Consider the following 72,089-nt stretch of genomic DNA (forward strand, 5'->3'; position numbering starts at 1 on the left):
TGGCTGCTATTAGCTTACACTGGAAACCTTTTTTCTTTGTAAAAGCACGCTATAGAGACACCATATATGATTGGCAATCTGCACTGTAACAGTTCTGCAGAGCACACACTGTAGGCCTGACAGAGCCGCTTGAAGGACACTGACTGGCTGCTATTAGCTTACACTGGAAACCTTTTTTCTTTGTAAAAGCACGCTATAGAGACACCAGATATGATTGGCAATCTGCACTGTAACAGTTCTGCAGAGCACACACTGTAGGCCTGACAGAGCCGCTTGAAGGACACTGACTGGCTGCTATTAGCTTACACTGGAAACCTTTTTTCTTTGTAAAAGCACGCTATAGAGACACCAGATATGAGTGGCAACTATCAAAGTACGCTGGCACAGGTCTACAGAGCACACGCTGAAGGAGGCCTGACACCAAGACGCTTGCAGACAACTAACTGCTCTTCTATTACAGTGAAAAAAAAAAAATGTTTTTTAATCTAAAGCTTAAGCTATTGTAAAAACAGATATGAGTGGTGGAACTGGGCAAGAGGGCACAGTATCCACTGTGAACCTCAACAGAAGCTGGCAGGCAGGCAACTGCTCTTCTATTACAGTGGAAAAAAAATTTTGGTTTTAAAAGCACGCTATAGAGACACCAGATATGATTGGCAATGTGCACTTGAACAGTTCTGGAGAGCACACACTGTAGGCCTGACAGAGCCGCTTGAAGGACACTGACTGGCTGCTATTAGCTTACACTGGAAACCTTTTTTCTTTGTAAAAGCACGCTATAGAGACACCAGATATGATTGGCAATGTGCACTGTAACAGTTCTGCAGAGCACACACTGTAGGCCTGACAGAGCCGCTTGAAGGACACTGACTGGCTGCTATTAGCTTACACTGGAAACCTTTTTTCTTTGCAAAAGCACGCTATAGAGACACCATATATGATTGGCAATCTGCACTGTAACAGTTCTGCAGAGCACACACTGTAGGCCTGACAGAGCCGCTTGAAGGACACTGACTGGCTGCTATTAGCTTACACTGGAAACCTTTTTTATTTGTAAAAGCAAGCTATATAGATATCAGATATGATTGGCAATCTGCACTGTAACAGTTCTGCAGAGCACACACTGTAGGCCTGACAGAGCCGCTTGAAGGACACTGACTGGCTGCTATTAGCTTACACTTGAAACCTTTTTTCTTTGTAAAAGCACGCTATAGAGACACCAGATATGAGTGGCAACTGTCAAAGTACGCTGGCACAGGTCTACAGAGCACACGCTGAAGGAGGCCTGACACCAAGACGCTTGCAGACAACTAACTGCTCTTCTATTACAGTGAAAAAAAAATATTTTTTTTTAATCTAAAGCTTAAGCTATTGTAAAAACAGATATGAGTGGTGGCACTGGGCAAGAGGGCACAGTATCCACTGTGAACCTCAACAGAAGCTGGCAGGCAGGCAACTGCTCTTCTATTACAGTGGGAAAAAAATTGGTTTTAAAAGCACGCTATAGAGACACCAGATATGATTGGCAATGTGCACTTGAACAGTTATGGAGAGCACACACTGCAGGCCTGACAGAGCCGCTTGAAGGACACTGACTGGCTGCTATTAGCTTACACTGGAAACCTTTTTTCTTTGTAAAAGCACGCTATAGAGACACCAGATATGATTGGCAATCTGCACTGTAACAGTTCTGCAGAGCACACACTGTAGGCCTGACAGAGCCGCTTGAAGGACACTGACTGGCTGCAATTAGCTTACACTGGAAACCTTTTTTCTTTGTAAAAGCACGCTATAGAGACACCATATATGATTGGCAATCTGCACTGTAACAGTTCTGCAGAGCACACACTGTAGGCCTGACAGAGCCGCTTGAAGGACACTGACTGGCTGCAATTAGCTTACACTGGAAACCTTTTTTTCTTTGTAAAAGCACGCTATAGAGATACCAGATATGATTGGCAATCTGCAGTGTAACAGTTCTGCAGAGCAAACACTGTAGGCCTGACAGAGCCGCTTGAAGGACACTGACTGGCTGCTATTAGCTTACACTTGAAACCTTTTTATCTTTGTAAAAGCACGCTATAGAGACACCAGATATGAGTGGCAACTGTCAAAGTACGCTGGCACAGGTCTACAGAGCACACACTGAAGGAGGCCTGACACCCAGACGCTTGCAGACAACTAACTGCTCTTCTATTACAGTGAAAAAAAATTATTATTTTTTTAATCTAAAGCTTAAGCTATTGTAAAAACAGATATGAGTGGTGGCACTGACTGTGCAAATGGGCAAGGCATCCAGCCTGACACAGAAGTTGGCAGGCAGGCAACTGCTCTTCTATTACAGTGAAAAAAAATATATATTTTTTAATCTAAAGCTTAAGCTATTGTAAAAACAGATATGAGTGGTGGCACTGGGCACGTGGGCACAGTATCCAATGTGAACCTCACACAGAAGCTGGCAGGCAGGCACCTGCAATTACATTACACAGAAAAAAAAAAAGCAGCCTGATGTTCTAGCCCTAAAAAGGGCTTTTTGGGGTGCTGTCCTTACAGCAGAAATCAGATGAGTCCTTCAGGATTGTAGTGGACACTGAATACCCTAGCTATCAATTTCCCTATCTAATCAGCAGCAGCTAAACTTTCCCTCCTCTCACTAAGCATGCAGCTTCAGAATGAATCGAAAATGGATGCTGGGAGGTAGGTTGGAGGGTGTGGAAGGGAGGGAGTGCTGTTGATTGGCTGGAATGTGTCTGCTGACCGAGAGGCACAGGGTCAAAGTTTGCCCAATGATGACGAATAGGGGGCGGATCGAACAATTTAAATTTTAAAACTGTTTTTAAAATACCAGGCCTCTGTTTGTTGGGAAATATTGCCTTTAAACTCTTGCCATCCTAATAATAAATGTTTTTTTCTTTTTAATTCAATGATTAATGAAAGTGTTGTAACATTATCCAATTAATTGACATAAATACTGATGATGTAACACCAGTAAGCAATTAAATAGGGACGTGGTTCGAAATGACAATCTGAGTCATACTTTTTTTTTTTTAATTAAATATGACATAAGAAAGTGAATCGAAAGATCACTGAATGTGTTCTGGATGAAACGATCTCCAGATATCTAATTTGAATACTGTATACCTTAGCTGAAATGGCCTTATATTTTGTTTAAAATCCATGTATGTTTGATATGTATTGGCTTATAATCATGTTTCTCTTTAAATAAATCGCTTCATTGCTCATTTAGTTTTGAACGTAGATTTTAAATTTAGTATAGCAGAAGGATGAAACTATGAGATTAATTCACCTTAAAAAATAAACACCATAAAACAGGGCATCTTGGGGTCAGAGTTTAATTTAAGAACTAATGTATAATCTTGTCACATGCCAAATACATGGCATTGTGTTTAAAAAGGAAGGTATATAACAAGGACATTAGAATTGAACCAAGAATGAATAGATTGGTCCTGGAGCTACCCTTTTCAACGATTTTCAGATATACTGAATGATTATGTACCGCCAGGTTGAATGATCATTGAACCTTCCTAATTGAAAAACAAATCCCATATTTAGAAAAACATTGGATGCATACACATAGTGAAATTAAAAGCCATGTAAGTCCATTATAAAACCAGGGGTCAATGGCAACCATTTGAACAGGCATAGTATTTCAGTGAGATTCCAGTACCTGCTATGAAACCTCTTTAATATGGGAAAGATCATTTACATGTTATATTTTTAAGTCCATCTTATACCAAAGCAAACAGGGACTGGTCTTTATGCAGAATAAATATAGACTATGAAAGTACATGTAAACCTATGTACATATTTCTTGTGACCTAATAGTATCCGTGTATAGTGAAGATTGTACAGACGTCAGCCAGAATGATATTAGCTGACAGTTTGAGAAGCAAATGAACTGGAAACAAAGAGCATAACAGAATAACAAGTTGCTATTTAGCATAGCTTTAATATTGTCAAACCAAATCACAGAAACATAACTACATGTCAACACAAGTAAAAGCCACACATAATCTCATATGGAAAGAACACATGTAAACTATGCAAAAGATCTGAGAACAGCATAGACTCAATATTTAAAGAACATTTGTGAAGATTAATGCTTTCTTATTAGATATGCTTCTGGAGAGGTTATCTGCAAAGCTGCAATTAGATATTTAATTGGAATGCAGAGATTTCCATCATCCACACGTTTTATTTGTTTTATTTTATTATTGAAGGTTGATAGTTAAAGGAGAAAAGAAATGTACGGAAGAGCAATATGTGCAGTTTATGCAACCACAGCTTCAAGGCATTTAATTTGCTAGAAATGTATTGGTTGTGAACACCTATAGCTATCTTTAAAGTATTATTTTGCATTATTGGTTTACAGTGTTGTTCATACAACATTGATGTACAGTTACATAGTTACATAGCTGAAAAGAGACTTGAGTCCATCAAGTTCAGCCTTCCTTACATTTGATTTTTGCTGTTGATCCAAAATAAGGCACAAAAACTCAGTTTGAAGCACTTCCAATGTTGCAACAAAATAGGGAAACAAATTCCTTTTTGACCTAGTCAGATTTATCCTTGGATCAAGCAGCTATTACCCTACATTGAAAAAATATATCCTCAAATATTCTGTTTTTGCAAGTATGCATCTAATTGCTGTTTGAACATGTATGGTCTCTGATAAAACCACTTCTTCAGGCATAGAATTCCACATCCTTTTTGTTCTTACAGTAAAAAAACATTTTCTATGCCTTAGACGAAATCTTCTTTCTTCCAGTCTAAATGCATGACCTCGTGTCCTAGGTGAAGTCAGGTTTGTGAATAGATTTCCACACAATGGTTTGTATTGGCCCTGAATCTATTTGTATAATGTTATCATATCCCCTCTCAGGCAATGTTTTTCTAAACTAAAGAGGTTTAAATTTGTTAACCTTTCTTCATAGCTGATAGATAGGTCTGGAAATATTTGGACGCTAACACATGTTTTGTTATTTTGGCTGTTTAATTATGGGCTTAAAGCACTGTCTCTAAGCTTTAATTTGAGGGCATTCACATGCAAATTGGAGGAAGGGTTTAGGAATTACAGCACTTTAATGTGTAGCCCCCTCCTTTTCAAAGGACCAAAGGTAATTGGACAATTGACTCAAACGCTGCTTCATGGACAGATGTGGGCTATCCCATTGTTATTTCTTTATCAATTAAGCAGGTAAAAGATCCAGGGTTGATTCCAGGTGTGGCATTCAGATTTGGAAGCTGTTGCTGTGAACCTACAACATGTGGTCAAGGGAGCTCTCAATGCAAGTAGAATAGGCCATCCTTCAGGGGCAAAATGGAAATCCATCTCACACACACACACACAGACACACACACTAACAGACACACACACACACTAACACACACACTCACTCACTAACACACACACTAAAAGAAAAACACACACACACTAATAGACACACATTCACTAACAGACAAACACACACACTGCTGGGGGGTTCTCCCTTTACCTGGGGTCCAGTGACTGCAGGGCGGGCGTCGCTGGCGAGGGAGCACTGATTAGTGAGCTCTACGCTCAGCAACCTCGCGCGCCGCAGAGTGATGCCGGGAGCCGGAATATGACGTGAGGGAGCTGAGCAGCGAGCCCAGGGGAAATTGCTCCCTCGCCAGCGCCGCCCGGCCCGATTTTTAGTTAGCCGCAAGGCTAACAAGACATTTGCCCTGGGCATTTGGGGGCGGTGTTTTTGCCGCCTCCTGGAAAATGCCGCCCCAGGCAAATGCCTTGTTTGCCTCATGGCTAATACGTCCCTGCTTGCACAGTCTCCCTAAACACTTCCTGTAAAGTCATCTACAGTTTATCCTTCCTTTATTGCAAGTTCTGTTTAATTTAGATTTTCTTATCCCCTGCTATGTTAATAGCTTGCTATACCCTGCAAGAGCCTCCTGTATGTGTTTAAAGTTCAATTTACAGAGAAATAGAAACAATTGTTTACATCTGATGTAAGGTAAATTACATCTGAATGAAAGTGAAACCATTTTGTTTCCATACTGGCTGTGTTAATCAGAGCCAGGGGAGGTGTGGCAAGGGCTGCATAAACAAAAACAAAGTGATTTAATTCCTAAATGGCAGTGAATTGAGCAGTAAAACCTGAGAGGCATGGTCTATACATTAAAACTGCTTCATTAAGCTAAAGTTCTTTAGGTGACTACCGTGTTCCTTTAATTCTGAAGTATATAGTGCTAATAATCTCAAAAACCTAAAAACTAAAACAAAATTACAAAAAATAATTATCTCTTTTAATTTATCCATATAGTTGTGAACTTGTGACTGTTTGATATTTCCATAAAATAACTACTGTCTAATTGAAAAGAAGATTTTAAACGATGTAAACAATGTCCAGTTGTGAATTTTTAGAAGCAGTTTGGCAGCTGCTTCTAAGTGCTGCTGCAAAGTGTGTGATTGGAGATATTCTGATGAGGTTTACAGAATCTTCAACTGTCTAAGATTTTGCTAAGAGTTTGTCAAGGTCGAGCTCCCCAACACGCAAACTAAGGGACAAGAGAGGCAACCCCAGATAAACGTATTACCGGTCCTTAAAATGGCTGGGCTTAACGTGATAAGAAATAAGAATAGGAACGTCAGACGAGCCAAGGTCAGGGTTAGAGCCGGAAGCGTAAACGGAAAACAAAGCCAAAGGTCAAGGAAGCCAGAGATAAGAATAACCAGAAGACAAGCCAAAGTCAGATACCAAGGAAACACAAGTTAACAGAACGCACTCTCGGGCTATAAGAAACCACGACAGGGCAAGGAAGTGATGTAAGAAGGAGGTATAAATAGGGCGGAGTGATCTCAGATAGGTTAGGGATAGAGTAGGTTAGATTATAAATAGAGTTGACTACCTGAGTACTGTCCCCTTTAAGAAACGGCGCACGTGCATACCCCTTTAAGAAATGGCGCGTGCGCACGCCCCCGGACGCGCGCGTACCTGAGTGCGTGAAGCCGGCTGGAGAACAGCACAGCCCGGCGGAGCAGGAAGGTCGGCGGGAACGGAACGGCGCGGGCCGCAAGGAGGTATTACAGAACCCCCCCTGAAGAAACGCCCACTGGCGGAACACCAGAAGGGCGAGAAGGAAACCTAGCATGGAAAGCACGAACAAGTCGGGGAGCATGAACTTCAGAAGCAGGAACCCACGAGCGTTCTTCGGGTCCATAACCTCTCCAATGGACCAAGTACTGAAGCGATCCACGTGAGACACGGGAATCGATGATGTGCCGGATCTCATACTCCTCCTGACCATGAACCAAGATGGGAGGAGGACGAGAACAGGGTCTAGAATGACTGTTGCAAACCAACGGTTTCAATAGAGAGGTGGGGAAGACGTTAGGTATACGAAGGTTCCTGGGTAAATCCAAAGCATAGGACACAGGATTGATCCTACGTAGAACCTTGAAGGGGCCAATATATTTAGGGCCTAATTTCATGGAAGGAACACACAAACGGATATTACGTGTAGATAACCAAACCCTATCACCCGTAACATAAGAAGGTGCTGCTCTACGGTGCCTATCAGCAAAGGATTTCTGAGTAAGAGAAGTCTTCTCCAAGATGGCATGATCCCTTCTCCAAGTTTCCTGTATGGTAGTTAAGTGCACATCCAGAACCGGCATCCCATTGTATGAGAACGAATCCGGGAGCAAATTTGGATGACGACCATACGTGACGAAGAAGGGACTGTGGCCAGAGGCAGAATTTTTGGCGTTATTTCTGGCAAACTCAGCCCAGGGAAGAAGGTCAGCCCAGTTGTCTTGGAGTTGAGACGTAAAGCAGCGGAGGTATTGCTCGAGGCTTTGATTAGTCCGTTCAGCAGCACCATTGGTCTGTGGATGATAAGCAGAGGAGAAAGCTAGCTCAATACCCATGTCTTTGCAAAAGCCCCTCCAAAACTTGGAGATAAATTGTGAGCCCCTATCAGACACAATTATGTCAGGCATACCGTGTAAACTTATTATTTCTTTAGAAAATATGTTGGCTAGTTCAGCCGAAAACAGCAACTTCTTTAAGGGAATAAAGTGCGCCATCTTAGAAAAATGATCAACAATAACCAAAATTACAGTAAAACCTTTCGATGGTGGCAGTTCTACAATAAAATCCATAGATAATTGTGACCATGGAACAGACGGCAGAGGAAGAGGATGCAGAAGACCACATGGTACTTGATGAGAAGGTTTGGACTGAGAACAAACATCACAAGACGATACATAGGCTGTTACGTCTTTCCTTAGGGATGGCCACCAATATTGCCGGGTGATTAAATCGATAGTCTTGGACACTGCCACGTGTTTAGCCATTTTACTGTCATGGTAGTGGCAAAATACTTCTCCTCTTAGATTAAGAGGAACAAAATATTTCTCAGCAGGTTTGTCAACCGGTGCCCTATCTTGAGCCTTTTGAATTTTGTGCAGAAGGGGAGAGAAAACTCTGGTTCTAGTTACTGCTATGATTCTCTCAGGGGGTATAACAGGTTCAGTTATTTCCTCCTCCTTATCGAGAGTGGCAAATTGTCTGGACAGTGAATCGGCCTTGATATTACGATTCCCTGGTCAATATGAGATTAGATAGTTAAAACGGGAAAGAAAAAGAGCCCAGCGTGCCTGTCTGGAAGAAAGTCTTTTGGCGTCACTCAAATATGATAAATTCTTATGATCAGTAAGAATCATGAGAGATACAGAAGAACCGTTGAGTAAGTGACGCCATTCTTTAAGAGCTAAAATTATCACTAATAATTCTCTATTACCTATATCGTAATTCTTTTCTGCAGGTGTTAATTTATGAGAAAAGAACCCACAAGGATGCAACAGAGTGGTTGGAGACTCCCTCTGTGAAAGGATAGCTCCCACACCAGATTCAGAGGCATCTACTTCAAGGATGAAGGGTCTAGAAGGATTTGGGTGTACCAGGACAGGAGCAGATGCAAAAGCTTTCTTTACGCGAGCGAAGGATGCCTTAGCGTCTATTGACCAATGGACGTGATCCGCTCCCTTCTTTGTCATAGCGGTAATTGGAACTATTATCTGAGAGAAGTTTTTGATAAACCGTCTATAATAATTAGCGAACCCTATGAATCTCTGTATGGACTTTAGTCCAATGGGTAAAGGCCATTCCAGAATGGAGGATAGTTTTTTAGGGTCCATTTGAAACCCTTTGGCAGATATTATGTAACCCAAAAAGTGAATGAAAGTTTGATCAAATAAACATTTCTCGATTTTACAATACAAGCCATTGGCAAAAAGTGTCTGTAATATGTTTCTGACCTGTCTGTGATGAGTTTGTATATCAGGAGAGTGAATGAGTATATCATCGAGATATACAATAGCACACGTGTGTAAATAGTTCCTTAAAACATCATTGATGAGATCTTGGAAGACGGCAGGGGCGTTACACAGACCGAAGGGCATAACGGTGTATTCATATAAGGCCACTTCGGGTGTTGAATGCTGTCATCCACTCATCTCCCTCTTTGATGCGAACAAGATTGTATGCTCCTCTAAGATCTAGTTTGGTAAATATTTTAGAACCACGAAGCTTGTCAAAGAGTTCTGTTATCAAGGGTATGGGGTAAGCATTCTTAAGAGTAATCTTATTTAGGCCTCTATAATCTATACATGGGCGAAGAACCCCCTCTTTTTTAGAAACAAAAAAGAAACCTGCCCCTGCTGGAGAAGAAGAACGTCTAATAAATCCCTTCTTTAGGGATTCTTGTATGTACTCCTCCATAACTTTATTCTCTATCTGAGATAGAGGGTATACTCTCCCCTTGGGTGGCATGGTGCCAGGAAGAAGTTTGATGGCACAATCGTAGGATCTGTGAGGAGGAAGACGATCCGCTTCCACTTTATCAAACACTTTCTTAAGATCCTGGTATTGAGGTGGCACAATAGTAGGTAGAGGAGCGGACATAGGAACATTAAGAAAGCAGAGGGGTCTAACATGATTTTTGCAAGTATGTTCACATGAGGGACTCCAAGACAAAACCTGTCTTTTTCTCCAATCAAGAACAGAATTATGTTTTTGTAACCAGGGAAAACCAAGAACTAGGGGACAAGAGGGAGAGGAAATGACTTGAAAAGACAAATTTTCTTGCTGGGTTGCGCCCACCACTATAATAACAGCTTCCGTTTGGTGTGTCACATACGGTACTGTTAAAGGTCTACCATCTATGGCCTCAACGGCCAAGGGTGTTTCTTTTTCTTCCAAAGGAAGCCTGGTCAATAAAGTTATCAGCTGAACCAGAGTCAATGAGGGCCATAGTTTGGTGACAAAACTTTCCCCAAGAAAGGGTTACAGGTATAAGACACCTGTGTGAAGGAGTTTTCCGGGCGAGACGGGCAGTTGTTGCGTAAATGCCCTTTTTTGCCACAATATAGGCACAACCCTTCCCTCCTTCTGTAAGACTTTTCAGCCTCAGAGAGTCTGGTAGTACCTAATTGCATGGGTTCGGGGTCAGGCTCAAGTGCCGGTAATGCTGGAAATCCGGTTACCATAGGACGAGGAGCGGTTCGTCCCAAAGCCCTTCTTTGCCAATCTAGATGTAGATATTTCTGCCTTACCCTTATAGCTATGTCTGACATATACTGTATCAACTCCTCAAGGAGTTCTGGAAGATCCCTAGCTGCCACCTCATCTTGTAAGGATTCAGTGAGTCCCTCAAAAAAGACAGCTGTCAGGGCACTATTGTTCCAGGTTACCTCAGAGGCTAATGTACGGAACTCAATGGCATAGTCGGCCACAGATCTAGATCCCTGTTTTATTTTTAATAAAGCCCTGGCAGCTAGTCTCTTTCTGCCTGGGGGACTGAACACATTCCTGAAAGTCCTGAGAAATAGTTTGAGGTCAAACACAATCAAATCATCATTCTCCCACAAAGGATTTATCAAGGCTAAGGCTTTACCATCTAATAAGTTCATGATAAACGCTATCTTAGACCTGTCAGTGGGAAATTAATTGGGAGCCATTTCAAAATGTACCCCCACCTGGTTCAAAAAGCCCCTGCATAAAGACGGATGCCCGGAGTAACGGGGAGGAGGGGTGAGACGAACGGATGGTGTAGGATGGGACGTGGATGGTAAGGATACAGCACCTTGAGCACTGTTCTCGTCCGCCTCTTGCTGGAGGCAAGCAGTTCTAGTCAGGATGGTTTGCAAAGCTTGGGCAAACTGATCCATCCTACTATCTAAACCCTCCATTCTATTTTCGCAAGCTGCCATTTGTTGCCCCAAGTTTGCACGGTCCATGGCCCTGTCGTAATGTCAAGGTTGAGCTCCCCAACACGCAAACTAAGGGACAAGAGAGGCAACCCCAGATAAACGTATTACCGGTCCTTAAAATGGCCGGGCTTAACGTGATAAGAAATAAGAATAGGAACGTCAGACGAGCCAAGGTCAGGGTTAGAGCAGGAAGCGTAAACGGAAAACAAAGCCAAAGGTCAAGGAAGCCAGAGATAAGAATAACCAGAAGACAAGCCGAAGTCAGATACCAAGGAAACACAAGTTAACAGAACGCACTCTCGAGCTATAAGAAACCACGACAGGGCAAGGAAGTGATGTAAGAAGGAGGTATAAATAGAGCGGAGTGATGTCAGATAGGTTAGGGATAGAGTAGGTTAGATTATAAATAGAGTTGACTACCTGAGTGCTGTCCCCTTTAAGAAACGGCGCGCGTGCATACCCCTTTAAGAAATGGCGTGCACGCACGCCCCCGGACGTGCGCGCACCTGAGTGCGTGAAGCCGGCCGGAGAACAGCACAGCCCGGCGGAGCAGGAAGGACAGCGGGAACGGAACAGCGCAGGCCGCAAGGAGGTATGACAGAGTTTTCTTATTTGCTGTTACAGGTAAGATTCATCTGTAGGAAAAGATTACTGATTGCACAAGGTTTGCTTTCCTGTTGGTAATTGGTAAGGCATTTCATTTGATTAGCTATTGATTGTTGGTTAATTAGCTATTGTTTGCAAATAAGCATAGGCCTACCCAGGTGTTAAACATTCCTAGATGGTTGTGCCTTTAGGAGTGTATATAAGGGTTTTAGATATTAGCTTGGCAGCTGCTTCTAAGTGCTGCTACAAAGTGTGTGATTGGAGATATTCTGGAGTTAATCTGAGGTATTCAGGAGGACAATTTCTTTTTTTTTTTTTTTTTAATTCTTTATTTTTGTGAGTTTATGCAGAGAATACAACATGTCACGTGTGTAACTGGTTAACAATACGTCATAGCTGGTTATACATCACTCGGCTAAGCCTACTCAATTTTTTAGTTATGGGCTAAGACACCCAGGTTCATCTGTGGGCTACTATGAGGCGTAGGGAGTGGGGGGCGTTTGCATTAGGCTTCTTGCGCCTTAGGGATAAATATTATAGCGCGGTCTGTTTGTACTTCTAAGGAGGCGCTGGTAGGGAAAGAAAGCAGGTGGTTAGCCGTCTATATCCAAGGGGTTAGGCATGGAGCATAGCGCTGCGATAGGCGGCTGTGGTTTTGCAAGGGGTTAACAATTGGCTGTAGAATTACAGGTGTATCGCTTGCGCCCACTGGGGGAGGGGGGGGGAGTAAAGGCATAGTCTCATGGCTGTGTCTAAAGCCTACGGAGCCAGTGTAATAGGGTTAAGGTACATATGAACAGACAACAGAATAGTTAAATATAGAATTAACTAAACAATGTAGAACATTATGGCACAGGTAGATGCCGTCAGAGAGTTCAGGGTGGGAGGTCGGTTGCCTCAGGTGCCTCTCTTCTGGGCACGAATGGGGTGATGTTTGCTACATTCCAAGCTATGCGGCCAGGCGGCGGTGTGCTCTCCTCTGGCAGGCCCAGGGATTTCAGGAAGGTCGGTGCTTCAGTAGGGTGTGAGATGGCAAACGTGTTGCCCGCTTTATTGGCAATCAGGCGGCGTGTGCCCCATTTGTATGTGACCGCATTGTCCTGAAGGAGCTGGGTAATTGGTTTTAGGGATCGACGCCATGTCAGGGTATGCCTTGAAATGTCCCGGTAAAACGCCAGTTGCGCTCCCTCAAACGACACTGTGGGGGTACCCCTGACTGCACCCATAATAACCCCACGGTCAGAGTCCCGCACCAGTTTCAACAAAACATCCCCGGGTACCTCTTGATTTGCGTTGGTTGCATTATGCAATCTGAAGCAGGAATCCACCACTAGCTGTTTGGTCTGCTTGGGCATGAGGAGAGTGGTAAGGAGTCTCCTGCAGTAGTGAGGGAGCTCTGCTCCTGAGATCGTGTCTGGCACTCCCCGTATTCTCAGGTTGCGTCCTCCATGGTGGCTATTTGGGCTTGGTGGTCGGCACATTGTTTCTGCAGCGTTGCTATGGCTGTGTCTGCAGCTGACTGTGCTGTTTTGCAGCTTTCTGTGCTCTCCTCCACTGCTTGTACACGTGTTGTGAGGGTTGATACAGCTTCTCGGACCGGTGCCATGTCGGCATTGAACATAGCCTGGATTTCTTTCATTAGGGCTTTAATGTCAGCCTTAGTGGATGGGGCTGAGTCTTCCGATCCTGCATGAGCCTGTGGCTCTATTCGCCTCTTCGGTGGAGGGGAGATGTCGGCTGTGCTGCTGTCCTCCTCCTCCGACAGCAGTGTGTAGGCCTCAGCGGGCACCATCTTGGCGGCATTATGTCGCACGGCCGTGCGCATAAAGGTGCAGATATCTCGGGAACCCGAGCCCGGGTCCGAGCGCAACTTCTTGGACTTCTTCCCCATATGGTCGGGGAATTGTCTGTGGCAGTTGGAGCTGAGAAGCGTGGGTTTTTTCGTCCCTAGCCGCACTTTGCCCACACTGAGACACGGAGCTGGTGCCAAACGCGTCCTGCTCGATCGGGCGCTGGCTCCGCCCCCCCGACAATTTCTTTTTTAAAGATTTGTTTGGTTTAAATTATTCACCTCATTAAAATGGCAGACTTAGTTCAGTGTAATAGTTGTTATGCATTTGTTTCACGTTCCACTTTTTGGAGATTTGGATGCTGTCTAATCTGTAGACAGTTCTCTATGTTGCGGCAGGAGATTATATTTTTGAAGTCTGAGATTTGTAAATTATCTGGTAAACAAACTCAATCTGGAACTGCTGCAAAGCCACTGCTGCAGAGATGTAGGAATGACAGCTGGATTACTGTAGGATCTGGTAGACTTAGAGTTGTGGATAAAAGGCATATTGCACAGACTGTTGCTCTACATAATTCATTTTCTGCACTTTCAGGGTGTAATGGTGTTATGGAGACATGCCCAGGTACTGAGGGTAGTGGTGTTGTGGAAACAGGCTCAGGCGTGGAGGTTAGTGGTGTTGTGGAGACAAGCTCAGGCACTGATGGTAGTGGTGTTGTTAAGACAGGCTCAGCCACTGAGGGTAGTGGTGTTGTGGAGACAGGCTCAGGCACTGAGGGTAGGGGTGCTGTGGAGACAGGCTTAAGCACTGAGGGTGTTGTGGAGACAAGCTCAGGCACTAAGTGTAGTAGTGTTGTGGAGACAGGCTTGGAGACTATGATGAGGCCTAATAGAAAGCAGTTGGGGGATTCTATCATAAGAGGTGTGGAGATGGACAATGGTGGTCTTGTGAGATGTCTTCCCAGAGCTACTGCTCACAAAAACAGGAGACGTATTTGTAATATTGTTAAGCGAGCAAAGCAGGAAAGGGAATTGGATGTACTTGTCCATCTAGGGACAAATGACTTGGCTTGCAATGAAGTTTCAGAGGTAAAGGAGGTTTTTAGTGTTTTTGCCAATGATATATGGCAGGTTGCTTCCACACTGTCATTTTCTGAAGTTCTGCCTGTGCATAACACTAGTTGTGGAAATAGCTAAAATGACAATAAAGGGGTAAGTTATCATCATGGGTGACTTTAATCTTCCTGATGTGAATTGGAAAACCAAAATAGCTGCTTGTGCCAGGAGCACACATATTCTAAACTCCCCACTGGGATTGTCTCTAAAACAAGTCGTTGAGGAGCCAACTCGTAAGGAGGCCATACTAGATTTAGTGTTAACAAATGGAGATTTGGTATCAGATATTACTGTAGGTGAAGGTTTAGGATCCAGTGATCACCAATCAGTATGGTTTAATATAAGAACAGTGACTGAGTCACACCACACAAAAACAAAAGTTTTAGACTTTAGAAAAACAGATTTTTCTAAAATTAGATTATGTGTAAATGAGTCATTATCAGACTGGAGCAATTTAAATTGAGTCCAAGAGAAATGGGATTATTTAAAAGTTGCACTGCTGAAGGCAACAGAAAATTGCATTAGGCTTGTCAGTAAAAGCAAAAAATTCAAGAAACCACTGTGGTACTCTGCAGATGTGGCCAAAATAGTAAAAAACTAAAAGTTAGCATGTAGTAATTACAAAAAAAGTGAGGAAGTGAGGAAGACAGAATGATCTATAAGATTAGGCAGAAAGAGGCTAAGCAAGTTATAAGAGCTTCCAAATCACACACAGAAGAGAAAATGGCACAGTCGGTTAAAAAGGGGGACAAAACATGTTTTAGATACATAAATGAGAAAAGGAAAGTAAAACAAGGATTAGTTAGATTAAAAACAAAAGAAGGAATGTATGTAGAAGAGGATAAAGGTCTGGCTGACTGCCTCAATTAATATTTTTGTTAAGAAAAAGAAAAAAATTAGTAATTTGTTACATGTGAGTTTACAGAGGAAGAGGTTCTATTTCAACTGTCAAAAGTAAAGACAAATAAGTCAATGGGACCTGATGGAATACACACAGAGTTATTAAAAGAGCTTAGTGGTGGGGGGCGGGGCCTGACCGCCGGCGGGATCAGACGTGCTCTGTCTGAGCTCCCGCTTCAGGGCCTGAAGAATCGGAGCCAACTAGGATCCAAAAGCAACTACAGCTCCATACTGGTGCCCACCGGGACCTCCAGCTGATGGGGCACACGGGGATACCTCATAACCTAGACTGGCATCCAAAGTACTCCGACGAGGCCCGAAGCTCGCTGGAGCTTGAGCCGGGCAGAGACGGCCGCTCTCCCGGGTCTCCGGCCGGCGTCTCGCCTTCCCCCCCCCCCCCCTGGACCGGGGGGGTTATCCCGGTCTCCATGGGCTGCTACAGAAATGCTGACCTGGGCCCAAACAACCGCCCTACTGCAGAAGACTTACAGGGCAGGGCCCCTCAAGATGGCCGCCGCACGTCAACCATGTGCGCGACCAGCAGGCACGAACAAGCCGAACGCAGGAGAGACCACCCAACACCACCCGACCTTCATGACAACCTGCCCAGAGCATGACCGGATCCAGGTACATACAACCAAGCTCAGCAGAGAATAAACGGGGAGCAAGTTGTGCGGGACTCCACAGACCTAGCCTCCTAACGCAGACTCACTGCTGCACTCGGAGGGCCTGCTCAAGCTGCACTTCACCTGAAAAAGGTACCTGGCACAGCACCCTACGTATGCCTACAAGCCCCATTACAACCTCCCACCTTTGCAAAGCGACCACCTACTTACCTGCCCGCAAGCAAACCAGCGCCCGCGCAGCCGCCCAACACCCACACTCACTGGGCATGGCGCCAACGCAGACCCTCTCACCAGCCTCATTGCGGCTTTACCACACGCTGGTCAGGAATAGACCGACCCCACGCTCCCAAATCAACCTGGCAGAAGAGACACGTGCTACAGCGCCCACTACAGACACGGAATAGACCATGGGGAAATGGTCTGAAACAAGAACCTTGCTGCCTGACGGCAGCCAAGAAGCAGCGGTGTAAAGGACTTTGGGACTTTGAGACCTTGGTGCTCTGGGGTGGTAGCCTACCGGCAGTGGGCATCGAACGAGCCACCCAATACACAAACTGTCAGGGCAGCGCGCAATAGTGCAGGGACAGCTAGGCATAAGGCGGCTAACCTTTCAGATTAAGCATCCCTGCTGACGAAACCTGATAGTCCACAGTGCCTGATTTTAAGCTCCTACTCACTAACATGCTGGCAATATTAATATTTACCTGGTCCACTGTAGACATGTGCAAACCACACAGTACAGTAGTGCAGTCTAACTTGAGGGTAACCTGAGAAACGATTCTCAGACAGTAGACCAACCCTATAGCCTGGAAATCCTTGTTAACCTTGCAGAGTCAATCTAATACCACAACACACTCCTGCATGTATATATAACATGTAAATGCACAGTATCCGCTTTAGCAAATGCAGGAGTGCATGGGCTAGCATGTAACCTCACATTTATTTTAGACTCCAGCAGTTCCACCCAAGCGTTGCTTATCTTACTTGATTCACAAATGCTATTCACAAATGCTATACTACTGCTTCACAGCTAAGAGATACCAAAGCGTGAATAATCCTACCAAACTGCTTATTACTTATAAAATTGTGCATGCATCAACATACCCCTTATTGTTACAAATGTTTATTAAAATAAAGCATGAGGATTGCCGTTGGGGTACCCCATGTACGTTGTTAACTCATATGCACTGCAAAAATAAAGAATATAAAAAAAAAAAAAAAGAGCTTAGTGGTGTACTAGCAAAACCATTTACAGATTTATTTAACCAATCATTGCTAACAGGAGTAGTCCCAGACGATTGGAAGTTAGCGAATAACGAAGATGAAGACTTAGGGGTCAGTCAAAACTTGACCCTAAAGTCAACAAACGAAAGGACTATGTGGGTAGTGACGGTCATAAACCCTGAATTGATTAAATATGAAATAAAGTTCCTCAGAGGACTAAAAGGCCAGCCATATTTAGTATTTTCATATTGTGTGTGGTTTTGTCTCGTCCTCGTATATGTGTAGCTAAGGTTACCCTAGTAACCTACCCTCTAAATAGCATTACCGTCACTAAAACAGTAAGTAGTTTTATCTCTTCTGCTAAACCTTATATTAGAATTATAAGAAGGGAGAGACTATCTGAACATAGTCCCATTTATCTATTATGAGTTGTATATACACAGGTTATAGCATCCTGAGTTCCTATTTCCTATCTGGAGTCCCTTATTATTTAGATAAACTGCAGCTTATTGCCAGTTATTAACTCTTGACCTCATGTCCCCAAGCAGATGCCACTCGGCTAATGTGTTGACTGTATAGGTTAATCTACCACTATTGACTTACAGCCATTTATAAACACACATAAGGGATTATATAGACTGCATCCAGTCTTTCCTTTTTAACGTCACCAGCACGTTTGATTTTGTGTTCCACCATTACTTTTTCACTTTTTTAGTATTTTTTGTTTAGATATGTCCAAAGACATTATAAAGTAGAACTCAAAAAAGATATGTTAAAATTTTAGCTCCTAATCTATACTTTGTGCCCCATGAGTCAATTTTATTGCTGTGGGTATACCTGGGGGGACTTTTAGAGTAAAGGCTGGCTGCCCTTTACTCTTTTAGTCCTCTGAGGAAGTTAGCGAATGTTGTGCCCATTCACAAGAAAGGTGGTAGGGAGGAGTCGGGCAACTATAGGCCAGTAAGCCTTACTTCAGTAGTGGGGAAAGTAATGGAAACCATGTTAAAGGACAGGATTGTTAAACATCTAAAATCACATGGTTTTCAAGATCAGAGACAACATGGGTTAACTTCAGGGAGATCATGCCAAACTAATCTTATAGATTTTTTTGATTGGGTAACTAAAATAATAGATCCAGGTGGTGCAGTAGACATTGCCTACCTAGATTTCAGTAAGGCTTTTGACACTGTTACACATAGAAGGCTTATCAATAAACTGCAATCTTGGAGTTTGGATTCCAATATTGTTGAATGGGTAAGGCAGTGGCTGAGTGACAGGCAACAGAGGGTTGTAGTCAATTTAATATATTTGAAGCATGGGCTTGTCACCAGTGGGGTACCTCAGGGATCTGTACTTAGACCCATTCTCTTTAATGTTTTTATTAGTGATATTGCAGAAGGCCTTCATGGTAAGGTATATCTTTTTGCTGATGATACTAAGATATGTAACAGGGTTGATGTTCCAGGAGGGATATGGCAAATGATTTAGGTAAACTAGGAAAATGTGGCAACTGACATTTAATGTGGATAAGTGCAAGATAATGCATCTTGGACGTAAAAACCCAAGGGCAGACTACAGAATATTTGATAGAGTCATAACCGCAACATCTGAGGAAAGGGATTTAGGGGTGATTATTTCTGATGACTTAAAGGGACACTATAGTCACCTGAACAACTTTAGCTTAATGAAGCAGTTTTGGTGTATAGAACATGCCCCTGCAGCCTCACTGCTCAATCCTCTGCCATTTAGGAGTTAAATCCCTTTGTTTATGAACCCTAGTCACACCTCCCTGCATGTGACTTTCACAGCCTTCCATAAACACTTCCTGTAAAGAGAGCCATATTTAGTCTTTCTTTATTGCAAGTTCTGTTTAATTAAGATTTTCTTATCCCCTGCTATGTTAATAGCTAGCTAGACCCTGCAAGAGCCTCCTGTATGTGATTAAAGTTCAATTTAGAGATTGAGATACAATTATTTAAGGTAAATTACATCTGTTTGAAAGTGAAACCAGTTTTTTTTCATGCAGGCTCTGTCAATCATAGCCAGGGGAGGAGTGGCTAAGGCTGCATAAACAGAAACAAAGTGATTTAACTCCTAAATGACAGTGAATTGAGCAGTGAAATTGCAGGGATCTATACACTAAAACTGCTTTATTTAGCTAAAGTAATTTAGGTGATTATAGTGTTCCTTTAAAGGTAGGCAGTCAATGTAATAGAGCAGCCGGAAATGCTAGCAGAATGCTTGTTTGTATAGGGAGAGGTATTAGCAGTAGAAAGAGGGAGGTGCTCATGCCATTGTGCAGAACACTGGTGAGACCTCACTTGGAGTATTGTATGCAGTACTGGAGACCGTATCTACAGAAGGACATTGATACTTTAGAGAGAGTTCAGAGAAGGGCTACTAAACTGGTTCATGGATTGCAGGATAAAACTTACCAGGACAGGTTAAAGGAACTTAACATGTATAGCTTGGAGGAAAGACGAGACAGGGGGGATATGACAGAAACATTTAAATACATAAAGGTAATCAACACAGTAAAGGAGGAGAATATATTTAAAAGAAGAAAAACTACCACAACAAGAGGACAAAGTCTTAAATTAGAGGGGCAAAGGTTTAAAATAATATCAGGAAGTATTACTTTACTGAGAGGGTAGTGGATGCATGGATTATCCTTCCAGCTGAAGTGGTAGAGGTTAGCACAGTAAAGGAGTTTAAGCATGCGTGGGATAGGCATAAGGCTATCCTAGCTATAAGATAAGGCCAGGGACTAATTGGAGTATTTTTTAAAAAAATTGGGCAGACTAGATGGGCCAAATGGTTCTTATCTGCCATCACATTCTATGTTTCTACGTCTTTTAATAAATTAATATTTTAAAAGACTAAGGAATGGAAATCACAACTGCAAGTTTTCAGTGAGCTAGCCAATATGTCTGCCATAAATGAAACCATCACGCACAAACACAAACACACAGGGTTGTGGTATTATTTGATCATGGAGATTGTGTTTAGTTACTTTAATATGCTTTAGTAATTAAAAGGGCATTGCTACCGGTAGCTGTTCTACAATATGTACACACATGCTGCTTTCTATGTTTATTAGAAAGAAACTAATGTTTGCGATTATGACAAAAGAGCTCAGCGGAGACATGAACAACACTGATAGAAAGGAGACTGAGTCATTAACACCTATTAACATGGTATGGGAATATGTCATTGACCGCATTCTTGTCAAGAAGTTGCAAAAAAAGGCAGTTGCAACAAACAGAATGCTATTTAACAAAGCCTGAGGATATGGGTAAAATGCGTCTCTGAAAGACTATCAGCTGTACTCATGCATTTCTTGATATTGTTTTCAGTCTGGTGTTATTTATTTATGTTGTAATATATTATTATTATTGTTGTAATATATTATGATGTATTATATATATGAGTTACATAGTTACATAGTTACATAGTTAGATAGCTGAAAAGAGACTTGCGTCCATCAAGTTCAGCCTTCCTCACACCTGTTTTTTGCTGTTGATCCAAAAGGCAAAAAAAAAAAAAAAACCCAGTTTGAAGCACAATTTTGCAACAAGCTAGGACAAAAAATTCCTTCTTGACCCCAGAATGGCAGTCATATTTATCCTTGAATCAAGCAGTTATTACCCTACATTGAAAGATTATATCCTTGAATATTCTGTCTTTGCAAGTATGCATCTAGTAGCTGTTTGAACATCTGTATGGACTCTGATAAAACCACTTCTTCAGGCAGAGAATTCCACATCCTGATTGTTCTTACAGTAAAAAAACCTTTCCTTTGCCTTAGACGAAATCTTCTTTCTTCCAGTCTAAACGCATGGCCTCGTGTCCTATGTAAAGTCCGGTTTGTGAATAGATTTCCACACAATGGTTTGTATTGGCCCCGAATATATTTGTATAATGTTATCATATCCCCTCTCAGGCGACGTTTTTCTAAACTAAATAGGTTTAAATTTGTTAACCTTTCTTCATAGCTGATATGTTCCATTCCTTTTATTAATTTTGTAGCCCGCCTCTGCACTTTTTCTAGTGCCATGATATCCTTCTTTAGAACAGGTGCCCAAAATTGCACAGCATATTCAATATGTGGTCTTACCAGTGATTTATAGAGAGGCAAAATGATATTCTCGTCCCGAGAATGAATGCCCTTTTTTATGCATGACAATACCTTACTGGCCTTGGCCACTGCTGATTGACATTGCACATTGTTGCATAGTTTGTTGTCTATAACAATTCCCAAGTCCTTTTCGTGTGTTGTTATCCCTAATTCACTTCCATTAAGGGTATACGTTGCTTGTGTATTCTTTACGTCGAAGTGCATAACTTTGCATTTTTCAACATTAAATTTCATCTGCCATTTGAGTGCCCAGTCCTCCAGTCTATCTAAATCCTTCTGCAGCAAAGTAATATCTTGCTCACATTGTATTATTTTACAAAGTTTTGTGTCATCTGCAAACACTGAAACATGACTTTCAATGCTGTCTTCAAGATCATTTATAAAAATGTTAAATAGAAGGGGTCCCAGAACAGACCCCTGAGGGACACCACTTGCCACCTCTGTCCAGCTTGAAAATTTACCATTAACGACAACTCTTTGTATTCTGTTTTTAAGCCAATGTTCTACCCAAGAACAAGCATTTTCATCGAGACCGATTTCCTTGAGTTTGAACACTAATCTTTTGTGTGGAACTGTATCAAATGCCTTGGCAAAATCCAAATAGATCACATCCACTGCAACACCCTGATCTATACTTCTACTTACTTCTTCGTAGAACGCAATCAAGTTAGTTTGACATGACCTGTGCTTCATAAAACCGTGCTGATTTTTGCTGATAACCATATTCTTCTCAAGGAATTCTTGAATATTATCCCTTAATAACCTTTCAAATATTTTAGCAGCCACAGAAGTTAAGCTCACAGGTCTATAATTTCCAGGCAAGGATTTTGAACCCTTTTTGAATATAGGAACCACATCTGCCTTCCTCCAATCCTCCGGAACACTTCCTGAAAGAAAGGAATCTTGAAAGATTAAAAACAGAGGTTCACTTATTTCTACACTTAGTTCCTTAAGTACACGTGGATGGATACCGTCAGGCCCTGGAGCTTTGTTTATATTAACTTTCTTTAGTTGCTGCAGCACATTGTCTTGAGTTAACCAATTACAATTATTCTGCAAGTTTTTAGTAGCAATCATTTGCACATCTATTGCCATGGGTTCTTCTTTAATATATACGGAGGAGAAATAGTTATTTAGAATTCCTGCCTTTTCTTGGTCTTCATTAACTAACACCCCCGTTTCAGTTTTAAGTGTACCTATACTTTCATTTTTGGGTTTTTTGGAATTTATGTACTTAAAAAATGCTTTGGGGTTGGTTTTGCTCTCTTTAGCTATCATTTTTTCATTTTGAAGTTTAGCAAGTTTAATTGCCTTTTTGCACGCATTATTTGCTTTCTTATATCTTTTATAAGATGCATCTGATTTGTCTGATTTAAATGCTTTAAATGCCCTTTTCTTATTTTTAATCTCTTGTTTTACTTCTCTACTAAGCCACATTGGTTTTAATTTGTTTCTTTTATACTTATTTCCCAATGGTACATACTGAGAAATGTACCTTTCTAATATTTGTTGGAAGATGATCCATTTATCCTCAGTGTTCTTTTCACTAAAGAGTTTATGCCAGTCAATATATTGTAAAGCTTCCCTTATCTTATTGAAATTGGCCTTTTTAAAATTATATGTTTTAGTATACCCCATGTGCTTTTGTTTTTTTGAGTTTATTTCAAAGGACACTATATTGTGATCACTATTTCCCAAGTGCTCACCTACTTGAATGTTGGTCAAAAGATCAACGTTGTTTGTTAAAACCAGGTCCAGACAAGCGTCCATTCTAGTTGGTGCTTGTAGAAGTTGTGACATGAAGTTGTCATTTAACAAGTTTAAAAACCTAATTCCCTTTGCTGAGCTACTAGTCCCTATGTCCCAATTTATGTCTGGGTAATTAAAATCTCCAATAATTAAAGTGTTACCAAGATTTGCAGCTTTCTCAATTTGCTCAAACAGCTGTTGTTCCTCGTCAATATTAACATTAGGTGGTTTATAACATATCCCAACCAATAGTTGGTTTCCCTTCTTTTCCCCCAAGCAGATATTTACCCATAAAGCTTCCACATTTTCCTCATCGCATTCAATTTGCTTAAGATTTGGCTTTAAATCATGGTTGACATACAAACATACCCCACCACCCTTCTTGTTTTTCCTATCCTTCCTAAATAATGTGTACCCATTTAAGTTAACTGCCCAGTCATGTGTCTCATCCCACCATGTTTCCGTTATGCCTATTATATCATATTGTTTAGAGTTGTATATACACAGGTTATAGCATCCTGAGTTCCTATTTTCGTATCTGGAGTCCCTTATTATCTGGAGTCCCATATATATATATATATATATATATATATATATATATATATATATATATATATATATATAAACAAATTCGGAATCTGGCACTCTACCTTAAATGATTATCTCTTCAAAAAATGCCTTGGTGCTGCAGAGCGTAAATATACAGAGAATAATGATTCAGAGCACTCCAAAGGGCTTGATGAAAAAAGTTTTATCTGTGTGAAAAGATCTGAGTGAAAAGATCTTTTCACACAGATAAAACTTTTTTCATCAAGCCCTTTGGAGTGCTCTGGTGCTCTGAATCATTATTCTCTCTCTCTCTCTCTCTCTCTCTCTCTCTCTCTCTCTCTCTCTCTCTCTCTCTATATATATATATATATATATATATATATATATATATGTTTATGAGTTCTTTTGCTTGTGGGAAGTACCATCCATATATCCACAATCAACTCTATATATAATGCCTGGGATCAAAGACTTTTGTAAACATGAGTGTGCAGATTTGTTCTCTTCTGAATTGAAAGTAATATTGAGGACTGGTTTTCTGTGTGTATGTGTGTGGAGGCTGTTTGTGGTGTTGTATGTTTATGGAAATGCTGCTTGTGGGGTTGTGTGTATGGGTGTTACTTCTTATGTTTCATGTGGGGATGTAGTAAGGTAATGTGGGCTTTAATTGGGGAAGATAGTGGCTATAGTGGAGGGATATAGGCTGTAGTAGGGGGGTAGGGGCTTTATGGGGGACTAGTGGCTAAAGTGGTTGTAATGGGGGAATAGGAGATGTAATGGGGGTATAGGGGCTGTAGTGGGGGACAGTGGCTGCAGTGGGGGGATAGGGTCTATAGTGGGATAGCATATCAGTTGTAGATATAGTGGGGGGTAGTAGCTACAGTGGTTGTGATAGGATGAAAGTTGGGAGCGCATGGTGTGAGGCTGACAGTGACAGGGTGACTTTGGGGGCAGGGTGTGAGGGTGACAGTGGGGGGCGCAGGGTGTGATGGTGACAGGGGGGGGCATGGTATGAGGGTGAATAAAGCCTGATAAGATAGGAGAACTGGATTTTTGCTAATTGTTATAGTCAGAAACTTAGCCGGAAAGGCTCTGGATTACTGATCTGACCATAACCACTTTGTGGTGAAGTGTTTCAACCTCAGAGTATATATACTTTATTTTATTTCCAGTTAACACCTGCATACAGAGCCTTGTCTCTGGTGGGAGTAACAATTTTATTTCATTGACAGTGAGGGTGACGGGGGGGAAAGAGGGGAGACAGAGTATGAGGTTGGTAGTGGGGGGCAAGGTTTGAAGGTGACAGTGGGGGGCAGGGTATGAGGGTGACAATGTGGGTGACAGAGGGGGGTGCAGGGTATGAGGGTAACAATGAGGGTGACAGTGGGGGGGGTGCAGGGTATGAGGATGACAGTGGTGGGCAGGGTATGAGGGTGACAGTAGGGGAGCAGGGTATGAGGGTGACAGTGGTGGGCAGGGTGTGAGGGTGACATTGTGGGGAGGCTGGTTACATATCTTGTTTGTTTCTCAGTGCTCCCCATTTTCTTTGTGATCCAGTGGCTGGCTCTACAGGTCTTCAGTTCAGATTAGAGCATTGCCGTGGTAATTCACGACAATGCTCTGTGAGCTCGCAAGCCTTCCATCACTTGGTCTGCACCTCTGCACTCGGCAGGGCTGCAAACAGGATGCTCCCCCTGGGCTGACTGATGGAGGGGTGTCGAGTCCTCGGTCACTTACCGAGGATCCGATGAATCAGTCTGCATTAAGGTTTATAGAGCCGCCTCTGCTACATATATATGCAGCACAGGCGACCCGGGCGGCAAAATGCTTCCCCTGTTAAAGTGCCGCCTGGGGCCATTGCCCCAGTCAGTCCTATGGACGGGCCGGCTCTGCACACAGGACAGATTAGAACACGTTCGAGAAAATAAAACTTTTTATTAACAAACAGTAATATAATTATATTATATTACAATAATATTACATCTAAACAACATGGCAACAGAAATAAGCAGCAGTCATTTAATGTAAAAAAAAGACAAAACATTAACTAGCAAGGTTACAGTTTACAGAGACATACAATGTTAAAGAGGTAACTTATGTTACAAATAGGAAAGCTCCTCAAGGTTTAAAGGCATTTAGCACTTTGAAAATTGAATGCCTCTGAGTGGGTTAATTTTTTTTCGCTTTTGTATTTTAGAAATAGATTGTCTCTAGCACCAGAAGGTTAATTCTATCAGTTGACATTGTAGTAATATGAATTGTTTAGCTCCCAGATGGTTAATTCCTTCTACTTCTATTTTACTATGATTAAAGTATCTATCCCCTGGGGAAGGTAATTCCTTTTAACTTGAATTTTAGTTATATAAGAATCATCTAGTAATAGGACTTTTGAATCAAGCACTGGGAGACATTCGTTGGAGACTAAGTAATCATGAGCAGACAGACACACATGTAAGTTAATAACCGTAGCAAAGGTCTTCATTCACACAACGTTTAATTAATGTTTAAAATAAACACTGCAAACTCTGAGCTGAAGATCGTACAAGAATCCCAGAGATGAGTTTCATGCCATTTATTTTGAACAATAAACGAAAACTAACTTCTCTAGAGATAACAAAATATTATTAAACATTAACACCGGCCTTGTGGGTACCTTTTGCATGTGAGGTTTTTCTCTTATATTAAAGATTTTGCAATTCTAAATTCCATTTAGTCCAGATATAGCCACAGCACACATTGCTTTTGAAAAAGAAAATGAGAAATAGTGCGTGTTATGTATAAAATGGGGAGTGCTCAACTTTAGGCTGCTTTGTGTGACTTTTTTTTATTTGTGTCTCTTTAATCCCTAATGCCAAAATATCTTGTGTTACTTAATTTTTTGTTCCATTTTGGTTCTTATTTCGGTTAAAAAATGTATTGCTCCCCCGCTTTATAATAAGAGAGGTGCAGGAGCACAACTTTCTTTCCTATGATTTATTTCGCCACTGTCATATTTTCAGAAACAGGTAAGTATCTTTCACGGTCTTCCTTTTTTTATATCTTTTCTATATTATCTATTTGTAATATTTTGTGACTGTACCAAGGGTAAAATCTTCAGGAAAAAAAGAAAAGTGGCAAAACAAAAAGTCTGAAAGAAGATTAAGATGTGGTAGAAAGACAGATCATTTTGGCGCATTATAGAAAAAGGCAGAACAAAAATGTCACCAATGCAAAAAGATTAAGTAACAAATATATACATAAGAAAACGGCACATGAGTATAAAACTAAAATTTAAATGTTGAAGCAATTGCAACAATGTAATTCCAATTCTTTCTGTTTCTTCTTTTTTCTTTTGTTGACTGCCAGATGAAAAAAAAACAAAAAACAGAACTTATAACAATGACTGTCAGGGAGCTAAGATGGAGGCCCCCAGTTGCAGGACAGAGATTGTTGTCGATCGCTACATTAAATTGCATTTTTCATATTTCACAAAACACATATTTGTAAAATCTAAGGGATAAGTAATCATAACATTGAAAGTAGTAGGATGTGAAAATTTACCTTGAAGTATCAACAGTAACCTTAAAAGAGAGATAATATACACATTATTCCTGCATTTACATTTTACCTACACAAGTCCTGGAAGCACGAGGGGAGATAACAGCGCTTGACTGCTATACATTAAAACCTTGCTCGGCAACAATTAGCTAAACTATAGGGTAATAGGGAAACCTATGACAGACACAGACAATCTTAATTAACCCCTTAAGGACACATGACATGTGTGACATGTCATGATTCCTTTTTATTCCAGAAGATTGGTCCTTAAGGGGTTAAACAGAATTTGCAATGGAAGAAGTGTAAACATTGCAGGAAGTATCTAGGAAGGCTGTATAAGTCACATGCAGGGGGGTGTGACTAGGGCTGCATAAACAAAGTGATTTAACTCCTAAATGACAGTGAGACTGCAAGGGTATGATCTAGACACCAAAACTGCGTCATTAAGCTAACATTGCTTTGGTGACTATAGTGTTCCTTTAAGGTTAAAGAAAAGTAAAATAATACTCTTTTTACAAAGCACCAAAGCACATTGAATATTGTTAATACACTGTAAAAGTAAAATGTGTGTCATTTAATGTGGAAAGGAATGGGTTTTTGTTACAATAAAGAAAAAAAATCTGAATTTTATGTTGGAACATTACATTTATATTGACCTGATTGCTAATGAGTAAATTACCAGATTTGAAGATTAAAATCACTGTAAATTACTCACAGAAAAGGTACAATAAAAAATGAATGCCATATACATTTCAAAACAAATGAAAGCCCTTATAAAGACAAACCAGGAGTTTAAAATACAAGCCTTTTCATAGATTGAGCCTTTATTTAAGATGGCAGTCGATCCGTAAATTGTTCAAATAAAGTGCTACTATCTATCCCATCTGTGAGATTTCTTTTTCTCCAAATGCAGAGAAGCATGCTTTGATTATTTGCACCCTTAAGTCATCTGCACACAGATCTCCTGGTTGTAAAATGTTTACTTAATGAATAATATCAACACTGTGCACATTGAGTTTCCCATTGTGTTTCTGGCTCTTGCAAACAGAATTAAGAACTGGGAACAAGGTGGCTCAATAGCTGTAAGTGAACAGTCATGTCACTGGAGGATTTCATAAGCCTAGTTTATGTTTTAGAAGGGATCATCGGAATTTCTTCTGAACTGTGTCAAATGTTCTTTTATCCATGCGTTAAAGGACATCATTGAGTTACATGTATCTAATAAGATCCCTTCACATATGTTCAATTTCTCCACAAAGGGATTCCAGGTTTACTAGAAAATCAGCAACATTTATGTATCACAATGTATTTGGAGCGCTATGGCAACCAAACACTTAACTTTGTGATATCAAGAATGGCATAAAGACATCTAAGTGGCTTATCACTCATAACATGACCATTGAGATGGCATCAGTAGCAGCTATAAGACCATTAATTCACACATCATATACTTTTTCGTCAATATCTAGAGCATAATTGATTTTCCCCTGAAGTTGGTTAATGGAGACTTTTCGAAGTATGTTCCACCCACTATTCGATCGGCTTCTGGATACTCTTCTAACTAAAGGAGGTGTTATATTTGATGGTGGCTTCTCAGTGTGGGGATGATGAGGTTTGTTTTCAGTATATTCAGACTTCATTGACTGTCCATCTCCACAATCATCATCTGAGGTGTGGAATGCATTTACATATTTTTTAATCTTTCGCTTGTCCAAGTCCTTGCGTTCTTCAACTCTGCCAAGAGAAATGGTAAAAACTATTAACGCATTTGTCGAGTAGATCAATCCTACCAAGGATGATCTTTACCAAATTATCTCAAAAGTTAAAAAAGTAAAACAGAGCACTCGGTGCTGGCATCGATTTATTTTATGTAAGGGTTTGAAAAAAGCTATACAATTTTTTTTTCCAACCAAGCCTGTGTAGAGTATTGCTGTTTTATCCCTGAAACAAAAGGAAATTGGGTGTCACTGACTCAGTGCTTGTTAAATGTTTATGTAGAATCAGAGTTGAGAGCCTCCTTAGTACTAATATTTATACATGAATAACATATAGGAATCTCCAAATTAAGAGGCTAACCTATTTTCATTGTAATGAGAAGTATTATCAAAGTACCATTTAAGTTACTGGGAGATCATCCGAGAAGATAAACTTGACAAGTAGACTGTGCACTTACCGTAGAAACCAGCGATCTCCTAGCCCATATTCTTTTCCACAAACTCCTAAACGTGGCCAAAGAGTTTTGGGCATTTTTCTTTCTAGCATTATAGTTGTGGCTACAATCTTTGAAGAAGAAAATAAAATTATATTCATAAGATTTGAGAATTTTGATCAAAGTGTCAACAGAATAAATTGTGTCAAATCCTAGAGATGAAAATCTTATGGAAGTCTTAAAGACAAAAATTACACTTGTGTTCTAGTTATAGTATTACATATGATGAAATGAGAATACTCCATCAATATTAATAAGACATCACAAAAACATTTACGTTTTACCACCATGAAAACCCAAAAATTCAATCAGGATAATCCCAGGAAAAGCCTGGATCTCATTCCAAGGCAATCCACATAGCATTGGCAACACTAACAACACTATATTGGTGATGGTGGGGGCACATAAGATATGGCAGTAAAAACTGGGATGTGGGGTACTAATAATGTTTACTAGTGGGCAGGGGTAATGTGCCGCCATTGGCTGTCTGACACCAGCATGCTATGCAGCCTCTGAATTAGAGTGAATATAGTGTAAGCAAACACATAACATCTGGAACTGAATGACGGCATTTGCAAATTAATTATTTGATGCAACAGAACTGGTCACCGCCTCAAAATGCAGGTAAATAGAATTAACAACATTTGTTTTAACCAAAGTTGCACACAGATAGTGGAAAAATTCTATTACCAGATACAATATTGCAGAAATCAGTCACTAGTACCATTTATAGCTAACGTCTAAGGAGACAGGTTAACGCAATAGAGGGTTACAATGTACATTATATTTTACATATATATTATATAATAATTTTAACCTTATGTTTTTAGTCAATATTTTGTTACTATTTTTTTGTATTTTAATTATGTCTGTTGTCAGCTTGGCTGTTAGTAGTCAAATTTAGCGGATTGAATTATTTTAGAAATGTTACTGGGTTTGTTCAGAGTGAATCTTACAATACAATATAGGTACAATATATGTGAACATCATATAAGAATGACTTGTTTTTATGTCTTCTGGAGCATGCTTATTGCATTTCTGCATAAAATAAGAAAATGGGTAAAAGCATTTTCCTCTATTATAAAACCAAGTCTGTAAATGTACAGCAAATCCACTGAGAAACACTCGATTTCTTCACCATCTGACAGCTAATTAGGCTACTGGCGCACATTCAATGCCTTCCAGATACAATTCCCTGTAGGGATTATGATGCCAGGAGTACCTTGGCCCAGTTGCCTGGTAATGGGGCAAGGTAATGGTTTAACTTGTTGCCGGGTTCCTTGTATTCTCTCATGGCTGTAGAAGATGGAAGCTGATCTAGTTGCCATTCATTGGCTAAGAGCATAAGCTGACCACTCTCAGCCATTCAATACAATTCTGTGCACAAATATTTGAACAGAATTGACATTAGACAACACAAAACGTGTATTTCTGGTTAACTAATGATGCTCCAATCATGCTACCATACCAGAGGTGGAGTTACACCTCTGGTATCAGAGGGGTTAAACTCTGCATGACTCCAGGCGCCACGACCACTTCAAATCACTGAAGTGGTCATAATGCTTCAAGTAACCCTTTAAAGAAGTAAAACAGAAAAAAGAGACATGTATCATACTTTTCACACTGAAAAATGATGAGTATAATATCAGCGAAATATATATATTTTTTTTATAAATTTGACTTCAGTGTGGGAAATTGACCAACAGATGAGTTTTTAGATTTTTAGATAGGATGTTTCTCTCATGCCTTGCACGCACATGAAATAGACTGAAATGTCTTACCTGTGCCCTCCACAACTCATCCTGTTCATGTGAAACCCGCCAGTGAGTGTCTCCCATCATAGCAATGAGAAGGTTGAGCATTAGAAGTGCTGCAATGATTGCGAATGCTGAATACATGAAGCTAAACATCAGCGGCAAGTTCACGTCATAGTTGGCAGGTCCATCAATGAGTGTGAGGAAGAGCTCAAAAGTGCTGAATATGGACATGGGGTAAGTCATGAACTGGCCGAGCTGAGAGGAGTCTGACATCTGGAAGATCACAAAGAATGCTAGGGAACAAATAAAAGATGGGAATGAGCAACCAACCTCACCAACTCACTGATCACTTAAGATAAATCATGGTACCCTAAAGGACACCTGTTATGATATAAAATGATATAGAATCAAACTTCATCCATACATTGTGCTCTGAGATTTGCAAGCAAATGTGTAGATCCATTGAAAATTAAGTAATAAAAACACTAACTGTGCTCTACATGTTTGCTAGCATGGAAATCCTCCTCTGGGTGGTTCTCCCGCTTGACTTAAATAGGGATAAAAGCAATTCCTGCAAACAGGGAAATGGGCTGTTTATCAAATAGAGATATGCACACCTGCTGAATTTAGCAGGTCTGATATCAGTTTGGAAGGGGAGGGGTAGCAAATGGGTATTTCCATTGCGTAATTAGCATATTGGACAACATTCCCATTTAAAAAGCAGGAACCTCAATCTGGTGCACATGAATGCTAGCAAGAAAGGAAGCTCTGGTGGTAGCCAATCAGGACTCTCCATTCCCTGAGGGTGGGTTTAGTACTTATGTATGGACTTAAATTTAAATCGTACTACACCACAAATGTAGTTAAAAATGTGCTCATTGTACACTTTCTCTCAGTTATCCCAAGTCTGGGTAACTCTGCCATGCTTTGGTGACAGAGAAGACATAGTGTATGTGTTCGGTAGATGTAGGTATGCAGGCGAGGTTACAGCAAACGTAATGCCCACTGAAAACATGAAGGATTCTCTTTTATGTAAAATAAAAATATGAGCTTTTAATAGTAATAAGGATAATAAATCACTGAATTGCATAGCATGAGTCAGGCCAGAGAGTTAGAAAACTGCAACCGTATCAGGCATGGTAAGTTGACTTTGGGTTTATATTTTGGGTCTATAATTCTGGTATCAAGAAGACCCATACAATATCCACAATTCTTTCAGCTTAAAGAGAACCTACAGCTCTGTTCATTTTAGATATATGTAAATAATCTCTTTATAAACAGAAAGCACACTTTAGTAAATAACTGTGTGAATACTTTTCAATATTAAATAGTGGTAATAATAAAGAGTAATAATGTTTTAAACAAGACACAGTAACGTATACTCTTCACTCACCTGCTCCAAAACCAAGTATAACCACTGCCATAAGCCAGCAAAAACGTAGGAGATCGCCAAAGATCATCTAGAAAATAAATTGTGATGAAAGATTAGGATTGCTCAGCAAAACACATTTTTATTATTAGATATTTATCTCTAATAGATGCTGATCCATACCTTCTGGATCATGATTGTAAAGGGTCCAAGCATCTGGAATCCCCTTGTAAAATACATGACATAGCACCAGCCCAACACAAGAGCGATAGACATTGGGACAACTTCTCCATCGCTGCTCGTCACTCTCATAACCAATACTGACATCACCATGCATGCAAAGACGATTCTGAGCAGAGAAACATAGTTACATCAGAACTAATTCACAAAAAAAGGCTCAAAGTGAAGTTAATGTCTATCTCATGACAATTATCAACGTGCGATTCAGAGTCAATGCAATCAATATACAATTATAAATAGAAATGCAATATTAAATTATATTTTATATAAAGAATTGTGCAGTGGGTTATGAGAGAAGTGGTGGGTTTCAAAATTAGAAAGTGATTCACCCATAATAATTGTGAGGTTATGAAATATGCATTTTGAGAGCGTGTGACTGCATGCACAGCCCAACTCAGTTCAATATGCATTTTAAAAAGTGGTCAAATACTACTGATTATTACAAGCACTCACATAATTATATGAAAAGGTCCTCCAAGAACCGTCTGCCCAAAATATCTGGTGGCACCAACTCGTAGGAGGTCTGGAATCTGTTAAAAATAAAACAAACAAAAAAACATGCATTTGTTAAAATATAATTTAACTGATTTGGAACTATATAGTTCATACATCAAAAACATTACTCACCAATAGAAGCAATATGAAGAGAGCTCCCATCACACTAATTAGTTCGCCAACCAGTCGCAGATCATCTTCACTGGTCATGTAGGCCTCCTAACAGAAAATAAAAATCACATCAGCTCACAAGTAGCACTTCAACAACAATAATAATATAATCTATAGTTTTTACAGTTCTTCAGTCCCTTACGTGAATGGGTCTTTGCATGAAGATCGTAATATCACGTGTATTATTTAATTTTTTAGGAATAGGTTTTAGAGGTCTGTAAACACAACACATAGTCACACAGATTATGTATAGGACGTAGAGAGCTGCCAAAAACCAAAAGTAGGGACGCCCACAGCCCCTCCACTTCAGGCTAACAAGTTCCTTCACAGGAGTGAGATCTAGAATTTGCCGAGCCTATAAAAGGTTTGGGTGGAAAGACAAAAACAAGAAGGTTTTAAAATAACAGACACAAAGAATTGACTGGTTTGATACATGGATTAATCAATACAAATGGAAAGCAAAACAAACAAAGGAACATACTGCTCTTTTCTTGGAAGACACCACCAGCTCTAATACAGACTGATCTTCTCCCCATGAATCAATTCCTGACAGGTCATACAATGTAGAATTAATAGGGCCAAACGTCCACTGGATCTTTTTACGTTTCATTATCATGTGTTGAAACATCTACATGTAATGACAGAGAGAGATAACAGAGGGAGTCATGACAACATTGAAATCATTGGCGGATCCAGGGGGGGGGCAACGGGGCAATTGCCCCCCCCGAGATTCTCCCCTGCCGGCTAGTGCAGGGCTGACATTGCCCAAGTGCCAGCCCTGCATTGTGCCTGCAGACCGGTCCGCAGGCACATTACTGACAGCCGACCGGCAGGGGAGGGAGAGAGGACCCGGGAGCTGTTACCAGCAGCTCCTCCGGGTCCTCCTCTCGCGAGATTTGGAGCGTTGCCGCGGTTACCACGGCAACGCTCCAAATCTCGCGAGAGTGAACTCTAGCCCTGGAGCGCGGGCTAGAGTTCACTGGAACCACTGGACCACCAGGGATTCCCCACTGGGACCACCAGGGATCCAGAAATGTCCCCCCTCCTCCTCAATAAAGGTAAGAAGGGAGGGGGGACATAATATATTTTATTAAATACATTTTTTTTTTTTTTAAATTAAAAAGCCTCCCTTCCCTCCTCCCCTCCCCCATACACACTGCCCCCATACACACTGTCCCCATACACACACTGTCCCCATACACACACTGCCCCACACACACACTGCCCCACACACACACTGACCCCATACACACACTGACCCACAAACACTGCCCCACATACAAACACTATACACACTGACCCCATACACACACTGCCCACACAAACACTGCCTCCATTCACACACTGCCCCACAAACACTGTCCCCATACAACACTGTCCCACAAACACTGTCCCCATACACACTGCCCCACAAACACTGCCCCATACACATACTGCCCCGCACACACTGCACACCTATACACACACAGTGCCCTACACACCCTGCTGCCCCCCCATACACACATTGCCCCAAACACACACACACGACCCCCCCATACACACAGTGCCCCCCATACATACAGTGCCCCCCCATACACACACTGCCCCACACAGACATACAGTGCCCCCATACACACACTGCCCCCTAACACACACACTGCCACCCTTACGCACTCACACTCACTTCACCGCTCACACACACACTGCACCTTTCACACACACTTCACCCCTAACACACACCACTTCTCCTATGCCCTATATCCCAGCAGACCCCAGGTAAGTTGTCAAACTGTTCTTAAACGGTATGACTACTTACTCCGGGGTGGGATCCTGGCACTACTGGCACCATAACTACTACACTGAGCTGTAGTGGTTATTGTGCTAGGATTATTTTTTTTAAATAATCTACAAGTGCCCCTCCCGAGATCAGGCTCTGGATCCGCCACTGATTGAAATTGTGTTTCATTATATTCTATGTGAATTTAAATCTCAAAGTGGCAAATAATTTAACAGACCCACTGGGAAGGCTCATTTAAATGGAAGTTAAAGTTCAAATGTCTTCTGTTTTTCCAGTTTTAGGACTCTGTTCCCAGGGCCGGATTAACATAGAGCCTGATGGAGCTGCAGCTCCAGGCCCAGGCCCATGGAATAGGCCTATTAAAAAAAAAAATAAAATTAAAAAAAACAACACTTTTTTTTTTAACACAGTACTTTAAGGTTTGCCGCCCGACTGGTATTTTAAGGCACAGCCTGTATTTGAGGCTGATTGGCCGTGATGGTATTGCAGTAATACCGGCAATACAAATGCAAAATTTTTCTCAGTATAAAGGAAGATTACTCTGCAATACCAGCACTGGCCAGTAGGGGTCACTGTGTATGGAGAGAGACAGGGATAGGAAGTTACAGCATATCCCTCCCTCTCTCTCTATTGATCCGCGGGGGAGCAGTTACACAGCACAGAGAGTCCAGACAGCAGCTCCCAGCCTGCAGAGACAGCCTACAGCTCAGGGAAGTGAGGGATGAGGGGAAAGGGAGACATGGGGACACTGAGACACTAGGGGACACATGGTGACACTGAGACACTAGGGGACACTGGGAGATGTGGGGACACTGAGACACATGGGGACTCTGTGAGACATAGGTAGACATATTGGGGCACGGAGACACTAGGGACACAGCGTCTCCATGTCTCCCAGTGTCCCCATGCCTTCCAGCCAGGGTCCCTAGTGTCCAGGGGCAGACTGAGCGGTCGGGCACTTTGGATATGGTCCGAGGGCCCAGCCGAGGAAAGGGGCCCGCCGACCAGCTATTCTGTGTGTGCACAGTCACACACTTAATTAACAGCGCAGTCCTCTGGCCCATCGCTGCTATACAGGAGGGGGCCCATCGCTATTTGCCTGGGAGGTGCACGTCACCACGTACTTGCGCCATCCTCATGATGCTTCTAACAGTGCACGGCACAGAAGGATCAGAGCTGCCTTTCTGCTCGCTCCACTATCGATTGGATTTGGGCCACATCACTCTTTTTAATGTAGGTAGCCTTTCCTTCTTATTGTTGTATTTTTATTAAGAGGCTGGGCAGGGGTTTTGGAGGGGAAGGGGGCTCTGTAATAGAGTATTTATGTGCATCTGTTTGTGTCTATGTAGAAGCATGTGATTTGTGTGTGTGTGTGTATGTCTGTGTATGTGTGTGAGTGTTTGTGTCTATGTAAGCCCATGTAGCTGCATATGTGTCTGTAATCTGCGTGTGTCTGTTTGCATCTGTATGTGTATCAGTGTGTGTATGTGTGTGTCTGTCTGTATCTTTGAGTGTTTGTGTCTATGAAGCTGCATGTGTGTCTGTATCTGTGTGTGTCTGTGTATCTGTGTGTGTGCCCATGTTTGTGTCTGTGTGTGTATCTGTGTGTTTGTTTATATGTGCATACATCTCAGCATCCCTTGAACACTACACACATATACACCCCTGGATTCTAACATCAACATTACATACAAACACACCACTTAATTCAAGCATCAACACTACATACAAACACACCCCTGCATTCAAATGTCAACACTAAATACAAACACACCTCTGTATTAAAACACCACCATTACATATAAATACACCACTGCATTCAAAAACGACACTACACACAAATACACGCCTGAATTCAAATGCCAACAATACATACAAACACACACACCTCTGTATTCACTCCCTCATACTCCATACAAAAACATGCTTATGTTCAAACACACTAACACTGCTCAGTGGTAAAAACATAAAAAAAAATTTTGCGGGTGTTCTACATTTCAAAGTTGGGGGATGGAGGAGGACCAAATATAGGATCTGCCTCCGTTGCAAAATGCTCTAGGTACGCCCTTGGGGCCCATCACTGGACATCTCTTATCAGAGGCCCAGTCAGGTGCGTAATGCTGCGGTGCTAGGAGGAAGTGAGTATAAGTAATTTCCCCCAGCATACCAAGTTACCGCGCGAAAGAGAGACAGGAGGGAGACAGACTAAGAGCCAGGACTGGAAGAGAGCCTGTAACAGACTCCCATCACACGCAGCCAGATGCCATTGGACCACAGGGAAGCCACCCTCCTGCATTAAAACGATATGGGGGGTGGCTAAAAATATGTAATGTGATCTTTGTGCATTTTATCTGTGTGTACATGTATATGTGTGTGTCAATGTGTGTCTGTATGTGTGCCACTGTTTGTATGTATCTATATGTGTTTCAGTGTCTGTGTGTGTATCTGCATGCATGTCAGTGTGTGTATCTGTATGTTGTCAGTGTGTGTATCTACGTGTCTGTACCTGTGTATCTGTATGTGAGTCTGTATGTATGTGACAGTGTATATGTGTATACATGTATATGTGTTTCTGTGTTTCTATGTGTGTCTGTATATTTGTATGGTGTTAGTGTACTTCTGTGTACTCAATTTCAATTTAGTTTTAGTCATTCAGCGATTTTAGTTCAGTCATATTTTAGTCATCTGAATTGTTTTAGTTTTAGTCTAGTTTTAGTCGACTAAATCTCAAAAAAATGTTGTCGACAAAACTAACTGATCTGCATGTTTGTCAGTGTGTGTATCTGTATGTTGTCAGTGTGCCTGTGTATCTGCATGTCTGTACCTGTGTATCTGTGTGTGTCTGTGTATACATCTCAGCATTCAAACTCTAACACTTCAGACATACACCCCTACTTTCAAAGGCAAACATTACACACAAGTAAACCACTGATTTCAAATGGCAACAGAACAAAAAACACACAACACTACACACAAATACATTCCTACATTCACACACAGATACTTTATACAAAAACTTACATTCAAACATACAAATGCTGCTCTGTGCGAAGTATGATCCAGCAAGGATGGGCAAATGGTAGATCCCCAGCTGGCAAAGCATTGTGTCAGTTGAACAAAATCTTTGCCATCAGCAGTGCCTCCCAAAAATTATTTCAACAGTGCCTTCTCTACTGTAGTTCCACCACTAAGTGCAAAGCATTCATATAACAACACAGGGGAATAATATATCAGAGGAAAACTTAAAGGGACACTATAGTTATTAGAACAACTACAGCTTAATGTAGTGGTTCTGGTGTCTATAGCCTGTCCCTGCAGGCTTTTTAATGTATGTGCTGCCTTTTCAGAAAGAAGGCAGTGTTTAAATTACTGCCTATGATCATCTGTAGTGGCAGTCACTCAGATCTCGCAGTGTCCCACTCAGGGCCCCTATCCACCATGACAGTCTCTATTCCCCAAATTCATCCTCTATTCCCCACCACAGCCTTTCTTCTCCCACTGCATCCCCTACCACGTCACTACAGCTCCTGTTTCCCAATTAGAGCCATTGTCTCCCCACTACAATTCCTATTTCTAGACTACAGCCCCTATCCCCCATGACATCCCCTAACCACCCAAGCCCCACACTACAATCTCTATCCCCAATTACAACCACTATACCCCACTACAGTGTCTATTCTGCCATTAGAGCCCCTGGTGCACATTAGAGCCCTTATTTCTGCACTAAAGCCCAGTCCCTCACGCTACAGCTCCTGTCCCCCACTGAAGCCCCTACTCCCTCCACATTACAACCCTTTCTGTAACACAAGAATGTATATGTAGGTGGTGCATGTATGTCTGCATAATGTATATTTGTGCAGCCTGCAAGATAGTGGGTACAAGGGGGCCCCATGATCTCCTGATTGCCCAGGGGCCCCATGGGTTGTCAGTCCGCCCCTGCTAGTGTCTCAGTGTCCCATGGCTCCCAGTGTCCTTATGCCTCCCAGCCAGTGTCCCTAGTGTCTCAGTGTCCCCATGGCTCCCAGTGCCTTCATGTCTTCCAGTGTCCCCAAATGTCTGTGTCCCCATGTCTCCCATATGTCTGTGTCCCCATGTCTCCCAGTGTGTCTGTGTCCCCATGTCTCCCAGTGTCCCTATGTCTCCTAGCCAGTGTCTGTGTCCCCATGTCTCCCAGTGTCCCTATGTCTCTCAGCCAGTGTCCCTAGTGTCTCAGTGTCGCCATGTCTCCTAGTGTCTGTGTCCCCATATATCTGTGTCCCCATGTCTCCCAGTGTCTGTTTCCCCCATGTCTCTATGTCCCTAGTGTCTGTGACCCCATTTCTTCCAGTGTCCCCAAATGTCTGTGTCCCCATGTCTCCCAGTGTCTCCATGTCTCAGTGTCCCCATGTCTGTATTCACAAGTGCCCCCATGTCTCCCAGTGTCCCCAAGTGTCTCAGTGCCCCCATGTCTCCCAGTGTCTCAGTGTTCCCGTGTCTCAGTGTCCCTGTGTCTCTGTGTCCCCATGTCTCTCAGTGTCCACTAGTATCCTAGTGACACGGGACATACTGAGACATGGGGACACTGGGAGAAATGGGCACACAGACACTGGGAGACTAGGGGACTGGGCAACATGGGGACACTGACACTGTGATGCATAGGGACACTGATGCCAGGCTGGCCTTCCAATTCTTTGGACAGACATACCCCCTTTTTGGGAATGTTCGCCCCTTTTGGCAGGTCTGGTCATGTGATTCGCATCAGTGGCCTACTCTTTTACCCTGCCCATTGGCTTCCTGCTTCACTGGACACTGCTGTTGGTATGGATTTACTTGAAAGATGAAAGCATAAATTAGATAAAGAGATTAGCATAGAGTATGTGTTTTCTTATAGCTGCATCCTTTGAGTTTCCCACCAACACCAACTCCATCAGATACATGACGCTTGAGAGGTATGACTGTTTTAGTGTTTTTGGTCGATAAGATTCTGTAATTAGGCCCCCATCATAATTGTCAGCATCAGGCCCACCGGGCTCTTAATCCGGCCCTGTCTGTTCCAAAAATTAGTCTTACAGCATTCATACAGGGGATCTCAGTGAGTGTAACTTGTCCAAAATGTAAAGTGTTACAAGTGTTGTTTGTTAAAATATGTGTTTTCGTATAGATGTTCAAGTCAGCCGTTTTAAGCTTGGCATTTTTGCCAAAAATTAAACGATTGGGTTGATGTTGGAAAATTGCTACATAGCTGCAGATCTGCGTATGTTGTAAAAATATATATATTTTTTTATTATAATATGAGGTAATTATTATTAATGTGTTGTTTAAAATATGTTCTTTCTTTAAAAGGTTTCCTATGAAAATTATTCTCCACCAAAAAGATTTGTAGAAAATAATGTTTACTTTACAGCTAATAATATGACACTATAACTTGTCTTGTTGAACAAAATGTGTTTCTCTTAAACCCATGGATCTTATAAGAAACTTACCACAGTGTTTCCTTCAGAAGCAGCAAGTTTGAAAGCAGTGATCCCCATGTTATTTTGAACCATCTGAAGACTCTCATCCCCCTCTCCTTGGTCATAGGATAACATCAGGTCAAACATCTGGCAGGAAAAGGTTTGATTAGGCTGAAGGGCCAAGATGTGTAGAACAGTGTTGCCTAAGGATTAGATATTGCCAGGTTAATTGTTTGAAAATATCCTTTCTACTGAAGTTTGCATATCAGAAGAAGATGTTACTGCAATTTTAAGACATTTGGGATTATTCTTGGGTTGAATCTCAAGCTCATTCTCATATTTTTATTCCATAACTCACCATAATAATCCTGAACTCCTATGTCAGCACCGCTGTCTATAAGAAGTCGGACTATTCCCTCATTTCCAACACAAGCAGCAAAGGTCAAAATGTGCTCCCCTGGAATGGATAGACAAACTATTGAAAGTCTAAGACTATGTTTACAATTTAAACATATAGTCCCAGTGTGGAACTAAAGATTCAATGCATTACTGTGAGGTAGGTTCCATGGGTGATATTTATAAAAGTGTTCTGTTCTAAAAAGTGCTACAAAAAATATGAAAAGGAACGGAGTCACCAGTGAAATGTCCCTGCTGATTCCATTGGTTCCCATGCAGATTGCACCATTTCTAGCCCTTCAGATCACTTTTTTTGAATTGAACACTTTGATAAATCTCCCCCAATGACTGACACCATAGCTTGTCAGGCACTTACCATAGTAAAAGAGATTCTCTTCACTGTGGACAAAAAAACTTCCTGTGGCTCGAGGAGAGCAGACATCAGCGCCACTATCAATGAGCATCTTTACTAAATTCATGTTCTGATTGACGGCAGCAATGTGCAGAGCAACCTGCCCTGTAATAATGTGTCAATGGGAATATCATAAATGAAATAAGAAAGATGCACAAACCGTGTTACAATGAAAAGAGATCTGGATTGTTAGATGATACATTTTGAGGATATGCAGTGAAATACGTTAGCGAGACATGGTGAGGGAGAAGGGAGTTACAAAACAAAAACAGACAATTAACAGTCAAATTGTAAAAGTTTTATTAAGCAAGTGATTTTCTTAAGGAAATAAGTCTAGGGGAAAGTCTAATATAGCAGAAAAGGGAATTCCATTGTGTCTCCAAAGAAGTCATGAAAGTATAAGCAGTGGACAGTCAAAGGCCTTCTGCAGCATGGAGGGACATGAACTGGACATACCTATTTAATTGTGAAAATATGTAATTAGGGGTTGTGTTAGTAACTGATTTGTAAGTGTGACAGACCTCTCTGTCTTTGCATTACTTTTATTTTTCACTTTGGTTCATCTGTTTGTTCGGTAATTTCCCCTTGTCCGTACGGCCCCATGTGTTATTCCCTGCATACAAAAGAACTACCGAACGGCAGGCCACCCAGCAGGGAAGTGTGCTGCTTGTTAACCTCTTGCCCTCATTAGAACGTTGTGGTTAACCGCAGACACTTTTGAATGGTTGGCTGGGTGGTCATCGTTCGTATGAACGAACACGTGGCAGCGGCCATCTTGAACAGTCGAACGGATAGCGGTGTTTGTCTACAAATCTATGGAACTAAAATCGGACACTATTTCATACGAACACCGCTGAAGCTGCTGACCCCTCTTCATTCTGTTCCAGGTTCATACGAATGCCGTGCCATTTGGTACATTGACTATACGAACAGAGCTACCCCAGATAGCCATCTCATGGAGCGCATTTGTTTGACGAACGCACGCTGTACAAGACTTTAGCTCCATGGCGATTGAACTGTGTGTTTGGGATCTGAGCGCTATTCGGTGATATTGTGCACTCAGATGTAAGCTATCTGGGGATACGTTGAATGTGGGGGTTTTGTTCGGTAGTTGGGGAATTATATATTATAAGAAATATTCATATTCTATTAATTGGAACAACAAGACTTCCAAATGAGGAAGGTAAAACTAGTGGTAACTCACTGGTCAAATAAAAACTAAAATTATTGCACTTTAAATACTTTTGACAACAGTAACATGCACAGGATCTTACCTTCATAGAGATCAGAGGTCATTGCTTGATTAATAAGATCAGGTGCTTCTTCAATTAATATCTCTGCAGCCTCCAGGTTATCATATAATGCAGCCACATGCAAGGCAGTCTCTCCCACTGCACCTGGAACCACAAAATGCAGTGTGAAGTAGAGCAGTCACTTTTGGTAAGACTGTTGGCCGTGTGTGATTAAGGTTAACTCACTGGACAGGTATTTGTGGAAGATTTGGAGAAGTTAAAAATTATTAGTCAAAATAGATGAACTACAAGCATTTTGTAGCTGAGCTATTATATATATATATATATATATATATATATATATATACACATATATATATATATATATATATATATATATATATATATATATATATATATATATATATATATATATAAATAGATATATATTTAAATATCAATGTGATGAAATTTCAGTTGCAGGGAGTAGCAACTAATCCTCATGCAAATCTCTGGATATATACATATTCATGAATTACTCCTCTGAACTGAACTCCTTGAATTTATAATTTCCTGAAATAATATTTGAGGTTAGATTGATTAATTTGTGATATTTTAGAGTTATATAACAAGTGAATTATTTATGTATATTAAAATCTTGAGAGAAAAAATTTATGTTTTTATGCACTGATTCTTTAGATTACATTTTATAAAGTGAACAAACTAAATTTAAGGGAAGTAGTTGGAAGTTGCCAGCGAACATGAAATTATGTGGTTTATTTTTCCGTGAGATCATTAGGACACACCTCGGATGTATAGGTCAGTAGAAGGACATTCCAAAAGCTTCTTAATAGCGCCAACATCATTCTCTTTTGCAGCAAGAAGTAGGGGACACTCATAAATTCTGTTGGGAAAGAAACTAATTCAATCTATGTGGCTATAAAACACATAAAACGTACAGATTTGTTATCACCACAACTTTACGTCTAGCTAAGTTACTGAAAGTTTATTTTATACCCACAAGATGGCCCACCAAATGCTATGGACTGAGCAAAGTCCATTTTTGCTTCACAGTCGTGACTCGTGAGTAACTCTCATATCTTTTTATACTTTTACCTAATACAACGATAACTATATTTTTCATTCTCTGTTTTTATATAACACATCATGAGAGTCTCTGCAAGCAAATTAGACCCTTGGGTGGGGATTACACCACCGGATGTTGTTTTCTAAGAGCCAGTGGGAGGCTCTTTACACTATGGGTTTATTTCCTTTACTTTAATTTCACTACTACCTCACAATATACTACACTATATTTGTTTTGCTATTGGAGTACTTATTAGTGGACAGGGAGAACACATCAGATATTCTCAGGCAGCTATTATACCACCAAATCGCGTCATAGTATTGATCATTTAAACTCTACGTACTGTTAGTGCCTTTCCTTCTTCCTTTTATATATTGTAATATAGAACTATTACACTATATTTTGCTTTACTCTTCCTCTTATTTTTTTTATACATAGTTTGATGTCTGAGTACTTCCAAAATGTACTACACCATCCTTTTACCCTCCACATAAGAAAGGAAATGCCTCAGCTGTCAGAGAAAACAAACATTACTTGCAGTCTACATACCAACCTCACTACCTATAAAACTAGCTAATGCAGGACAGTTCCTAGTACATATTTTGATGCTTTCATTAATGCTCTATTGGATGCTAACACATACCGCTGATCTTGTTATGCCCTAGATCATGGGTATCCTAACCGCGGCCTGGGACTGCTAACAGTGCAGCCCGGTTGCAGTTTGGGCTCTCAGGTGGTGAGGGAGGCAGGGAGCTCTTTACATTCTGTGCTCCTTCTGGGCAGCTTCCTTGTGCACCCAGTAATGAGCTGGTCGTTCGGATATGAAGTCATCCTGGCATCAAGATCACTGCTGGGCGCGCAAGGAACCTGGGCAGGAAGAGTACAGAGATCCTAGCCCAGCAGCAACTGCTAGTCACCAGGGATAGAGTATCCATTCCAGCCCTCCCAGAGCAAGGTAAAGAAGCTGGGTGGACCTCTTAAGTTCTAAATGTGTATAAATGTAATTTATTCTTTATTTTTGTTTTCAGTGCATAATGTTAAGTCATAACATATTTGTAATGCCATATGACATAAGAACACATAAGCGGGTAATCAGTAGGGTGCAAAGCATACATGGCTTATAGAGGGTTTGCACTTTTATGGAGTGGCCTAGGCAGTCATAGGGATCTGTCCAGAGCTTTGTGTTTTAATGTTAAAACGGGCTCAACATGGTTGGGCGGGAGTGTTCTGTGGTTTAGACAAGTCGTGTTGAAGGTACCGCCTGCGAGGATGACCATGTTTAGTTTAGGGCTGCCTATGTCTAAAGGCATAGTGGCTAGTATTCTGGACTCTCAGGAGTTATGTTAAGTTTCAGCAATTTCGAGTGTAGATCTAGTGTTGTAGTGGTCTGTTCTGTATGGGCTAGGGATGTAGGAGAGCGAGAGCAATGGTCCACTTCAGGTAAAGACAGGTACGGGGTACCTGTCAGTAGGGGGTACACTTGTTGTGTCACCTGCTCGCTCCTGTACTGGCTTTACTCAATATTGGGATATTGTGCACCCCAGAGTTAACTTGTATTACCCAGCCAGGGTAGGCTTGGGTGATTCTAACGTTGGGTAGGTGATGCTTTGGTGTCATTGAGATGAATACTGTATGCACTGATAGATTTTAACTTTAAATGATGTAAGAAAAGAGAAAAGAACAACACTGACAACATAAACAAAAGAGTGATTGTGTGGATGGCTGAGGCTTCAGGTCGTGGACCCTGGTTGTGCACGAGGTAGTCCTGTGGTGTTGTAGGTCAGCCCCATTGTGGTAAGCAAGACATGGCCCTCCCCCGGGTCAGAGGCCTTGTAGGATTTATCCTATTTGATTACCCATAGTGCTCTAGGGGTTGCCCACCTGCTGTTGGTTATGGTCTGCATGCTCTTGTGTCATGATAGTGTGGCTCTGCTCAGGTCTTGGAAAAAGGCGATTTGATGTGTTTCAAAGTTGTAGGGTGTTTTTCCTTTAATAGCAGTCATTATGGCTATTTTATCTGTAAGCGTTTGGCATCTTAAGATGAGGTCGCGGGGGTCCGCCTTTGGAGCTTGTAGTGATTTGTCGATTCAATATACGCCATCAAATGAGAAGTGTTTTGCTTGTTTGATGGGTAAGAGGGAGGCCACTGGACACCTTATGAAGTGGGATAGATCTTCCAGCGGTACTGATTCTGGGACCTCCCTTATCTTTACATTCTTCCTCCTGCCCCTGTCATCTAGCAGATTAACTTGCCAGATGATAGTGGTCTGTGTGGTTTGCATCTGGGTAACTGTATCTCTCAGTGCATTTAAATCTTGTCGCAGGTCTCTAACCTCCCATTCTGTGCCTTGGGTGCAGGCTGTTACCACCTGTACGTCAGCGAGCCCCTTCAAGTCTGCAAGGCACATTTGCTGTAAGTTGTGTTGGAGTCGAGCCAGCATGTTCTGAATATCCTGCTTGGTCGCAGGGGCTGATTTTCCTGTGGCCTGTGGGGTTTCCCTGTCTGTGTTGGCTGTGGCCATGCTGTGCACGGAGTTCTCATCATCAGACCTTGTGGGTGAAGCCTCCATGGTGGCCTGGGTACGTTCCGGTGAAAACAGTATAAATGTAATTTTGTGTGTGTGTGTGTGTGTAAGTCATTGTGTGTGGATCTGTGATTGTGTGTGTTTATCTGTGATTATGTGTATATGTGTGTGTGTGTGTGTCTGTGATTGTGTATATGGGTCTGATTGTGTGTGGGTCTGTGATTGTATGTATGTCATTGTGTGTGTATATCTGTGTGTGTATATCTGTGAGTATGTGTGTATATCTGTGAGTGTGTGTATAGGTATGAGTTTGTGTGGGTCTGTGATTGTGTGTGTGTATATCTGTTATTGTGTGTATGTATGTGACTGTGTGTATAGGTCTGTGATTTTGTGTGTATATTTGTGATTGTGTGTATAGGTCTGTGATTGTATGTGCGTGTGTGGGTCTGTGAATGTGTGTGTGTGTGTATGTATGTGACTGTGTGTATAGATCTGTGATATATCAGAAGTCAATAATATACTCAAAGACAGAATATAGGCTGCAGAATATAATTAAAACATTAGTATACCATTGTTTTCAATCATATGCACTGCCCATTGCAGTGAAATACACTGGAATACAAGAAAAAAACAAAAATCGTGAATTGTGTTGATTCATAGACAAAATATAAAAATACTAGACAACACTTTAAAGAATCACTTTATTATAATAACATAGTAGGTAATATAATTATTTTCTCATGATTGTTCTAGTTTGGGGAGCTTCCATAGAGGAAAGACTCAAGGTGATGGTTCATTGGTTCTAGTTCTTAAAGAAGAACATTGTCTCTTATTTTTATTAACAGGAGGGGACTACCCTTTTTACCAAACATCATCTATTCACAAAGTTGCTTCTTGCCTTGCCTGGACACAGAGTCCAGTCATTTGAATTATGGGATACAATTAATATGAAATACTGTAATGGTATAGCTTGCATGTTTTTTTTTATTATATGGAGAAAAGTTTTCTCAATCAAAAATGCCAACTTTTTACTTTATACATTTACACGCCAAGCATTATTTTACTAGTAATACATCCTGTGAGAAAGAATTATAAATAGGAATTGTGTCAATATACCAGATGATATTAAATAAATTAAATGTCAATATTAGAAGATGGAAAATAGATGTATATACAACCTCAGGCAACGTATGATCTTGGCATCAGACTGATCTAGCTAACAGAGTTCCCTGACGACTATTGCTAAATAAACATTTAATAAATCTAAAAAACATTACGGATTATTACGGATTATACACTGTCTTTTATCTATAATATAAAAATATTTTTTTAATTTTAAATCAAAAGTCCACACATGTCATATACAAACCATGGAGATTAATTCTTGGACTGTACAAGGAGAAAAGTTGCTACAAATACCAGACTTCAAATATGCGAAACTCTGCTATTTCCATAGAATCTGAAATATCTTGGCTGGATTGTGTTAAGTTTCGTATCACATGAAGGGTTGTAGCTATCCTAGAAGTCATGTTGAGGTAGTTCCATTAAATATATCCCCATAATTTTTTTTTTTTTTTTTAATTTTTTATTCATCTTCAGACAGAGAAAGACACATTTCAGCTCGTAACATTGGTTAATAGACAATTGGTCTTAGTTAAACATTCGCATTTGACATTTGCCAGTTCTGTAACTAGCGAGCCAGAAGGCCCAAGTCAAAAAAAGGATACAATAGAAAAATTAATGAGATCAGAAGGAGAAGAAAAAGAAGAGAGCCACAGAAGGGCTTTTTTTTAGTTTTGAATCAATTTTCATCCTGCTGATTGGTCCATTGTTGTGGGTAGCTACATTGAGTAATGAATGCATCATGTAGCTTGAACTTATTCAAACCAGCATTTGTATAAAACTGAAAAGGTAAATATTGATTTGGGGCCCAAACATTCAAATTAGAAAATATTTCAGCTCCCTTATATTTTCAGCTTACATTTTTTAGTCTACAATTCTCCTCAGATTACCTTATACAATTCTCTCTAGACGACACTGAATGCAAGTTAAAGGAACACTCCTGACCGGTGGTAGCCAACCTGGTCCCTAATGCCCATTAGTGGGCAATTCAAGCTTTCATGGTGGTCAGTGGTGGGTTTTACCTGCGACCCTTTGTTCTCCGGCACAGCCACAAGCTCTGCGCACACACATTCCTCCCTCAAGCCATAGAGAGAGACCTCACAAAAATGCCTAACGCCTTGCATTTACGCCTCTGTTTGCTAAATCTCTCTCTATGGCTAAAAATCGGCACGGACTGGGTCGTGATGATGTAACATGCTAGAAGAGGAGGGGAGCTGATGTGCGTAATGTGAAAGCAGGAACAGGAAGAAGCATGGCGTTTAGAGTGGCTGATATTGAACTTTGGCAAGCTACCTTCTGTTATTTTCTGTTTACTTGGTTTACTTAACATAAAATAAAAACAAGAAGGAAAAGAAAAGGAAGTAAGGGAAGTGGAAGGAAAGAATAAAGAGAAAGGAAGAAGAGAATGCTGATATATAGATATTTCTTTATATTTTATTTTTTGTTATTGGCTTATAATAAAGTCGACTACCTAGTTCAGCCTTCCTGCTGGTGATTGCAATAAGGAAGGAGAAAATAAAAGAATAAAGGAAAGGGAAAAAAAAGAAAAAAGAAGAAAAAGTTTAAAAAAGAAAAAAGGAAAAAAAAAGAAAAACACAATAGAAAAAAAGGGAAACAATAGAAATGGGGAACTTTTTATGGCGACATAATAAAAATGGTTACCTAATGCAGTGTTGTTGTTGGTGTTTGTAATCAAAGGAAAAATAGCAAAATAAAAAGAGAAAGAAAGCGCTGTGTGGAGTAGAGTGGATGGCATGTAGAATGTGGTAAGAGCACTTGTTAAATTGTGGAACAAATTTAGAACCCATGTCTCAAAAAAAGAAAAAAAAAGATAAATGAAAGTACATATTTTTTAAAAAAACCCTCCTTTCTCAAAAATGCTTTGCACTTGTGCTAAACAATTGAGTTAATGCGGCACCAGTGAGTGGTAAAGAAATTATACCATCAAAAAAGATACATTGGTAGGTGGTAGGTTTTAAAGGGTTGAGTACCCCTGCTCTAGATTCTTAAACCACTTTAGCTTGCTTGAAATGATGCCTTATGAGTGAAGAGTGTTTTTTCCTTTTTTATTTTACAAAAAGTGATGATTTCACTTTTATAGAGTATTATTATCTAGATTATTATTATTATAGATTATTCTTGTTAAGCCCCCGTGACATTTAAGCATACAACTGGTCTTATTACTTTTTGGAGCTAGGTGAGGTGGGGTTAGAAGAAACAAGACATCTGCAGCTTTTTTATGCTTTCTTTTAGATATACCCCAGTATAAAATGCATAATCAAATGCAAGCGTGTTTTCATTCGGGTATATATACTAAATGGTTGTGTTTTTTGTTTGTTTTTTGTTCTAATTGGTCATTGGAGTGTCCCTTTAAGAAAGAAAACGTACAATTTATAACCGTACTTAAAGAGTCAACAAAGTATGCATTGCTTTACAGAACGAGTAGTGGATGCAGAGAAAAGATACACTGGAGAGGAAGCAGAGACTTTTGTAGGTCAAAGGAGCCAAGAACATATTGTTAAAGCAACTAATCTGGGGAAAATTGGGCAGACTAGATAGGCCGGATGGTTCTTATCTGCCGTCACATTCTATGTTTCTATAAAATATAAAAAAGACTTAATATATCTGCTGAGATTTTCCAGCATATGGAGGAAAGAGCAATGGAAACAGTTGTCAAAAAACAGAGCCAGTTATGGAGATGTGCCAGCAGTCGAGTCATTAGGTTTTTCAAACTGGTTTTAAGTTGTGCAAACTTTTATGACATTCGTACCATTAAAAAAAAAAAGTGTGAGCTAAAAAGATGACCTGTCATAACGCAGAATGTAATTGACTATAAAAGGAACTATATAATATAATTATTTCCTTTTTTCCTTTTTGTTCTGATCCCCTACTATTCAGAACTGTTCTACATGCCTTCTACACAGAGGAGAGTGGTGGTGGGTTGAAGAATAGAGATGAGAGGATAAGCGTTAATTTGTGCTATTAAATCCATATCAGGAAAGATAGGTTCATTGAAATCAAATGAATGAAATATAAACATTGTAGTTTTACGCTAAAGTTTAATTATACAAAGTTATTCACTAAGGGATTGTTAAATCCCCCAACTGGAAACATTTTCCACGTCAACTATGCTTCCAGTTTGTCTTCTTTGGACTTAAATTCACTTTGAGATCACTTTCAATACCAGACAAGTCTCTTCTGTATTCCTCTCCTACTCTCCTCACTTTGCACCCAGCAGTAGTGAAACACTAAGGTCTTCTTGCTTGAAACCTCCACCATCACAGCAACGTACATGGCAGGAGGAACTCCTTAAAACCTTAGATAAGCAACCATCTTCTAAGAAAATATGATGCCTTCTCCAAGTGAGAGTACATCAAACTGTGTGGATCTGCCAGAATAGTGTACATTCATTTGTAACTTGCACAAGGACTCTGGTGAGGTGGTCTTGACTAGGATTCTAGCCTTAGTTTCCCAGTTCTACGGCAATGACAATGAGCAGAGAAAGTGTGCAGCATTGGAAAAAGCAGACAAAGTGTGCAGTAATGGAGAGAGCAGGCAATGTGTGCAGTATGGAAGATAGCATGCGATGTGTGCAGTATGGAAGAGAGCAGGCGTTGTGTGCAGTAGGAAAGAGAGCAGGTGTTGTGTGCAGTATGGAAGAGAGCAGGCAATGTGTGCAGTATGGAAGAGAGCAGGTGATGTGTGCCATATGGGAGAGAGCAGGTGATGTGTGCAGTATGGAAGAAGGCAGGCAATGTGTGCAGTATGGTAGAGGGTAGGCAATGTGTGCAGTATGGAAGAGAGCTGGTGATGTGTGTAATATTGGAGAGAGCAGGCGATGTGTGCAGCATTGGAGAGAGCAAGCGATATGTGCAGTATTGGAGAGAGAAGGCGATGTGTGCCATATGGGGGAGAGCAGGTGATGTGTGCCATATGAGAGAGAGCAGGCGATATGTGCCATATGAGAGAGAGCAGGTGATGTGTGCCATATGAGAGAGAGCAGGTGATGTGTGCCGTATGGGAGAGAGCAGGTGATGTGTGCAGTACGGGAGAGAGCAGACGATGTGTGCCATATTGGAGAGAGGAGGCGATGTGTGCAGTATGGGAGACAGCAGGCTGTAGGTGCAGTATGGGATAGAGCAGGTGATGTGTGCAGTATCGGAGAGAGCAGGTGATGTGTGTTGTATGGGAGAGAGCAGGTGATGTGTACAGTTTGGAAGAGGGCAGGCAATGTGTGCAATATGGAAGAGAGCAGGCGATGTGTGCAGTATAGAAGAGAGCAGGCGATGTGTGCAGTATAGAAGAGAGCAGGCAGGCGATGTGTGCAGTATAGAAGAGAGCAGGCGATGTGTGCAGTATGGAAGAGGGTAGGCAATGTGTGCAGTATGGAAGAGAGCAGACAATGTGCACAGTATGGGAGAGAGCAGGTGATTTGTGCAGTATGGGAGAGAGCAGGTGATGTGAGCCATATTGGAGAGAGGAGGTGATATGTGCAGTATGGGAGAGGGCAGGCGATGTGTGCAGTATGGAAGATAGCAGGTGATGTGTGCAGTATGGGAGAGAGCAGGCAGTATGTGCAGTATGGGAGATAACTTGTTTAACATACATTATGTCATAGTCTTTATCTCCTATCTCCTCTCCTGTTCTCTTGGTGTTTGCAACAACAAAGAGGAAGATTAAATAACATAAATATGAGAATAGTGCTGTATAAACTGTAATTATAATATGCATCATTGATATGCACACAACACTGGAATATATCTGTATAGCCATCTTACTCTCACAATCAACATTCATATTATGATTTATTTCATGGGCAGAGATCCTTGTCTGTTACATCCAAGAAATCCTACAACCTTCTAAGCACCATAGCAGTGATCATTAAATTAGTATTGCATGGCGCTGAAAGGGTTAGACCTGGCATAGGACCACCCTGGGACCTCCTTACTGTCCTGTCTTACAAAATCACATAGGTAATTGCTTCTGTACAGAAATCATGAATGAAGAAAATATCTTTTTCTTAAATGACTCACTTATCTTTATAAGCATCTAAATAGCTGGAGGCAATCGGTTAGGGATTCTTTGCATGACATAAATAAGCTGAACTTGGCTCAGACTGTGCCAGTGTTTTAGTTACATGTGATGTTGGCCATGATTATTGATCACAATGTTCTGCAGAAAGTGAATGCAATTATTAACAAAAACAAATCAGGAGACAAACAAATTCCACCCTCGCTACTTGAAAATATCTAAAAAGCAGTCAGGATTTCAATATTGCAAAACAAATAATTAATGGTACACTTAATGGCACGGTTAATTAACAATTTCACTGTTTGCACAGAAAACATTTTAAAAGCAGACATAGACCCAGTAGACAGTACAACACACATTCCCTATTAACCCACATACTTCCAGAGAAAGCCGTCAGGATCCACTCACATAGAATTAGGTAGTTATAGTACTTGTATAAGCCCTCTTAACAAGACATCACTCGAGCTGAACAATTAGACTTTTCCTCAGTCTCCGGTCCTTTACTTTTACTTTAAGATTCTTAAAAACCTACTTTTTTCTGAAGGCTTATACAGTAAGCAGTGACCATCACTCCCCAGTCTCATCTCCCTCTTGTCTTCGCTAACCCAGTTTCTCCTTTTTCTTTAAATATGCAATAAAACATTGATATCCTTTATTATTTTAGTACACCTAGAATTCACTTAGAATACAAAACATGTACCTTTAATTTTGAGGCAGGTATACCCAGTTAGTATTAGACTGTAAGATCATTAAGCAGATCTCGAAAAGACCTTTTCTTGTTCTCTTGCACGTTACACTCATCACCAATGCAACAGACTATGTTGGTGCTTAATAAATATATATTATTCCCACTTTCGGCACTGTTTCATGCTGTTCATATGCCAGAATGACAGAACTGCTAAAACATTTGAAATGTCCACTACTGCTCAGCAGGTGATTACTTTTTTTTCTTTATTGTGTAATTTAATAAATGACACCTCCCCCCCACCCCGATTCATATGCTGCGAGATAAAGCTCAATGAGGGGGGTCTTGTCATAGAGGTTCTGATATGTCCTAGTTTGGAACGTACCTCAACTTATGGCAACCAGTGTTTGAAGAATTCCCTATGGGAGTAAGATCAAAACATACTTATGCCATTAGCTATCCATTTCAATTATTTACACTTTAGCAACGTTCGTGGAGATCTTCAGTTATGTAAAACGATTAATAAATTCAATTAATAGCAAATATGTGAAATGTGTTGAGATTGGGAGTGTTAAAGAAAAATACATTTATGCCTAAATCCCAGTAGATTTATTTTATGTAAGACTTTATATAAACCCACGCTTGGTGGCGTGGAACAAACAGTTTGAGGTCTAGGGTCTTCATGTTAAAAACATGGTTATTTAAAGAGTTTTAGAAATGCATCCAACTTTTGCTCAAAGTGAATTTTACATTTTAGACAATGTTTGCAGAATCGAAAACAAGTGAGTAACCATGTAAAATGTCATCACCTGTCCTGCACCCTCAATATAACACAATAAACCCCAGACTATAAAGGCTACAGTGACACTAAGGGTGGCTACAATCGCTGCATTTACTGTAAGTACAGCAATCATGGCTGTCCTGTAAGAGGCAGTGTTAATAAATGGGGATCGAATCATCAATAGAGACATTTAATAAACCCTTTAATATTCAAAATAGAGATATTTTGTTTTTAAAAATCACAAACACATTTTCAAGTCACATTTTTTTTTTTTTTTTTATTGCTATTCACTCCAGGGGGCTTCTTTATCTTGGCCGCCAGTTCTTTGTTGAAGGTCTACTCTGAGAGACTCTTCACAAATCTACTACCGTTCTATGATGTTCCATCTCTCATTACTGAATTGTATCATCTTACTGCATTTCTTAACTTCTATAAATGTTTGTTCATACTTTCCATCTCTTGTTCCACGTCAGACCAGCAATATGTTGCTTTCCCTTTCATACAAATGGTTATTTTTGTAATAATAGCAAGATGGATGGGTACCTAAACCTTTAAATATACATCCAACAAAAGATATAAATGTTTTGTGGCAAAATTGGTCCACCCCAAGGTAGATTCAGGTTTTTATGAATGTAGACTCACACACACATACGCACTTATATAGAAAAGTAGTTTAACTGAGTTCTGTTTACTCTTACACCAATGTGTTACAGGTTGCGTGAATGCATATCCTGCCAGGTCAAAACATGTAACTAATCTTGATTTAATCCATTCCCCGATGTAGACCCACATGCACGATACAGCACTTACCTCTTCTGCTGCAGCATGTGAATCTCATCCAACTCCAGTCCCTCCAGCGTATGACTTTGAATCCGGCTCTTTATCCCGTTCCAGACATTATTCGTTATACCGTTGCTCTTTTTGCAGTAGTCTTGTCCCATCGTTGCAGCAGGAGACAAAGACCAATTGGATGGGGTGTACCAAAATTTCTTTTAAACGATACCGCAGCAAAGGAGTTCTCAGATGAAAAACCTTTCAAACACACAATTTCCTATTCCTGTTAGTTCAAGACCTTGTTGTCTAATGCACACAGATTCTTATTGAAAAATAAACAAACTCAAAACAATCAACAAACAAGTGGTTAAAGATGAGAAGCGTAGTAGAACTGGAACATTAAACTAGACGGGATACGCTGGGCATTCTATTTGCAGGGCTGCCAAAAGCAAAGTTAAAAAGAGATAGATTGTTTTAGTACAGCCTGCTACCGAATGCAGAGACAAACACCCACGCCTGCTTTTTATATTCACAAGGATCCTCTCCTAAATATAACCTTAAAACAAATGTGTTACTTCCAATGGTATAATTACCTAGAGAGGTTGGGAACTCATACCTGAGAGAACACACCTCCTACTAAAGTTAAAGAGATAGCAAGTCTATTTAGAAGCAAACACAGGGGGTAAATATTAAAGGTCCAGGTGAGGAGTGGTCTACAAAGTTTAGTGTACGTTGGGGGTGGGGAAGAAAAGGAGAAAGCTTTGCATCAATAGAAAGATCCCCTCCTTCCAGCCCCCTTACTGCCAGAAAGATCCAGCTTTCTAGAAGTAAGACCATGCATTGTTAGTTGCAGGATAAACACGCATTAACCCATGGGATGGCAGATTGGTGCACACCTTAATGCCCAAATAGTTCATTCAATTTAAGAAAAACAAAACAAAACAAAAAACACTACAATTGTGTAGAGACCAACATGATTCACAAAACACTATATCATCTATAAATACTGAATGTTGGTTAACGTTTTAGCATTACATTCTCTTTGTTAAGTGAAAATATTTTTTTTTTATTCGTTTTTCCATATTTTATTATGAGATTTTAAGTTCTTTTATTAATTTTTTTCCTTTTTGACCTTTTTTGTCTGATTGCACCTGTTTCCTATGTATAAAGCAACACGGTTTTTCTTCTAAACTCTTCTTTTTCTAAGCATGAATATTGCTTTCATTCCACAAAAAATGTCTCCACACTGATTATTGGGTACTAACATGATGAAATCTTTTAGCTGGAACATGAGACTTTTTTTTTATACATCGACAGAGCCACTATTTATATGTCAGTGAGGAAGCCTTAGAGAAGCTGACCCTGATGCTCTAAGCCGGTCACTAGTTTCTTATTCACAAAAGTCATAGAAAGCTTTCGACCATGAATGTGGGAGCCCAGTCCTCAGTTTTTTTGAGGCTTCACCATAGAAGCATTGGAAATCACCAGAGACCTAGATGCAGATAAAATGGGTGCTGTCTTCACAACTTTGAGGTTAACAATTTCTAGATTGTTTAACTCTTTAAGTTGAGACAGTGCGCTGGATTTTCTCAAACCATAACAACTTCATTGACATAAAGTTGTTATGGTGCCTTGAGTGTTTCTTTAACATCCCAATAGAGATTTAGTTTGGTAGAGAGTTAATCTGTTATTAATGATTGCAAACTTCAAAAAGTTCTACACTTTCTCTACAGGAAACCAATGACATTTTGAGAATGTTTGCTGGTTATTTGTTAAACACAATTTATGCAAATTTACTGCAAAATTTATGCTAAAATAACCAAAATGTGATTAAACCTGAGTTGGAAATATTTTCGAAATCAATTATTTTAGCCTTTGTTATTCAGTTCTACAATGAAATACAATCCAATATTTAGTGAATAAATACACCACTATATTTCAACTACAATATAGAGGAGAAAACCTGTGATATCTGCGATGTGCACATACCTTAACCTTTTAAATACTACTTGCCACTGGGACCTTCTTTTACTCTCGATTCATTAAATAAACATGTTCATATACTAGTGCATATACCGTGTTTTATCATATATTAAATCGATACATGCATACATGTTTATTACCTGTGATATAAACCAGTGTTTTTGATTCATAAAATCAAAACTACTACCAGCTGTATCATAACTAAACATTATAAAATACCACTGTATCATGAACCAGAAAAATTTATTAGATCAATCAATTTAAGCAAAACCTCATGAAGTTGAATTGACTGATACTTAAACAAAAGTACAAAGGAGAAGCCCATATAATGTGTATAGGTTAACAGCAAGCATTGGGAGGCAGTATGTGTCTGCCTTTATATTGGGAGGAGAGGCAAAATCTGGAACCATCAACGGTGACCTTGCTATATCATATTTGCAGACACAATGGGAAGCTTTTGAGAAAGAGTAGTTTTGTATTTTATTTTTTATTGAATGGGCACTTCTGAATTCTGTATTCTGAATGACAGGGCTTGACATTTTTGATAGACACTATGAGAAGAAAGAAAGAAAAAGAACGAAAGAAAGAGAGAAAGACACAAACAAATCTCCTAGAATAGCCCCAAAATGATGAATAGGGTAAAGATAAACAGAAGCATTTGTGAGATTTCCTAGCATGTCCTGCACAGTAAATAGGGTGCACTTAGAAATGAAGGGTTACATGACCCCATGTATAAGATCGGTGGCTTACTCAGTCCCCAGAACCTCTTATTAATATATTTAAAAAAAACATTCCCCCCTTCCCAAAGCTTGATACCAACATACAGTTAGGTGCCTGCAGCCTTTATAAGCATAGTCTCTAGATAGCAAAATCTCTGTTTAGTGAGAAAATCTGACATACGTGTATTAGATAATCCCCCCTCTCCCTCCACAGATTAGTCATTCTGTATTAAAGAGAAATCTCAATCTGGGTCTCTACTACCCATAATGACTCCCCATGTGAGAGAAAGGTCAAAGTCCTCAATTTAATAAGCTTTCCAAATGATACTACACTGTTAAAAAAAAAAAAAAACTTTCCAAATAATTTATTGACAACATTCCCATAGACTTTAATGTTGACTTCTGTAGATAAGTCTTCTAACATCAATACATCATGACATGTGCACCGTCGTTATTCGGCAGGTGCTAATTAAACCTTAACTTAAATGAGACACAGACACCGTTTATACTGTTGGAGTATAAAGTCCACAGCTTTATTAATTATTCTTATATATATATAAACAAATTAACATATTTAGGGTCATTGTCAAAACTGACTGTAACGGATCCACTGGCACCCCGACTGGGTACCTCCGTTAATGGATGCTCCTAGTGCTTCCTGAGGACTCCAAGCACTCTGGCAGACACCCCAATCACAGAATCAGAGAAGCATAGGAATCCTCTCTAGCATATGAATGATGTAGACCGTTGAATAGGAACCATACGAATAGGCTTGCACTCCTAGCAGTCAACTGGAACAGCATGCAATAAATCCTCCCCCAATAATGAGACAACACTTCACTTTGAGGGTTAAACAGGAACTCTGGACTGGCTCATCCAGCCTGGCTTTTATTTCCAACTCACACATACAGGCCACACCCAGGGGGAGGCATAAAAGAACCAATGACATAGATGTTACCTCCCACACATCCCCTCCCCTTAGTGTGACACATAATCCCATTATGCATACAGTGTAAAATATACTTTTACACAACTTTCATAACTTTAAAACCATACATCACATTCACATAAAAATACATATCCACGGGGGCGTGGCCTGGCAGCTCGAGGGAATGGTTGTGTGAGCCGTCAGCTCCAACGAGGGTATCAAACTTACAGCGATTAGAAGAGCATTACCGACCTTTACCAACCACCAAACATAACCACCCGTTACCTGAACCGCCATGGCACAGAGATCAGTGAAAAAGAACAAACTGCGCCCGGCTACACTGAAGATCGCGGCACTAACATCTCCGCGATGGTCTCCGCAAAATGGCGCCGGCGGCCCTTCCTCGCCCACAGCGTGCTCTGACAGGAGCGACAGCACTTCTATATCACTAGGAACGGCTCTCCCAGCGTCGGAAACAACTCTCCACAGAATGCTGCAAGAGCTACAACAATCTCTGCAAGCAGATTTCTCTAAATTGGCCCGTGATGTAAGGGCAGATATCCAGGCAATTGGTGAGAGAACTTCTTTATTAGAAGACAAGTCTGAGGAGATCATTGAGGCCCATAACACCCTGGCAGGGGCCCATGATTCATTAGAGGAGAAAGTCGCCTTCCTCACAGCTAAAATAGCAGATCATGAGGACCGAGACAGGCGCAACAATATTCGTCTAAGAGGAATACCTGAAGACATTGGACCGTCTATGTTACGAGACTACGCCATAACATTTTTCAAAACCCTTTGCCCGGAACTTACAGATCGGGATCTCTGCCTAGACCGCATACACAGACTACCGAAACCAAGATTCCTGGCGCCATCTATACCCAGGGATGTGATCACTCGGGTGCACCATTTTACGGCCAAAGAACAGATAATGCGTACGGCGCGGATAGCCAATAATCTACCGGCGCAATATATGGGAATCAAATTATTTGGGGACTTATCAGCCGCCACCCTTACGAAACGTAAAGAATTTATGCCGATTACCAAGGCACTGAGGAATGCCGAAATCACATATAAATGGGGCTACCCCACGTGTCTTCTTCTCAAGAAGAATGGTTCGGAGCACCAGATAAAGTCAGTACCGGATGGGCTGAAATTACTGAAAGACTGGGACATTGCCATTGAACACGCGGAAGATACTACCCACACGAGTGATATACGCAAATCGCCCACGAAAATCTCTAAGGAGAGGTCTCAACTAACAAGACATAAATGAGACTGTAACACACTAGTTGCCGGCTGGCGCAGTGTAATCCTTACCCTCTTAAATGAGGCCGCACGGAGACACGTGAGATTGATCATATGCAATAATTTAGTTATTTTACATATGCTATGCGCTGTTTAGAATGTTTTAATATGCGTTATATGTTTATGTTTTCCCCTTTATGACACACCTTTGATTGCTAGGTAACAAAGCGGTGACGTGGTTTCTCATTTTAAATGTACCCATGATATGAGGGCCGCATGAGATAGATCGATAACCACCCAGAAGTGGCTGGAATTATTATTATTACTTTTTTCCAAACACACTCTAAAGCATAAGAGGTTAACCATATTATCTACAATTGCCCTCCCCCACTCTGGCTCCATAGGGCCTATATTTTCTATTTTGACTCTGGACACTATGTCCTGGTCTGTCTTTCTGTATATAGTTGCCTTAGGTCAGAAAGTTCTTTACCTATTCCCTCCGTACCCTACCCCCCCATCACGGACTCCATTTTCAGGTACCAATGAAAAGCAGCTCTTATTGAATATCATTAACCCCAGAGGTTCACAAGCAGGTTTACGCCTAATAGTTCCAATTATCCTAAGCAAGTACTCACAGACGCCATATAAGAGGCGACTTGTAATTTGTAATAGATCAGAATATGGTATTCCATTTCATCTACAATGTTTAAAGGTGACGATGTATATAGTACAAGTAGACAAGGACAGTGAACAGGTCGAGATCCCTCTATGGGCACTTGACACACTAACCCCAACCCAGAACTGGTCATGGCTTTAACCATATTATCCCTTAACGCCAAAGGCTTGAACTCCCCTCACAAGAGGAGGCTCGCCTTAGTAGAAGCAGTTAAATCGAAGGCGGGTATTGCCTTCTTTCAAGAAACCCATTTTTTGAAATCTAATATGCCTAAATTTTGTTCCAAATCGTTCCCGCTGGGATTTCACACAGCGTATGTTAAGAAGAAGAGAGGGGTGTCAATATTGATACATAAAGATGTGGCCTACTCGACCCATAAAATAATACGGTATAAAGAAGGTAGATTCCTCCTCGTACAATGTCTCATAAATAATGCACCATACACGCTTTTAAATGTATATGGTCCCCACGATAATCAAGTGGACTATGCAAACAAGATAATTTCCTTAGCTCAATCCCACTCGTTCGGGACACTAATAATAGGAGGGGACACAAACTTTGTCCTAGATAGTGGATTAGATACAACTTCCGAGAAATCGGTCGCAAGAGCATCAGCTCAAAAGCGCTCTAACATAGCAGCACAACTCAGGACAGCAATACATACAGCAGGACTATTAGATATATGGAGGGTCTTACATCCTTCAGACAAAGACTACACGTTTCATCCCAGGTTCATAACTCATACTCACGTATTGATCGTTTCCTGATTCACGCATCCTCAACACCGAACATACAAGCAGCACACATAGGAATTATAACATGGTCTGACCATGCTCCTATCACCATATCAATACAAGAGAAATTTTCTAATATAGGTCGGGGTACATGGCGTCTTAATGAAACACTCCTGAAAGATCCCCATATACTAGCCCAAATTAAAGAAGATCTTGACTCCTATTTCGAAATAAACAACACTCAACACTCCTCCATAGATATGATTTGGCAGGCTCATAAGGCAGTGGTCAGAGGGTTATTTATTAAACATGCATGCAAAAAGAAAAGGGAAGAAACATATAATAACCTTATCAAAGACATAACAGCCCTCACACACGCCAACAAAACAAGCCCTACACTGAAACAACAGAGTGAACTGAGGGACCTCCAACATAAACTGCATGAAATTGACCTGGACAAAACCAATTATATACTACAGAGATGTAAATATAATTTTTTTGCCCACGGGAACAAATCTGGTTCCGTACTGGCGTCCAAGCTAAAATCACGCATGGCCAACTCCCGAGTGGCATGGCTACTATCCTCAAGCAACTGCAAAGTGACTAACCCTCAACATATTGTAGACGAATTTGCACAATACTATAAAAAACTATACAATCTCCGAGAAGACACTAACACACATACCCCATCTGCGACCCAGATACAAAAATTCTTAGCCTCGATCCACACCCCCACATTAACACAGACAGAAATTGATCTTCTCATACAACCAATCACCGAGACAGAACTGTTAACAGTGATTGGCCAGCTGCCAGCACATAAATCCCCGGGCCCAGACGGCCTTCCCAATATTTATTACCAAACCTTCTCTAAAAATCTCACCCCCTCTCTCACAAAACTCCTGAATCACTGTTTTCTCACGGGCACCATGCCACCTGAGATGTTACAGGCCCACGTCTCCACACTGCCGAAACCGGGCAAACCACCCACGCTATGTCAAAACTTTAGACCCATATCGCTTCTAAATTGTGACGCGAAAATGTATGCTAAAATCCTGGCTGAGAGAATGAAACATATCTTGACGCGTATTGTACACAACGACCAATCAGGATTTGTTAAAAATAGGCAGGGTTCGGACAATACGAGAAAAATTCTAAATGTCCTTTCCCATATGGAATCAAGACACATGGAGGGCCTTCTTTTAGCGCTGGACGCGGAGAAGGCCTTCGACAGACTGAACTGGTGCTACATGACACAAGTGCTAGAAAAATTTGGATTTCCTACTGCTTTTATACAAGGCATTTTAACTTTATACTCCAGCCCCACAGCTAGAGTATCGAATGCGGGATTTTTATCAACGCCCTTTCCAATAACGAATGGCACCCGCCAAGGATGCCCCTTATCGCCCCTATTATTTGTGTTATCATTGGAACCTTTAGCATACAAAATACGAAACAGCAAAGAAATTACAGGGATACATGTATCTCAGAAAGAATACAAACTATCTATGTTTGCAGACGACGTCCTGATCTCTCTGTCCAATCCGACACAATCGCTCTCCCACCTCATGCGCATCCTAGATGAATACAGTGCGATCTCGTACTATAGGTTAAATCAGACTAAGACACAGGCATTACCAATACGACTCACATCGCACGAGGTGCACACACTAAAAGAGAGATTCTCCTTTGATTGGAGGCACACACACATTACATACTTGGGTATTAAAATAGCAGCTACCCTTAGGGGAATCATCACGCATAACCTATCTACCCTGCCGCTAATGTGTAAAAACCTACTTCATAAATGGAAAGGAGTTATGCTTTCATAGTTAGGGAGAATAAACGCGGTTAAAATGGTAGTTCTCCCGAAACTGTTATATGTGTTTAGGATGTTACCGATTCCGCTCTCACCCACTCTAAGCAAACATATACAACGCATAATCACTATGTATATATGGGAACAGAAAAAAACAAGATTGCCGTTGTCCCTACTCCAGACCCCAGTGAAAAACGGAGGACTTGGAGTCCCCAATATTTTAAACTACCAGAGGGCGGCTATACTGGAGACAGCAGTTAAACTCCATGCCCCCAAACTTACGATACAATGGGTAGACTTAGAAAATGAATATAACCCGAACGGTTCAGTAACAGACCACATGTGGACTCCCAGGTATCTCAGGGACAATACATGCCCCATATTGCCATTGTCTAAATTTTCAGTCCAAGCATGGGATTACCTACACCGGAATAGCAAGACGGAACATAAATTTTTACCCTGGGCTCCACTAACAGCGCTCAAATCGATCTCACCCTGGCTATCGCTGAATAAATGGAGAGATTTGGGAGCCCTACATATTACTGACCTATGCAGACGAGATAGTATCATACCATTCCCGGAATTACAAGCCACCCATAAATTACCTCACTCCTATATCTTCCCCTATTTGCAATTAAAAAGCATAGTAGAAGATAAGGTAATGAAGTATGTGGACAAGGAGCAAGCCCCCAGTAAACATACACTTATACTGTATAATAGATGCCAGGGAACTCCAGTTAAAGCCAAGACTTTATCTATAGGTTATTCAGCATTGCACGAACAACTCCCTATCCAAGACTTTAAATTCAAATCCCAATGGGAAAAAGAACTTCACTTAAATTTTACGGATGACCAATGGTTAAAATCGTTACTAGCGTTAAAAGGCATTACTTCCTGCTACTCCCACATAGAAGCCCATAATAAGTTAGTATTTAGGTGGTATATAACACCGGATAGGCTTCATAAAATTTACCCGGGCACCTCGGATCGGTGTTGGAGATGTGCCCAAGGCAATGGCACCATGTCCCACATTTGGTGGGATTGCACTCTTATTATCCCCCTTTGGGAAGAGATTAAGGCACTATGGAACAAAATTCACTCTCAGACACTAAAACTTACACCGAGGGTGTGCCTCTTTCTCTTAATGCCAGACGATATCTCCCAACCTGACAAACAATTATTAGCAATAATAATAATGGCCGCACGTAACCTTATTGCCACTCACTGGAAACAAAACACATGCCCACCATTACCACTGTTGCACCAAAATATTCGAAAGTTTTTGAAATATGAACTGATATCAGCACAAACAACCAAACAAATCAGGAATGCTCATTATAGCTGGCAGCAATGGATCACCACACAAGCCGAGTAAACAGGCGATAGGGATGAGGTCTACCTTTCGGTGGGCTACACCGTAGAAATTTCCATATGATACACCACAAAATGCTGTTCCTAGGATGTAGAATAACATGTGGCATATGTGTATAGTGTATATGTATAATAATATGTGGCACTGTGTACAGTATGAAATGTATAATTGTATAAAATCTTGTGGATCCGTGATTACCCCCTTTATGTCCCCCTGCCCCCCCTTTTTCCTTTCTGTACCCCTTACCCTTTACTTGTTGAGAAAAATGAAAAATCTTTCAATAAAATTCAAATTTGAAAAAAAAAATACATATCCACAATCAATCCATTCAGGGGAACAACATATTAAAAAATGGCATGAATCCGACCAGGGGTTCAAAAGTTACTAAAAGTATCTTTTGTTCCTTTCTGGCTGGCAGAAAAACATTCCCACAATGCACCCTGGTTTCCTCCCTTCTGCCCTGGAGTTAATTGGAGAAGTAATCCAATTACCCAGGACTAAAGGCAGACTCCATTAACCACATGGTTGCAAAACAACATAAAACACTTTAAAATACATAAAGTCACATTTACATATAACACACAGACATTTCACCTATCCCCAGATAGCTGGGATCTGCACGCACAAAACTACCGAATAGCGCGCAGATCCTACTCACACAGTACAATTGCCATGGAGCTAAAGTCTTTCCCATAGTCTTTCATTATATGAATAGGCTCCATGGTATGGCTATCTGGGGTATCACATTCCCATAAAGTCTGGTCCATAGTCCAAAGGCAAGAGGCGGGCAATCAGCCCCCTCCAAGGACACGTGGCGAGGTCGGTTTCGCCACACTGACATTATGTTATTATCCCCCCGCACAATACCCCTGACAATGACCCTACCACCTGAACAATAAATAACATCCAACTAACATTTAACTTGTAACACACGGCCTACCAAAGAGGCCCCAGCTCCATAAGTTAACTGTAGGGGTGTACCCCAGACACCCCTACCCCCCTAGGTTCTTAGCCACCAAAGAGCTCGAACCTACCAACCTTATTTCTATCCGGCCTACTCTAGCCTAGACCTTGGCCTGTCCACTTCCACTCCACCAAAATTCCTACTTTACCACACCCTGTTCCGCCACAGCACATGACTTGAACCCTTAAGGCCATGTGCGACCCCCACCCCACTGAAACAGGGCCCGGCTGATGCCCTCCTGAAAACCCAAGTTAAGCAAATCGCTCCCTACGTCCGACAAGTGCACGCCATCCTTTCTAAAGTACCCGGGCAACATGCCCTCCAGCTCCCGGTGCCTCACCACAACACCGCCCAACCTCCTAATAAAAACCGCCATTGTCCTATTGACCTTACCCCTGGATCGGGCCACTGCAGCTGGACTCCTCGCGTGTCTCCACGTATAACGTGGCACCATTTCGGACCAAACCACCACCACGCCAGGAACCAGCTCCAACAGCCGATCCATGTCTCTCTTCATTCTCTGCACCAGTTCCCGTTGGGCGATCAGACCTAGGTCGTTCCCCCCTCCGTGAACCACTAAAACATCCGGGACTGTCCCCCCGATAATTTTTCTAAACAACACACTACTCAAACTTTGCCAACTAAATCCCCGGAAACCAAAGTAGGATAGCACCGCCTGCTCCAGAGGAAAGCCCAGCTGTGTTCCAGTTCTTCTAACTGCAGCCCTCTTCTGTGCCCAGTAAACAAACGAGTGGCCAAGTAACCACACCTTCCAACCTGCAAGGAAACAACGTTTAGTGACTTGGCAGAGGCCCCACATACTTCACCACAGTCCCCACTTCCTCCCCCAATTCAGATCAACTTGTCAGGCCTCACGTATGAGCGGAAACGTAAGGATTCCCATCTCCCTATCCGCTTAATGCGCTCATCCCCTAGACCAAGACGCGTTGCTTCAGTCTCTGCCCCAATCCTAAATGAGTGCGTCCCAAACTGCTTAGGCTCCGGGCCCAATTTCCGAAAGCCCAAGCAAAAAACCCTGATGAACTGAAAGCGCGACAGCGCCGTGCCGTCTGCGTGCAAGAAAAAACTTCCCGTACCCGCCGGGCGCAGTGCCAAGTAACCTGCGCCCCGCCCCACCGGGCACACCTCAGAACCTGGCAACTTAAACAACACCACCGTGCAACCCTTACCAAACACGTCCGTCTTCGAGCGGCCCAGCCTGATTCGCACTCTGTCGGTACCTACCTCAACGTTACTAAGCTGCAAACCGCCCATCCCGGCTTTATTCGCACTGACCAGTTTCCCGATCTGGAAAGCCCCAAAAAAGGCCCATACAAAAGCCCCCGCGAACAACGCCACCTCGAATGATGAATGACAAATTTCGGGCAGAGCCCCTACTAACCTTTGCAACACCGCGAACGACACCGGTCGCCTTGTATCCACCAATTTCTTCCCTTTACGGAAGCCCCGTACCGCCTGCCGTACCAGGAAATGCTTTGTGACGTCCTCCTACCCGTTGAACTTAAATAAGAATGCCAACACGGACATATGTCTGTCCACCATAGCTGGCGATGCCTGTTTCGCGAACAAACGGCAGAGTATCCACAACAGAATATCCACCCTCTGACCCGCCGAGGGATCCCCTCCTACCTGGACCACCATTTCGTCCCAAACCTTCCAAACCTTCACATACGACGACCAAGTACTCGGCGCCAACGAGTTCCTTATATACTCCCCAAGCAAGATGTCCCGAGCTGCCACATCTCGACCGGGCATGCTTGTCCCTGCACCTGTGCATACGGTGCCGCCTCCCAAAAACGTTCCCACTGTAAACGAGACTGCGCATCAGCCACTACATTCGTAAACCCCGGGATGTGTTTAGCCCTGAACACTATGTTAAAAAGACATACAGAGAAGTACTAACTGCCGCAATAGGCGCACCACCGGTGTTGATGATGCAGACATGCTGTTGATAGCCTGCACCACCGCCATGTTGTCGGAGTGAAATACTACTTTCTTATTTGCCAGCTCCGGACCCCACAAAGCCACTGCTACCACAACCGGGAAGAATTCCAGAAACGCTAAATTTCTGATCAGAGGGCTCACCTTCCAAGACTTCGGCCACCCGTCCGCACACCATTTTCCCGCCAGGTATGCCCCGAAACCGATGCTGCCTGATGCGTCCGTAAACAGGCCCATCACCTCTGACGATACCGCCGGATCCCGAAAAAGCACCTTCCCGTTAAAGTATCGTAAGAACCGGTCCCACACCCCCAAATCCTCCCTCATATCCGCCGACACTCGAATATAATGGGAAGGCAACCGCACCCCACTCGTCGCCTGAGCCAACCATCTGCAAAAAACCCTTCCCATCGGGATGACCCTACACGCAAAGTTAAGGCTCCCAACCAGAGACTGTAACCCCCGCAAGGTAACCTTTCTCGCGCCCCGGACCGTGCCCACCAATTGCCGCAGATTCTGCAGTTTTTCATTGGGCAATCTGTACTCCCCTTTGACCGTGTCAATTTCCAAACCTAAAAAACTAAGGCAAGTGGTGGGGCCCACCGTCTTGTCCTCCGCTAAGGCTAAGACTTTCAAGATCTGCCCGAACTGGTCCGACTTCTTGGGATTGACGCACAGGAAGTCGTCCAAGTAGAGCACAACCGCACCCCCGCCCAACTCCCGACGTACCACCCATTCGAGAAACGTACTAAACTTTTCGAAGTAGGCACATGATATGGAACAGCCCATAGGCAGACACAAGTCCACGAACCCCCCCCCCTCGAAGTAACATCCCAGCAGGTGATGACAGTCCGGATGGATGGGAAGCAGCCGAAAGGCTGCCTCCACATCAACCTTCGCCATCATCGCCCCGTGCCCTGATCTCCGAACCAGCTCGACGGCTTTCTCGAATGATGTATAGGAGACAGAGCACAGATCCGCATCGATGTCATCATTCACCGAGGCCCCTTTTGGGTGTGACACGTGATGAATTAAGCAAAACTTGCCCACCTCTTTCTTGGGAACCACCCCCAGAGGGGACACCCTCAAATCCGCTGATCCTGTACCGACTTAAGATTAGCACTTAATTTCCCTGGGCCCTGAACTTTGAAGCCTTCCATGAAACCCCGCCACAAGAACCTAGCCTCGTCTTGATCAGCGTATTGCCTTAGCCAAGGCAACATCACGCTGACTTTCACCGGCGACACCCCCAGCCGCAGCCGCGGGGAGCGGTTGTCCCTGTTGTCATCCCCCCCGGCGGGGGGCTTACCTTTTTTGAAGCATCTGTTGGCTCCGTGGTTCCCGCCGCATCCCAAACACTCGTGTCAAAATCTACACGAAGCTCCCCACTTGCATTGTCCCTCGTTGTATGACCAGCAGAACCCTTTCTTTTGTCTCGCCGACACCGCGCTTCCCGTTGCTGTGCCAGCTATCCCTGGAAAGGGGGCACTTTTCTGCACCATCATAAGCCTCATCCATAACGGCAGGTCCATTTGGTCCCAACGCATGGACGGGTTAGCGACCAGCCGTTGACGAAACTGCTCGTCATACTTCCACCACCCTAACCCCCCCATACGTCCTATACGCATCCTCTATGCCGTCGAGGTAACAGAAAAGCTGCGAGCAGCAGTCGGGGCGTTTCTCCCCGATTACGCTTGCGAGAATACAAAAGGCCCTAAGCCAATTCCCAAAGGTCTTTGGTATCTTACGATACCTCCGTCTTTTCTCTTCCTCCTCTTTTTTAGCATCTTTTTTGTCCTCTTCCTTCAAATCCAAAAATTCCTCGAGGGGAAGAAGTGAAAATATTTCCACGAATTCCCCCTTCCAAATTTTTTTTTTCACCTCCACCTTCGAGTGACATCCCAGAGGCCCCGCGAAGGACACGTGAACATTTTGTAGCGCAGCCTCTGAGATGTCACCGCATACAACCGCCTGCTCAACTTCCCCTTCTGGGAGCCCCACCGAAGAAGCTGTACAACCCAACTCCCCGACACCCGACCCCTTAGCTTGTGTCCCTGCCTTCCTGACTTCTCCTTCCCTGCCACCCTCTGGGTACCACACCTTACTGAACTTATGAGCCTCCCCCTCTCCCGACCAGGATTCTAAGCATGATTTCAAGCAGTCTAAGAACATCCCCGGCTGTTGTGCAGGTATGGGCTCACCGCTGGTGCCCCCAGCCGCTTCTGGCCGCGGGGTAGCCGTCCTTCCGTCCGCCTTGCCAGGCACCCGAGTGTCTAGTTGTCGCCGACTCCTGCCCGCCTCGGGACCGCCGGTGTGGTACTCCGCGACCTGTAAGGAGAAGACAACCTGGGTAGACTGTTCGGCCAACTCTCAACCCACCCTTCCTCCCTACTTTCTTGCCATCCATCCCATGCTCCGCTCCTCTTTGCCGCCCTTCCTTCCCTGACATAAGCTCTGCAGTGCCGGCCCTGGAAACACCTGTCAGTTGAACCTGATCCGCTGCGCCTGCTTCTCCTCCTCATATCCCTGGAACCGGACCTCCGCGACCCCTCCCTGCAACTGGACCTGGACTCGCTGCGCCTGCGTCATGAAGAGTTCCTGTCCCTGCTCTGTTGCATTCTCCTTGTGCTCCTACCACTGCTGTGCCTGACGCTAGCCCTGCGCCGCTCTTCTCTGCGCTCCCTCCATGTGCCATCCCCGCTGCGCTGTCCCTGGGAGCTGCCAGCCGGGCCCTCCCGCTCGCTCCCATCGCTCCTGTCATCATCCACCCGAGTTGTCCTCTGCGCCACTCCTCCCCTCGCCGTGCCTGGCTTCCATACAGCCGCCCTGCTGGACCCTGCGCTGACCTCCACTCCCTGGCTGCCGGCTTGGTCCCCAGCCCCAGCCGTCCTATGTGACCCGTGGATGCCCCCGCTGTGCTCCCCCCGCCCTTCAGTACTGGACCCCGACCTGGCCCCCACCCAGACTGCCTCCTTGCTACACGTGCTGCCCTGGCCCCCCTTCACCAACCAGGGGACCGCTTGTGCCAAGGAGTCATCCACTCCGCCATCCCCTAGTCCCTGATCAGCTACCCTGGTAGCAGACTCACCGGGCCGTCTGTCCTGCGGACTCCTGGCCGCATGTTCGCCCGCTGTCCCGGCCGCATGAAGGGCCGCCTCCGGACATGACCTCCTGCCAGCCGCCAAGCCACGTGGCGCCCTCCTCGCCGGCGACCTTGTTTTTGCGGCCGTCCTCGCCTGACCGCCAATGCTGCTTGATGGCACCGACCGCACACCCGGCTCCTCCGGCCGACTCTCGACCGGACCCGCTGCTGCTCCGCCACGTGCCGACGGTCTCCTCCGACGCCGAGTTGCAGGCACCATGCCTGGGCTCAGCCGCTGGGGCGGTCTTGTCCTCTGCGTGGGTCTCCGTTCCTACACCGCGGAGCCAGCTGCTCGTGGAGCCAGGCCAGCCCCCTGTCTTTCACCGCCCGGACTCCATTCAAGATCTTCTCCAGAGACGCCATGGACCTGCAGAAAGAGAAAAAAGAAGAACCTCGCCGACCTGTCACAATTAACAGGTAAGTGAGGCTCTGATTAAAATGGCCACTCTCTAAGATGGCCGTTATTTAAACTAACCATACTCCTCCCCCAAAAAAATATTATCCTAAACCAACCCCTAACTACATTACACCTGCCCACTCTCTGGCCCTGTCAAGGCCCACTCCACCCACTGCGTTGTTCCATGGGCTCCATTTTGAAAGCTTATTAAATCAAGTCCAAAGATTCAGACATCTTATTGTTTTATAATTTTTTCAGTCTGTGATAAAGGAACATTAAAGCGGTAGGAACACAAATATGTATTCCTAACGCTATAGAGCCCTAGTCATAGAAACATAGAAACATAAAAACATAGAATGTGAAAGCAGATAAGAACCATTCGGCTCATCTAGTCTGCCCAATTTTCTAAATACTTTCATTAATCCCTGACCATATCTTATAGCCAGGATAGCCTTATGCCTATCCCACGCATGCTTAAACTCCTTTACTGTGTTAACCTCTACCACTTCATCTGGAAGGCTATTCCATGCATCCACTACCCTCTCAGTAAAGTAATACTTCCGCATATTATATTTAACCCCTTAACGCCGTTACGGCTTTCTATGCCGTCGCGGCTTTAAAGCGCTTTAAAGCCGTTGCGGCGGCATAGAACGCCGTAACGGCTTGCAGCCTCTGGAGGTCCGGTGTACTCACCTCCGCCGCGATCCTCTTCTGGGGGGCTGCCTGAGAGCCCAGGCAGCCCCCCTCCGGCAAATGAGGCCCTCAAAGAGCGATCACATGGCCCCCTATAGCTGGCTATGGATCTGCCAGCAGGGGGGTGTCTAAAATAGTCAGTCCCCCTGCTGGTAGGTAGTGTAAAAAAAAAAATAATTAACATGTTATAAAATAAATTAAATGCCTTTTTATATATATAATATATGTATATATATATATTATATATATAATATATATACATATTATATATATATGTAACGTCATACGTATTGTATGTATGTATTTTAATATTAATATTAGTATATATATTAGTATTAAAATACACTTAGAATGATGTTACATATATATAATATGTATATATATATATTATATATATATATATATATATATATATATAATAGATCTACATATATATATATATATATATATA

At 42.0% G+C, this 72,089-nt stretch overlaps 1 protein-coding gene across 1 annotated transcript; it reads right to left on the reverse strand.

Annotated features, from left to right (window-relative positions):
• Positions 1-28,874: 28,874 nt before the first annotated feature.
• LOC134575827 (transient receptor potential cation channel subfamily V member 6-like) lies at positions 28,875-55,392 on the reverse strand. The gene is made up of 15 exons (XM_063435258.1): positions 55,038-55,392; positions 43,803-43,900; positions 43,039-43,161; positions 41,729-41,869; positions 41,315-41,413; positions 40,987-41,159; positions 34,229-34,375; positions 33,890-34,102; positions 33,709-33,795; positions 33,535-33,611; positions 33,025-33,190; positions 32,866-32,932; positions 31,497-31,765; positions 29,680-29,786; positions 28,875-29,240 (listed from the first exon to the last, which is right to left on the reverse strand). The coding sequence occupies exons 1-15, from the start codon at positions 55,166-55,168 to the stop codon at positions 28,943-28,945; spliced, it is 2,196 nt and encodes a 731-aa protein (XP_063291328.1). The 5' UTR covers positions 55,169-55,392; the 3' UTR covers positions 28,875-28,942.
• Between the last annotated feature and the right edge of the window lie 16,697 nt (positions 55,393-72,089).

Source organism: Pelobates fuscus, chromosome 10 (assembly GCF_036172605.1).
Source record: "Pelobates fuscus isolate aPelFus1 chromosome 10, aPelFus1.pri, whole genome shotgun sequence".
Lineage (NCBI taxonomy): Eukaryota > Metazoa > Chordata > Amphibia > Anura > Pelobatidae > Pelobates > Pelobates fuscus.

Excerpts from the sequence above, each read along its gene's own strand:
- LOC134575827 (XM_063435258.1), bottom strand. The coding sequence starts at position 55,168 with ATGGGACAAGACTACTGCAAAAAGAGCAACGGTATAACGAATAATGTC. Across the intron at positions 43,162-43,802 it reads TACTGACCTATACATCCGAG|GTGCAGTGGGAGAGACTGCC; the intron begins GTGTGTCCTAAT and ends TTGTGGTTCCAG. Across the intron at positions 41,414-41,728 it reads AGAGAATCTCTTTTACTATG|GGGAGCACATTTTGACCTTT; the intron begins GTAAGTGCCTGA and ends TATCCATTCCAG.